This window comes from Stigmatopora argus, chromosome 17 (genome assembly GCF_051989625.1).
Source record: "Stigmatopora argus isolate UIUO_Sarg chromosome 17, RoL_Sarg_1.0, whole genome shotgun sequence".
Taxonomy (NCBI): domain Eukaryota; kingdom Metazoa; phylum Chordata; class Actinopteri; order Syngnathiformes; family Syngnathidae; genus Stigmatopora; species Stigmatopora argus.
Genome location: NC_135403.1, coordinates 2,290,169 through 2,362,257, shown reverse-complemented (window position 1 = coordinate 2,362,257; position 72,089 = coordinate 2,290,169). Strand labels below are relative to the sequence as shown.

General features: G+C 42.6%; 2 protein-coding genes and 1 long non-coding RNA gene across 10 annotated transcripts; 2 read left to right on the top strand and 1 right to left on the bottom strand.

The window, feature by feature from the left end:
* The first annotated feature begins 17,903 nt into the window (after positions 1 to 17,903).
* On the top strand, positions 17,904 to 53,514 carry zfhx2 (zinc finger homeobox 2). 8 transcript variants are annotated; one of them, XM_077623833.1, is made up of 5 exons: positions 17,904 to 18,020; positions 22,867 to 23,025; positions 23,833 to 23,875; positions 40,352 to 44,325; positions 50,379 to 53,514. In XM_077623833.1, exons 1-5 carry the CDS (start codon positions 18,015 to 18,017, stop codon positions 50,814 to 50,816), a joined length of 4,620 nt encoding a protein of 1,539 aa, XP_077479959.1. In that variant the 5' UTR covers positions 17,904 to 18,014; the 3' UTR covers positions 50,817 to 53,514. The 8 variants fall into 8 exon arrangements, with proteins under 8 accessions (XP_077479959.1, XP_077479961.1, XP_077479964.1 ...); XM_077623835.1 differs by lacking the exon at positions 17,904 to 18,020 and adding an exon at positions 18,468 to 18,635; XM_077623837.1 differs by lacking the exon at positions 17,904 to 18,020 and adding an exon at positions 18,652 to 18,926.
* Positions 33,856 to 61,686, bottom strand: LOC144091480 (uncharacterized). The gene is made up of 3 exons (XR_013305718.1): positions 61,361 to 61,686; positions 35,200 to 35,311; positions 33,856 to 34,764 (listed from the first exon to the last, which is right to left on the bottom strand). It is a non-coding gene; the product is annotated as an uncharacterized LOC144091480 (long non-coding RNA).
* Positions 61,687 to 63,131: 1,445 nt separating this feature from the next.
* LOC144092021 (cystatin-B-like) lies at positions 63,132 to 66,743 on the top strand. The gene is made up of 3 exons (XM_077624776.1): positions 63,132 to 63,464; positions 63,577 to 63,678; positions 65,862 to 66,743. Exons 1-3 carry the CDS (start codon positions 63,387 to 63,389, stop codon positions 65,988 to 65,990), a joined length of 309 nt encoding a protein of 102 aa, XP_077480902.1. The 5' UTR covers positions 63,132 to 63,386; the 3' UTR covers positions 65,991 to 66,743.
* Positions 66,744 to 72,089: the final 5,346 nt, after the last annotated feature.

The window sequence follows — 72,089 nt, the reverse complement described above, 5'->3', positions numbered from 1 at the left end:
GAAGGCGAGCAGGGGGGCTCGCACCGGCGAAGGGGAGCGGGAGGGCTCGCACCGGCGAAGGCGAGTGGGGGCGAAGGCGAGCGGGGGGGCTCGGATGGGTGAAGCTGAGCGGGGTGGGGGCTCGCATAGTGCCTGCCACTTTCTGGTCATTGTTTTTGAGTCTTCACAGGGAGGTGTGAAAAAATAGTATGGCCCCTGGTTGTTTGTCGTATAAACAATTGAGCTCTAGTGTTCTGGTAGTTGTAAAACTTTTCCTGACCTATCTTGTTTTTATTGTTCAAAGGAAAGTGTCATATCTTCAGAATCTATCTCAACAGAAGACCAAGTTAAGAGCCAACAGTTGGTATTTGATTTCAAACCAGCCATGTTTCTTGTAAATAAAACCCACCCACTTATATTCAAATTAAAGCCTACTTTGGCTGAAGGCAATGAAGGTGTGAAATATGAAAATGCATTCTTTTAGAACAATGCCAACCTACCATGCTTTCTTTTGTACCTAAACGGAATTTTACTGACACATATGGGTTAAGGCGTGCGCGTCACCTACTTTTGAGTCACCTCCTACTTTTGTAACACCGCCTACTTTTGTGTCACGTGATCTTGTCAATAAAACGCGTCGATGCAGAAGTGAGGGTGGGATTTTAGCACAGCGAGACCACGCGGAGAGCGCAGGCTCTGTCAGTCTCCATCTGTGCTCCCCCCTGACAGGGGGAGGGGGATTTGAGCACGTGGCGACAATGGAGGGACCACACGTCTGTTTCTCTCTGTCCATGCTTTCCCCCCTTTACGCAGAAGGGGTTAAAAACTCACTCCATTTGTCTTTAGTCTGCTTACTTGTGTTCAACTTTATTGAACGTTAGGCGCGGACCTGACAGAAGGCTTTTAAAATAGAGTCAGAAGGACAGGAATCTTGCCTTTTCTCTAGCCAATAAAGAGAACTGGTCATGGAAGTTTTGATAATGGCTTGCCTATATTTTTGTTGACATCTGTCTCACCAGATCTTTCAGAATAAAGAAAAGAACATCCCACAGGAGCTTATAGAGGTACTTTAGAAGGATCGGAAACAAGAAAAGACAGGCAAGCAAGAAAAAGAATTGACTTGGTGGTTAATGTACAAAAGAGATGGATTTTGCAGAGAAATGAGCTTTGCCTAGATGTGTGGAGAGGTTGTGGTGAGATAGAACAGTTGATAATAGCCCGGCTAAAAGTTGTGTCAATTGGATTGAAGCAGAATAGAATCTTCTTAGAGGCAAGGTGTCAGTTTGGAAAAGAAAAAACATTGGAAAGTAGTGCAGCCTAATTTGCATTTGTTGGCCAGAATGCTTGTAGCTTCGAGGCAACACATTCCAAAAACAAACTGAGTCATAATAATAATAAAATCACACACCAGCTTGTCCTTCACCATATGGTGAAAAAGTTTCCTGTTTTGCACCTCAATTTGCCATACAGAGGCGCTTCCAATTGGAGAAAGAGGAGACATTTTTTCGCAGGCTGACAGGCCCTCGGGGGACCCTAAATGCAATCTGGGGCCCCCACTGGCTACTGCCAGTATTTACCCTGAGCTGCCAAAAGGGGAAAGCCTAAACAAAAGTGGGAATTCCAAGGCATTTCCATTAACTGCTGATGACATGAATACAGGGTGTCCATAAAGTCTCTTTACCATTTCAAAAATGTATTAAAAATGCAATTAATTAGATTTTTAATTCAGATTTGTTCTATTGTATTCAGTGTTTATTAAAGTTTTTATCACACTGCAATTGTGTGTTTCAGGGATTCTGTTTGTGAAAGAGGTGATGTTGAATGAACCCCTACAAAATGGCTACCCCTCAAGAGAAGGCACAATCTGTCTCATTGTTTATTGAAACAAAATCGGATAGGCAGCGAAACTATAGACCTAAGTATGGAAGAGATCCACCATCAAGTCGGTCAATTAGTGCTTGGCAGAAGAAGTTTATGAGACAGGGACTGTTAAATAAAGGAAGGAGTGCGCAACCAAGAACATCTTTATGTCAGGAGCGGCCTGTTTATCCCTCCTGACGTGCCGTCGGAGAGCAGCTGCGGTCAATCTGCTGATTGCTTCCTGTTTTTGTATTTAAAGATCAATGAGTCATAGTACCATTGTCGGATCGTTACCTCTGTTCCAGCATGCACCCAGCATGCTGCCGTTTTGTTTCCAAGCCATTGTTGATTTATAGATCCCTGTTGATTTATTAAAGGATGTCGTTTGAAGCTAACTGCCTCGATTCAACTCCTGTTTCCCGCGGCTGGGTCCTAATATATTCCCGATCGCGCCACGACGACGCAGCACGATCGTAACAGAACGATCCGACCATAATGGACCCAGCGGGAGGCCACCCACGCTCGCGCTGACGCTCTCGTCGACGCCAGCCACCCTTCTCAAAGCCCTGTGACCACATGGATTCAGCGAGAAGCCCCCCAAGGTCATTTGGGGAGTGTATAATGGACACGCCGTGGTGTGGGCACCTCAGAGACGTTCTGGCAGCGGAGGAATCTCAACTAGGAGGTAATTCTGAGCCTCCATCCACCTGGGCCGCCAGCACAGCTAAGTCATAATACCCAAGTTCCGACGCTCCCAGTTCATCGCCCAAGTTATTTAAATTCAGACTCCAGCGAGTTTTTTCCTCAATGGAGGGAGAATCCCCAGCCTCCATCGGCCCCGTTTGAACGCCAAATCTTTGTCGGTTGGGACTCGGACTTTTCTGAAGATGAGGACGACCGGGAGCTAATTGATTTGTATGCTGGAGATTCGGACTCAGACAGTGATTTTCTTAGCCGATTCGGACTCCAATACGCTCCACCAGAGCACGTTGACCAATACTCCTCTGATTACTCCGACCTGGATTACCCCGACCAGCCAGGTCGGCTGGCCATCTACAAGGGACCACCGCGTGGCGGCCGGCGGGGAGGCTTGGGTAGGAGTTCCGAACACCGCCCGTCTTGTTTTTTTGGGGAGGCGGCGAGGTCTTTCACCTTGTTGGCTGGCCATCTACGATGGGCCACCATGTGGTGGCCGGTGTGCTTTGCCGCCCTCCCGGAGGAGGCGGCGAGCGCCGCGCTGCAGGGAGAAGCGGAGGGAGGGCCTGGACGCTCGAGCCCCTGACCAAACGCTTCGCCCGACCACGCCGCTCCAAGCTTCTCGCCCGACCACGCCGCTCCAAGCTTCTCGCCCGACCACGCCGCTCAAAGCTTCTCGCCCAACCACGCCGCTCAAAGCTTCTCGCCCGACCACGCCGCTCCAGGCTTCTCGCCCGACCATGCCGCTCCAGGCTTCTCGCCCGACCACACCGCTCCAAGCTTCTCACCCGACCACGCCGCTCCAAGCTTCTCAAATTCCCGTGCCTAAGCCACGCAAGTTACTCCCTTTGCCACCTGGGCCGCCAGTCACGCCCGTGCCTAAGCCACGCAAGTTACTCACTTTGCCACCTGGGCCGCCAGTCGCACCCGTGCCTAAGCCACGCAAGTTACTCCCTTTGCCACCTGGGCCGCCAGTCGCACCCGTGCTGAAGCCACGAACCAGGCTTCTGGTGCCGGGTGGCCCGCCTATCCTGTTTGCCAAGTTCCTGTTTGCCAAGTTCCTGTTCGCCACGTTCCTGTTCGCCACGTTCCTGTTCGCCAAGTTCCTGTTCGCCAAGTTCCTGTTCGCCAAGTTCCTGTTCGCCAAGTTCCTGTTCGCCAAGTTCCTGTTCGCCAAGTTCCTGTTCGCCAAGTTCCTGTTCGCCAAGTTCCTGTTCGCCAAGTTCCTGTTCGCCAAGTAACAGTTCCTGTTCCTGGGTGCACAGTCCCCGCCTGCCTAATTTCACCCTGGCCAGTTTCTCCCTGCCCGGTTCCTGAGTGCCCAGCTCTTGCCCGCCAAGCTCTTGCCCGCCCAGCTCTTGCCCGCCCAGCTCTTGCCCGCCCAGCTTTCATCCGCCCAGCTCTCGCCCGCCCAGCTCTTGCCCGCCTGGAAGCGGCGGCGACGCGCCGGGGCCTCTGGACGAGGGGGCCGGCGACGGCAGCGAGAGCAACTCTCCGGCGCCCCTGGACGAGGGGGCCGTCGACGACGGCGAGAGCGACTCTCTGGCGCCCCTGGACAAGGGGGCCGGCGACGACGGCGAGAGCGACTCTCCGGCGCCCCTGGACGAGGGGGCCGGCGACGATGGCGAGAGCGACTCTCCGGCGCCCCTGGACGAGGGGGCCGGTGACGACGGCGAGAGCGACTCTCCGGCGCCCCTGGACGAGGGGGCCGGCGACGGCAGCGAGAGCGACTCTCCGGCGCCCCTGGACGAGGGGGCCGTCGACGACGGCGAGAGCGACTCTCTGGCGCCCCTGGACAAGGGGGCCAGCGAAATAGCCTATGCAAATAGGTCACGCTGGACTGTCGGAGGAGGAACGCTCACGTCCCCGCCAGTTTTCTCTATGCTCTTACTGCGGCGAGGATGGACATATCTCAAGAACATGCCCGCTGCCCGATAAAAGCAAAGACTCACCAATAGTAAGGGAGGTTATGGTGAGCCTGGCTATTGGGGAATCCTCCCGTCGTTTTTTTGCTGCCAGCATCTCTTTCCTGGGGGGGAAGAACTCATGTGACCACCGCTCTGGTCGACTGCGGAGCAGACAAAAGCTTTTTATCGATCGCTACGTGGTCTCTAAGCTTGGCATCAGGACTCGGGCTATAGATAGACCCCTGAAAATAACAGCACTTGACGGACGAAACTTAGGCAGAGTGGAGCTACGGACAGACCCAGTTCTACTCCGCCTATCCGGGAACCACCAGGAGATGGCGTGCCTTTATATTTTGGACTGCCCGGAGGCTACTATTGTTCTAGGCCAGGGGTCCCCAAACTTTTTCCTGTGAGGGCCACATAACTTTTCCCTTCTCTGATGGGGGGCCGGTGTCAGTTTGTAACAGAAAAAGTGTGACGATCGTAGGGGAGCTTAATTTTTTTTATTGTTTTCCAGAAAGCCACACATAACCAAATAACCCTTTCCAGGTTCTTTACAGAAAAAAAGTCAGGAAACATATAATAACACTATTAATGAAATAAATAATAACTAAATAACCCTCTCTGAGTTCTTCACAGAAAAAACAGGAAATAAATAACACTATTTATGAAATAAATAATAACTAAATAACTCTCTCTGGGTTCTTCATAAAAAAAAAAGCCATGGAACATTAACTTTCTGTTGTGCCATCTTCTCCCTTTGCTCTGAAGTTTATGCACGACACCACAACCGTCATTACAGAATCCCACGTCAACATTTTGCAGCACAGTGCTTGCTGGTGAATTTGGCAGTGGACTCGTAGCGGGGCGGTGAGACCCCTTTTTTCCAACTCCCGGTTCATGCGTCCCATTATTAGACCGCGAGTTTCGGCCACCATGCTAGGAGCCCCGTCAGTCGTGATGCTAGCTAGCTTTGACCAGTCCAGGTCCAACTCCTCCATGGTTTGGCACACTTTGCAAAAATATCCTCTCCCGTTGTAGTCCCTTTGAGACTTTGGAGGGCTGCCAGATCCTCGCAAATCTCAAAGTTTGCGCTAACTCCACGAATAAAAATGAGCAGTTGCACTGTGTCTTGCACGTCCGTGCTTTCATCCAGTGCTAATAAAAAAAGTCAAATTATTTTGTCTTCTGCTGCAGCTGGGCATATACATTACTCCCGATTTCTTCAACGCGTCTGGTCATTGTACTCACCGACAGACTTACGGCATTAAATGCATCTTTCTTCTCGGGACACACCTCCTCCGCGACAGTATCCATACATTTCTTAACAAACTCTCCGTCAGTGAAAGGCTTACCGCTGCTTGCTATCAATTTAGCAACCCAAAAGCTGGCCCGAACGGATGCTTGGTTCTGCTGAGATAGTAGTCCACTTTTTCGCTTTGAGAGTTTGTCTGCTCGTATTTGGCCTTGCAATCTATCGCACTTGTCTTTGTGACGGGATTCATAGTGTCGGCAAAGATTGTATTCTTTGAATACCGCCACCGTCTCTTGACAAATGAGACAAACAGCCTTTTCTTTGCATTGAACAAAAAAATAATCGTTTGTCCACTCCAGGTTAAATACCCTGCATTCTGAATCAATTTTTCTCTCACCTAACTTTTTCGCCATTATTCCGTTCTCAAACAGGTTGCAGTTTTTATATGCTTGAATAGTCCGCGATGGTCCCAGGGCTCCGCCCTCACCTGCGATCGTCCAGATGTCTCGGTAACACTGCTCGTGCATGCAACAGTGGACGTGCCCGCCTGCATCAAAGGGAAACACTCTCCCCGCGCGTGTCACCAAAGAAGCAATGCGAAGCCCCGCTTCACTGGGATGATTTGTGGGCTCAGCAGGGGTGCAATGAACCAAACACAAGATTAAAACGTCCCAGTCTTCAAGGCCAAATAGGAAAAAAAATCAGATAGTGTCTCTGGTATTGTTCAGAGGGCCGGTCCAAATGTGCCGGCGGGCTGCATCCAAAAAATAAAAAATAAAAATAAAATAAAAAACATCCGATAGCATCTCTGGTATTGTTCAGAGGGCCGGTCCAAATGTGCCGGCGGGCCGTAGTTTGGTGACCCCTGTTCTAGGCCTTCCTTGGTTGAGACGGCACAATCCAGTGATCGACTGGGGTGGACCCAAGGTGGTAGCCAGGAGCCCGTCCTTCCACACCAAATGTCTCCAGTCAGTCCACGTACCCACAATGTCACCTCCAAAGCAAGACCCCCCTGACAAAGCAGCAGTGCCTGAGTGCTATCGAGACCTTTCACAGGTTTTTAGCAGGGACCAGGCCTTAGCACTTCCCCCGCATCGCCCGTATGACTGTGTGACTGTGCCATTAACCTATTGTCAGGCGCTTCTCATCCCAAGGGCCGGATCTACATCATCTCCAGGCCGGAGCGGGAGGCACTGGAGAGATACATCTCCAATGTGCTAGCAGCAGGACAAATTTGCCCATCCTCCTCCCCCGTCGGGGCTGGCTTCTTCTTTGTCGACAAGAAGGACGGTTCGCTGCGCCCCTGCATCGACTACCAAGGCCTGAACGAGATCACGGTCAGGAACAGGTACCTCTTACCACTCATCGACTTGGCCTTTACCCCGCTGCACGGTTCCTGCATTTTTTCAAAGCTAGACCTCTGCAATGCTTACCGTCTTGTCCGGATTCGGGAAGGGGACAAATGGAAAACGGCCTTCTCCACCCCTTTGGGCCATTTCGAATACCTAGTGATGCCTTTTGGCCTCTGCAACGCCCCGGCAGTGTTCCAGTCACTGATTAATGACGTGCTCCGAGACATGCTCAATCAGTTTGTATTCGTCTATCTGGACAATATCTTGTTTTTTTCACGTAGCCTTGAGGACCACGAGCAGCACGTGCGCAAGGTGTTGCAACTTCTCCTGGAAAACCGGCTATACGTCAAGGCTGAGAAATGTGAATTCCATGTCCCTCAGACCACCTTTCTGGGGTATGTGGTGGCCGACAGGGAGGTGCAGATGGATGCCACAGAAGTTCCAGCCGTAACTCAGTGGCCCAGGCCGAAGGGGAGAAAGGAGCTACAACGCTTTTTGGGGTTTGCAAATTTAGGCGTTTTATCAGGAACTATAGCCGCGTCACCGCCCCCCTCACAGCACTCACATCCACAAAACTCCCAATCCGGTCAGGCGGAGCGGAAGCAGCGTTCATTGACCTGAAGTCCCGTTTTACCTCTGCTCCCGTCCTCGCCCACCCAGACCCTAAATTGCAGTTCCAGGTGGAGGTCAACGCCTCGGAGGTGGGGGTCGACGCTGGCCTCTCCCTGCGCAAACAGGCGGATGGGAAGTTGCACCCCTGCGCCTTCTTTTCCCGCAGGCTGTCTCCAGCGGAACGCAACTACGGCATTAGGGACCGCGAACTGCTTGCGGTGAAGATGGCTCTGGAAGAATGGCGGCACCACCGGGAAGGGGCTAGCCAGCCTTTCACGGTTCTAACAGACCACAAGAACCTTGAATACCTCAGGTTGGCCCGGAGGCTGAACCCTTGCCAGGCCAGGTGGACGATGTTTTTTAGTAGGTTTAATTTCACTCTAAACTATATCCCAGGTTCCAGGAACGGGAAACCGGATGTGTTATCCCGCGTTATCCATTCCCCGAACTCGGAGGAGGAGCCCCCAACTATCCTACCTCCCTCCTTTATTGTGGGGAGCATGAGGACGGGGCTGGTGGCCGAAGTACTGAGGGCCCAGGATTTGGAGCCGGACCCAAGGCGAGGTACGCATAAGGACCTTTATGTTCTGACCCCAATGCATTCCAAGGTGCTAGAATGGGCCCACACCTCCCGCCTGACCTGCCACCCGGGGGTTGTCCACACACTGGCAGTGTTGCGCAAACGGTTTTGGTGGCCAACGTTAAGGGCAGATACACGATCTTTCGTATCTGCCTGCCAAGTGTGCGCCCGCAACAAATCCTCCACCAAGCCGAGCTCCGGTCTACTCCTTCCACTCCCAATTCCCAGCCGTCCCTGGTCTCACATTGCGGTCGACTTCGTTACGGGCCTTCCTGAATCCCAGGGTAACACCGACATACTAACCATAGTCGACCGGTTTTCCAAGGCTGCCCACTTCATTGCCCTCTGAAAACTACCTTCAGCACAGGAGATGGCCGCCCTCCTTACACATCATGTTTTCCGCCTGCATGGGATCCTGGCCGACATCGTTTCTGACCGAGGTCCACAATTCACTTCGCACGTCTGGTCTGCCTTCTGTTCAGCCCTTAAGATCACAGCTAGCCTCTCAGTCAGTGTGAGCGCACAAATCAGCAGTTGGAGGAAGCGATTCGCTTCCACCCGTGCCCAAAGGCAGGCCAACCGCCGTTGTGCCCCCACACCAGCCTACGTTGTTGGTCAAAAGGTATGGCTGTTCACCCGAGATCTTCCCCTAAGGACCGAGTCCCGGAAGCTGTCCCCCCGCTTCATCTGTCCCTACGAGATCGAACGGGTAATAAACCCATGCGCCGTGTGCCTCAAGCTCCCACCGCCCCTCTGCATCCACCCCACCTTCCACGTTTCCCAAATCAAGCCAGTCACGACGAGCCCGCTGTCCCCCCAAAACGTCCCCCGCCCCCATAGCTGATGATCGATGGGGGCCCAGCATTTCTTGTGGAACGGCTTCAGGACGTTTTCGCCGCCGGGGTCGTGGCCTGCACTATCTGGTGGACTGGGAGGGGTACGGTCCTGAGGAGCGCAGCTGGGTTCCTGCACGCCACATCCTCTGCCTGGACCTCATCCGGGACTTCCACCGGGACCACCCGGGGGCCCTTCATCGCGGGCCACTTGGGGAGGAGGTACTGTCAGGCCCCAGACCAGACTGGTGGCTGGTTGCGCCTGTCATCCAATCACAGGCCCAGCCCCTAATGACTCGAGCGCTTCCAGGTGTGAGTCATTAGCCAATGAGGAGTATTTAAAGCCACCAGGAACATGACCACACCGCTGGATCGTCTCATCAGTTCACTGTTAGGTACCCTCTCGCGTTTTCTCCTTGCCTGCCTTTATTGATCTACGACCTCTTGTTTTGCTCCCAGGATTCCGACCATGCTCAGCCCCCACGACCACGGATCACGGACCACGGACAACGACTTCGCCTTCGCCCTTTGTGCCCTCCACTCTGGACTTCATGCCGGACTGGCAGCGCTGTATTGTAACTTGTCCCCTGACCTAAAGGCGGTGTTACGGCATTTGATGAGTGCCTGTGTCTCACTGGTCATCCAGGGTTTTTGGTTAGGAAAAACCCGGATACATTTCTTAACAGTGACAGTGTCCGTACAGTTTTTGATATAGGAAAGTACAGTGTCTGTGTAGTCCTGGAGGTGTGGTGTTCAAAAAGTTCCCAAATGGTGCGGCAAATGGTGTGACACTTCACATACTGGATAAACTTAGGCAGAACAGTCTTTAAACATGCTTTGTTGAAGTCACCGGTGACAATAAGGGCTCCATCGGGGTGGTCAAGCTGCTGTTTGTTTACAGTCGCTAGCAGGAGGCTAAGTGCCGTGCTAACGTTAGCATCCGGTGGGATGTAAACAGCCATTACAATGACTACCGTTAGCTCCCTTGGTATATAGAAAGGCCTGCACAGAACTGCCAAGAGCTCTAAATTAGGAGAACAATGAGTGTTAATGATCCTACTGTTGCAGCACCAATCGTTGTGTATGTACACACAAAGGATGGCGTTGGTCAAGAAGATACTCGGAAGCGGTGCTCTGTGCGGTTGTTTCCTTAGCTTAGCAGCTAGGCCCGCCCGGCATCCCCGCTTTTGCTTTCTTTCCCTTCGCCGCCTCTGTTGTACGCTGGGTGGGCTTACTATCCACGGAGATCCCGGTGGTTTGAGATGTCCTCAGGGATATTGTAGGTTTGTTGGTAATCTGTTGTGATGGATATATCGCATCTCCTACCGAGAGTAATTAAATCCTGGCGACTGTAGAAAAAGTTTGCCTCGCAGATGTTCGTAAATAACAATAAGACTGAGGAAACAAAGCACCAAACTGGAGAGCAAACAGCCGTTGCACCCGTCCACGCCGCCATCTTGGATTGGATGATGAGGACTTTCTTAACTGAAACCCACCCACTTGTATTCAAATTAACGCCCACTTTGGGTGGAGGAAATGAAGGCTTTAAAAAATGGAGTCAGCACGAGAGTCTCACCTTTTCCCTTGCTAATAAAGACAATTGGCCATGGAAGCTTCAATAATGTCTTGCCTATATTTTGTCACCTGTCTCACCAAATCTTTCAGAACAAAGAAAACAACATCCCACAAAGTATAAGAGACGGCGTCACCAGAAGAGAAACCCTTTTGGTTGTTGTGCAACCAGATAACCTAGGACGAGATGGGTTTGTATAAAAATAAGGTGAATGGTAAGTCAGTCACATCGGCAGCCTTTTTAAAGGAATTGATTTGGGAAGCACATGTTCCAGCTCATTTGGGTCAGAAACATGTTGCAGAAAGACTTAATTAAAGGTTCCAACCTCACATGACAGACACAATTAAGAATGCATTCAGGGGGTGTGCGCCTAATTCGATCTGATACTGGAACACATTTCAAAAATAAGAATTTACAAACGGTTGAGAATGCTCTCGGATTGCAGCATAAAATTGGAGCAGTATATCACCCACAATCACAGGGCAAAGTGGAATGCATGAACCGAACATTGAAGGCAAAATTGCCAAAAGTCATGGCCATTACTAAATTGAACTGGTTGGATTACCTGCTGGCAGTTCGTTCCACCATAAACTATACTACTGGATTCTCCCGTTTTGAGCTGGTGCATGGCTAGGAGTACCCTGGTTCATGGCGTTCCTTGGATCAGGGTACTCTTGGTACCTGTACGCAACTCACCTCGCCAAGTCATCCCGTCGTGCAAACTGCTACATCTGTTCATATATGCTGCACTCAGCTGATCGACCACATGTCACTCTGAAAGTGTTCAAGGAAGACTTTCGACATTTCCCACATATCCTCCATTCACTTATCTCCTCAAGAATTCTGAACTCAACCATACAAGAAGGGACTATGTCACGTCTTTGGCGACATTGTGGCAGGGAAACGTGGAAGTGGGACCCAATTGCAGGGAACCACCCAAAGGACGAGGGGATGAGTGCTCAAACAAATAACTTAAACAGGAGGTAAAGGAAGTAACAAAAGACTTGACGTCAAATATAAAACTCAAACCTGACGGAGAAAACAAGAGGGGACTTGGAAGTATCAAACTTGGAGACGTGTAAACATTGCAATATTGGATTGGAATAGTTATCTGTTTGTTGTGTTTCCTTTCATGTAGTATTATTTTTTTCTCTGGCTGCTCCACAAAGGATCCTGGATGAGCCAGGAATTGAAATCAAGAGAGGGACTGAAGAGAAATATTTTTTATAATCACATGTATTCTTTAACTGTTTTCAAATAAGTAGTTTTTTTAGCTATCTTTTGGTTGGGAGACAGAAGGTATGTGGAATTTAAGATCCTTTAGAGTGTGTGTCTCAAACCGATTCCGCCGAGGGCCGCAGTGGGTCCTGGTCTTTGTTCCAACCGATCCAGTGCCGACATTTTAACCACTCAGGTGTCTTCCAAAATAAGTAACACCTGAGTTTAGTTAACTGATTACACTTGCAAAAGGTATCCTCTTGTTGAGTTGGAATGAAAACCTGCACCCACTGCGGCCCTTTGAGGACCAGTTTGACACCCCTGCTTTAGAGGCTGTGTAGGTAAAAATAAGTCTTTTACATAGGTAATTCAATTATCTCGGTAGGGATGACCAAAGGGAGGAATGGTGGCTTTGTTCCTGACTGTCGAGGCTGCCAGGGAGGTGACATCTTAGATCGAGAACTAGTCTCCTTGTCTGGGGAAGGCTTGTCACAGACAGGCCTTTTGTTAACACTTAGTGGCAAAAACCAAGTTGTGGAATGGCAGAGTGTTAGGTTTATCATTATTATAGATGTGTATCAATATTATTATATTATATGTGCTTGCAACGAAGAGTGATTGACATTAATACAAAGGGCATTTTGATACATCTCTTGCAAAAGTAATGACTGTGGTTCGCATCAAGAGGACTGTGAATGGCATTGGGCATGAAGCACAAGCGCTCTTGGGAACTGTGGACTGTTTCGGCTTCGGAAGATGGTTTCACAACAAGCGTTCTTGGGAACGATGGATTGCTTTGGGAAGCATCGGCTTCTCAAGATGGCTCACAACAAGAACTGTGGATTATTTTGGGAACCATCATCTTCTCAGGATGGTTCACATCAGAACTCTCTTGGGAAGATTCGACAGACCTACAATTGTTTTGAGAACTGTGATAAATTGTTATGAGACTCTAAAAATGTTTAGACTTCTGTGGGGCATGGCGTTAAAATCTTATGAATAAATTAGCGAGAGAGACCTCGAGTTGTTAGAATGATCTAGACCGGAGACGCGGATGGATGTATTCTCTTCTTGCAAGAATTAAACAAAGATGTGACTTCAGACGCCTCTTTTATTGTGAATTTGGAAATACCTAAGGATAAAGCTATCACAGAGACAGGTTAAAAGAAGGAGACTGGGGAGGAACGGGAGAGTCTTTCTTTTGAACCTTATTTTTTTCTTTGCCTGAACTGGAAGGAGCTTTTTGAAAGCCAGGGAAGTTCTGATTTAATTTGTACTTTTTCCTTATTTACTAATTTACTTGATTTTGTTTGTATCATTTTATTGTCTTGGAGTCAAGTTTGTACCTTCTTCTGTCCACTCAATAGAATAATAGAGTTTGCGAATAGAAGAAGCCGGCCAAGCTGTTTAGTGCAAACACACAAAAAATAGCATCTTCTACAGCACCTAAGGCCCTGGAGCACCCATGCAACCCAGTGCCCATCAAACAAGCTTGCACAAAGGAAGGCGTTCATGGAGTGATGAAAACGCTCGCACAGCCCATTCTACATCCTTCTTGAGGCTCCGCTACATGAATTTCTGTGCCACCAGTTGAGCATACGGCTTTCGACTAGGGTGGGAAAGGCCATTTACCGAATCAAATACCCTACGGTGCCAGTGTGCGGGAACCAAAGAGTGAATATCGCATCAAAACGCCCTACCCATGTCACTAATTGGAACCCGCTGAACGCATATGCCAGAGTCTGAAGACTTAAGGGTGTATATGCATTCGTCTTGGTCCTTATCCATAATCCAAGTTGTACCGCACAGGTGCGTGCGAGACAGACGGTTGGCCAAACATTGGATTTACCCGAGGCGTTTGATGTTCTTTTTAAACTCGGTGATATAAGAGTTTCCACTCCTGCTGCGCAGACCACAGTTCTGCCACGCATGATATCAAAAACATGAGGGTTTTGTGAATGGTGTATGTATTAAAATTGCGGCCCACTAGAAGAAAGCGGAAATGATTCACCACATACCAACTTGCGCTCACGGGGAGCTGGGAGTTGCCGCAGGAACATCTTCATGAAAAGTAAGCCGGGTTCCTTTTCCCCTAAAAGATTCAGCATTTAGTCCATGAGCTGTTTTGGCATGCGCTCCCCGAAGCCTTTTTATGTCCAGCAGTTAGCGCGCCAGCTTGTGCCGGGACAGTCCATTGCAGCTTCAGTAGGTGCTCCTTCAGTGCGTTGAACTTATTTTGAGCCGGATGGAGAGGTGATGAAGCAAACCACCTGTGACACTGTCCTGCTGTTTAGGGTGATGATGACATTTCAGAACCTCATATCGTCGTCTGCGTAGCCGCAAAGGCCAAATAGCATTTCGGCCTGTGCAAACCACGCCTTGGACACGGAGTCCCAGTACTCCGGCAGTTTGAGTGCAGTGTTCTCTGCAATCCTTGCTGTGGGCCCGGAGACAACAGTGTGGTGCTGGGAATGAAAGGCGGGGTGTTTTGGTCCACTTGAGAAAACATTTCAGTCACATAAAATACTCTCGCTGCATGCATGAAATTGTGGTGAGGAAGTATCCTTTCTTATTGGGTACTCCCCCTGCTGCGCATGGGCGGAATGCACGAGCATGAACAAGGCTCCCCAGTGAATTATGTGCAGAACACCACAATATCATTATTTTCAAGTATGTAGTTTATTTACAGCACCTCTGACGTACATAGTAAACAAGCTGTTGGAAATTTGAGCGATTTAAATCTATTTCAATGGAAACGCATTATAACACACAGAACTTCTTCAACACACCCACTCAGACTCTCGCTGATGTCCGCTAATGTGGTGACCTTGACGTAAGTCTCGCTGAAGTTCCGGAGGCTGTGCATATTGTTGATTCGAATTACATGAGATTTTTTTTTTCTGAAACTACTGAAGTTTTGGGAGTCGGCCGCAACTACGTGGTTCACACAGGCTGAGGTCCAGTTCTCCCTCTGTGGTATTACTGACAACACGACCTGTTATTGCCACATTGTGTCTGCACTTGTGAGCTCTACAGCAGCCAGGGCTGTGAGCTTCATTACATTTCCTCCAGGATAAATATCCTGGGCTCAAGAAGTATCTGCTCAACGTTTTTGAACTGTCATTGTCCAACTGCATCCAACGCCTCTTAGCCATTCAGGCCTTGGGGGGCAGTAAACTATCTGAACACAAACCTCTTGGGACTGAGAAGACAGATTTTCCTATTCATTGAACTGTTTCTCGGTCACATGCCGCCACATGTACAGACTCTCGCCAACACCACTCTCACTGAACAATGCGCACTGGTGGAGAAGGCAGGCCAGTCCTTTCTGGTTACCCACCGTTACGGCCATTAGCTGTTGGCTCCAATGCGCTTTTTCACAACTACAACAACAGTCTCACCTCTGCCCGATAAGGCGAGTGCCCCCTCAGACAGCTGGGTATCTCTGGATTTTTGCTTCTTCCATGTGCGTTTTGGAACTATAGCTAAAAATGGCTGTTCCCCTTGCACTTACAAAAGCCACTACGTTCAGTTGGGACTGTGAGGGTCAGGCGCAAAGAGGTGACTGGTGTGTGCCCTCTCGGAACGCAGATTTCTTTATAATACCGGAGCTCAGAGGAGCGCCGTCCGGCTACCGCGGACAATGCTGCAGGCGGAGTACATGGCCATCCATTTTTGTCGGCCATTCGGATATTTTGGAGGTCAGCGGTTCACGTCGGGCTTCGTTACTAGACACATTTCTTTTCCCTTACTTTTTGTGTGCCAGGGTAGGAACATAGATCGACCGATAAATAGAAACCTGTGCAGAGTCCGCATCACTGCAGATGCTGCACCCATCTGCCTGTTGATCTCCTGATCAATCTTTCCCTCACTCATGAACAGGACCCCAAGATACTTATACAGAGCTGTTAACCTCCAGAATTTAAGGAGTTTACTCCGGACAAGTAACGCAAACTCTGGGACTCTTGACAACGTACCTAAACTCTGGAAATCCCAAAAATTATCACTTAATTTTTTTCTGAAGCATCCATTTCGGAAAAATGACAAATTTCCAATTTAAATGCCTCAAAATTCACACCATCGCTACGGCTTCTGCCATCTTACTTACACATTTGATTCAACTGCACTGTAACCTGGATGAATTCGGTAACACGAGTGCATTGTAAATCATCTGAGTTACAAATTCTGATGAATCGTTTGCATAGGTAGCCTCTATAACTTTAACAATTTCGTTTTTTCACAAGGGATAAGTATTATTAAGGCTGACTAAACCACCAGTCTTTTGTAATCCTGTTTTGAAACAAATGTTCTGTCTCTGTGATTTAATGTGTTATTGTTCTATGTTCTGTTTTCACTTTGTTTTATTGTCTTAGAATCAAGTTTGTGCCTTCTTCTGTCCACTTGAGAGAATAAAATAATTTGCGAATAGAAGAAGCTGGTTCTAGCTGTTCATTACAGCTGACACAAAAATAGCTCTCTTCTACATTACCCATTAGTTTCACCTGCTGTGTCTTTCCTGCTTGCCTTCCCTCCTGATCCCATGTGTTTCTAATTGTCTTTATTTAAACCCTGTCCTCGTCAACCATTGTCGGAGTATTGTTCCTGTTTGAGTGTTCGTGTTCGCGTGATGTTGCCCATTTGGTTCACGCATGCTGATCAAAGTGTCTTGCTTGTATTGTCACTGGGGTTGCGTAGCTTGTCACACGACAGTTCAATTGGCTGCACCAGCTGGGCTTAGGAGAAAACTCCATTTTTGTAAAGTTTCTTCTAAACTGAAATACACCCACTGATATTCAAATTAAACGCCCACTTTGGCCAGCTGGAAAAGAACATAAATTGGAGTCAGCTATCAAGAAGGTGTCATTCTTGCAAAAAAAAGCCATTCGGGTGAGAGAATCAACCCTGAGGGCCTCAGTCTGTTTCTCTTATTTCTCCGTCTGTATTCCAAAAATCTTCCGGAACAGAAAACGAGCATGCGGTGTTGTAGTCATGAGGTCAAAAAAGAACAAATGTCATAACCACAGAGGAGCTTTTTAACTGTTCTTCCCAATCACACCCCTCCAGAACTCACTGTAATTGCCCATGTGAGCATTGAAGCCCCCCAGTAGAACGAGGGAGTCCCAAGGAGGCGCACTCTCCAGCACCCCTTCCAAGGACTCCAAAAAGGAAGGGTACACTGAGCTGCTGTTTGGTGCGTAAGCACAAACAACATTCAGGTCTCGTCCCTCCACCTGAAGGCGGACGGATCCTCTCGTCTACCGAGGTGAACCCCAATGTACAGGCACCGAGCCGGGGGAGGAGGGGGCATTGAGAATGGCCACACTTACTCGTCGTCTCACACCATGGGTGACTCCAGAGCCACACTTGGTGTTTGGGTTAGGTGTGTTTATATTTAATTGAATTGAATGCCTTTATTGTCATTATACAAGTACACTGATATTTAAAGCTTGACCATAAAGTGCACACGTAATATGTAGTCAATATGAGTAGTCAACATGAATAAGTAGTCAACATAAGTAAGTAGTCAACATGAATAAGTAGTCAACATAAGTAAGTAGTCAACATGAATAAGTAGTCAACATAAGTAAGTAGTCAACATGAATAAGAAGTCAACATGAATAAGTAGTCAACATGAATAAGTAGTCAACATAAGTAAGTAATCAACATAAGTTGTGACATAAATAAGTAGATCTAGTAGAAATTAATGATTGGTAGTTGGTTTAGCAAGTGATACATATTTGTTCATCTTTGTACATGTTTTTAAAGCTGTTGTTTATTTGTTTGTTATTTCTTGTTGATAAAAAAGTGGCAGATTGGGGAAATCTTTCATGTGTTCATTTATTCAAAAAATATTGATGTGATGCTAATTTCTAAATTGACTGACTGGTGTAATTTCTACACTAGTAAAATGTTTTCCCTTCATTGTGCTATTTCAAATATTTTGCCTTGAGAGGGAGAGGGAGAGGGAAAGGGGGAGGGGGAGGGAGAAGGAGAGGGAGGGGAGAGAGAGGGGGGGGTTGTGTGTGTGTGTTTTTTTTTTCGGAGTCAGAGAAACTTTTTACTTGTGAGGAACCCACGAAGAAAGTGTGTGCGTGTTAGTTTGTGTGCGTGTGTGTGAGTGTGTGCGTGTCCGTGCTGGAGCGGCGACCATGCAGGTAAAAACAAGAGGCATTAGCTAATTGCTTTCAACTTAATTAAAGCGCACATCGAATAGAAATGAGAGCGGGAGTCGGAGCGGGGTGCTGCGACGGATACAGGATCGAGTCATAAGTGACCGATTGCGACGTGACGTATACCCGACTCTTACAAAGCGAACATTAAATTCCAAACTTTTTGCCCCGTGTTTTGCCTTGCTCGTCTCTCGTTTTTAAAGCAGAATGTCGAGGGAGGCGATCAGGGATCACGGACTAACCAGTTTCAATTCATTGTCTTATTTTACAACCCCCCAATCGTTTAATTCTCCTCGCCAATTACGCTATTAAAATGTCACCGTCGGACGAGCATGTGTTGCATTGTGAGGGTTTAAAACGTACGATTCCGAAGGGGGCGTCAAACCGGGTTTAGAGAGGAGGAGGAGGGGGAGGAGGAAAGAGGGAGGCGGAAAGAGGGAGGCGGAAAGAGGGAGGCGAGTGTTTTCGAAACACATCTGTAAGATGAGAGCGTTTGTTAATTAAATGGCTCAAGTCAGGCTAGGCCTCAATTTGCACTGTTAAGGAAGGAAGCAACCATGCAAACAAGCAGGAGGGAGGCGGACCACTAGTCAATGCCCGGTGGGTAAGGAGAGAAATCGAGGGCCGTGTTTTTGATAAGCAGGCAACGGTTGAGTGTGGTAATGTTTTAGGGGGTTGGTGAAGTGGCTGTGGCCGAAGGCCACCTGGATCATGCAGAGTTTGAAATGGGAGGGGTGGATTGAGAGAGGCAGAGCGAGAAAGACTCGCCCCGTTCAGACCTTAATTATCTCTGCTTGCTAACAGGGCTAGCCTAGCAAAGTGATACGAATTGGACTGACTCCACAATTTTTGTTTACCAAGAAGCGCAGAGTCGACTGGAGCCCGGTTGCGGTGTGTTTCTACTATAGTTTGACTGTATGTATTGTGTCTATCACGTTATTATGCTTGGGAAAGTAACAGCAGAGCTATAGTCATACGACGGTACAAGACTGGGTGGGTTGTGGAGCCGTTCACCTTAGCTTGCTAGCTAATTGATTCACGACTCCAGCTAATTAGACTGTTTGCTAATTAATCAACTGTTATCATCAAGACAACAATCAAAATGTGCTTTACCTTTTAATGAATACGCACGCCATGTGTAGCTTTTAAATCTGGGGCTATTTGACGTCAGTAGTATTATCTGGTCATGTACCCCTGCTAGCTTGCTAATTGGCGTGACGAGGAAGTGAGAATTGTAGCTCTGTCGACAGTTCGTCCCCATGTATGAGGCAACTTTGCTTGCCTTTCCTTTTGCATACTGTATTTTGATCATTGAAAGCCTATGTACGGTACAATGTGTGCTTTATTATTTAGTCTTGGAAGAGATTGCATGTAAGATTTGGTCACGGCATATACGCTTTTTAGATACATCTTTGTGTGCGTGTGTATACATCTATAAAATAGATATGAATATATGGATATCTGTCAGTAAAATTGAGTTACGTTGCTGGATTTTATATTTTTCAAACGTTATTGCCAAGGGAATGCATTATATATTAGAAAATCTCACAACCCAACATCGAGCTAAAATGTAACAAGTATACTGAGCTAATTGATGTCTGATGGTGAAACCATTGACTTTCTGAGGTCTGATTTTGTGCAGTTTTTTTTTAATTCACCTTAAGACTGATTTTGTCAATGTTTTCATGCTCAAAAAGATTCAAGCGGCAAGGTTCAAACTCAGTTTGGGTTGTTTGGACACACTAATGTTGAAGCTGATCTCTGAGCTTAACCAGAATTGCTATATAAAATTCACAAATTGTCACAAGGTAAACGCTGAATTTCAAATCTTCCTCTTAAAATAGTTCAAAAGTCATGTTTTTTTTTTAGGTCGGGCATGTCCATTAACAATGGAATTTCTTTTTAGAACCCAAAAGAGTGAGCAGCTTTTAAACAACGTGAGACCCTAACCCCTCATCTCATTTTCTGAACCGATTCATCCTCATTAGGGTTGTGAGGGTGCTGGAGCCTATCCCAGCTGTCTCCGGGCCAGAGGTGTGGGACACCCTGAATCGGTGGCCAGCTGATCACACGGCACAAGGAGAAGGGCAACCATGCACACTCACACCCATACCTAGGGGCAATTTAGTGTCCAATCAGCCTACCATGCATGTCTTTGGAATGTGGGAGGAAACCGGAGTACCCGGAGGAAACCCACGCAGGCCCGGAGAGAAGAGTTTTTGTGTAAAGAACTTATTGGTCACAAACTGCCCCTGATAGTTATTTACTGAAAACTTTTGCCCAAATTTATACTGCATACTGTTTATCCAATCTACTCCGAAGAAGTAAAGAAAGATGAAAGAGTGAGGGAGAAACAATGCAACAAAAGAGATGAATATTAGTTTTGTCCCAATTTATGATCCTCACTGGTCTGGGCCTGGCCCTCTAGTGGCAGAGGACCCTGCTGGACCCAGTTGACAGTTGTACTACACCACAGTCCACTTGAAAGCAAACTGTCTGCACCAGAGTTCGCTGTTTTGTATGCACCCTTTCCCAAGGTGCGCACCATGGATGTTTTAGGGATGGTCTGGACCAACCAGGACGTGTAAATATGTTATCAGTTAATTATAGAATTTTCATGTTGTCACACTCTTAGAATAATTCACTGTCTTTAAAAAAATACAAACTGAAATCCTTTATTTATCATTGTGTTTCCTTAAAAATCTGGATTTCTTTTTTTAAAAATTTCAAAATACAAAGTTCCAAAGTACTGCTGTAGTGCACAAAATAGGAGGCAGTTGGGAGAATATTTGCACTTGTATACATGAATGTAGTAGTGAGAGAGGACATGAAAGTGGCTGGTGTAGAAAAGGGTGATGCAAAGGACAGGGTGAAATTGAAAATTTTGATTTTCTGTGGCAAGCCGAAAGTGTAATAGTATTGGTACATTTTTTAAAATGCTGGAAACTTTTATCATTAATCATCCATTAGGGAACAAAATCATGGCGCTTTTTAATCATCTAAAGATTGACTTGGACCTAATCAGATTCAATTCATGCCATATCAACAATGGCAAGATCGTATAATTGTGCATCAGGTCCTTTTAGTGGACTGCATTAATTGGTACTCGCCTGTCCCATAACAGTTTACAGATTGTGATGCCTAAAATTTTAAACACTTTATGCAGGATCGTCACATCCATACTTTGCCATACACTCAATGGGCTAAGTCTTTTGTGAATTCATCCTTTTCTGACATAATTAAATTTTCCTTAACTCAATATGTTTGCTTTTCTCCAATAATACTTCCTAATCTACCATTTATATCTTCACCGGGAGGTTGCAGTGCTTTCCCAAATGGTCCGTGGTAAAAACCATCGACCTGAAATGCAAAATCAATTTTGAATGTGGCGATATTCTCCACTTTTACACCTGTGTGCTAAGAGCACATGGGCACATATTTAATGGAGCTTAGTGTCAAGCCAAAGATCATGTGGTTTATATGGATGAGAGTGAAAAGGATTGTCTTTATTTTGGGGATATTGGTAAGGAAAAATCGTATTTAGGGCACAAAAACTTGTGGATGATTCATCTGATGTATATATGAACTAACTAGAAGTATCGCAGTTCTTAGGTTTTTGGTTTAAGCCTTGGCTCATCTGGAATTAGAGCTGTGTTAGCTCTGTATAAACAATACTTATTTGTAAATTCAGCTTCAGGATGCACCCTTTTAGTATCTCTGCTCATTGTTTGCAGTTCTGATGTGTGGGGTGTCTGCTGTAAGGAATTTGAATGATGGTCTTTCCCTGTTTCCCTGCTGCTTCTACTTTATATGGTACTTTGATTTCTCGTTAGGATCACTGAACAACATAAATTGTCCCCAGGTGTTAGTGTTTATACTTGTTTTTTAAAGCAGGCTTGACCAGTCCAGTGCATATTTCGATTGATTTTCACTTCTGAAACCGTAATAGAAACTTGAGTATGCACCCACTAACCTATTCTGATGCATTAATATTTGATGATAAACATACCTAACCATTAAATGCAATAAAATGAACAAAGGCTTGTGGTCTCAGTTATAACTCTTGTTGTGCTGTGACAAGTTGTTCTCACACGGCTGTACAAACTGTCCAAATTGTTACCTTGAAGTGTCAAGAAATGATATCACTGTCACCTGGGCTTCCTTTTGAATTGTTTCTTGTATATATAACGTATAATTAATCATTGTTTGTTTGCAAGTTAATGCTGTTCATTTTCATAGGCAGTGATCATAGGAAATGATACAAAACTAAATTAAATTCCCCAAAATAGGTGTTTTTTGTTGGATTTTAAATGAACACATGATGTTTTTTGGCATCTCGGAAGCCCCTAAAAGAAAAAAAAGCTTCAATTTCAATGTTTGTCTCTTACTAAATGTTATTTAAGTTTTTAGTATTGAAGATAGAATTTCTAATGATGCACTTTGTTCATATTAGTTATCCGCTAATTTTTAAATATAGTAATTAGCACGTCGGTCCTCAGGTACAGGTACTCTGGTTGCCTCCCACATCCCAAAAACATGCATGTAGGCTAGTTGAACACTAAAATTTTCCCCTAGGAGTGAGTGTGCGTGAGTAGTTGTCTGTATCCGTGTGCCCTGGGATTGGCTCGCCTCCAATCCAGGGTGTCCCGTGCCTGGTGCCTGTAGTCAGCCGGGATAGGCTCCAGCACCCCCCATGGCCCTTGGGAGGATAAGCGGTAAAGAAAATGAATGAAAACATTACTGCAAATTAGCAGTTAAGAACTTGGCTCTGCTTAAAAAAACTTGAAACTTTACTACTTCCCAACTGACTAACTACTTGTCCCTTTGTCAGGAGGAGTCTGGGCAGAAGGCACGCATTTACAGCAATGGCATCGCATCATGGCTGTGCCCTTTGTGCCAAAAAGGGCAAATGGACCAAGCCTCCCTGTCTCAACATCTCACTGAACAACACAGCGTGCTTCCAACGTGTGTTGGCAAACTGTTAAATATTGTAAGTGTAGCTTAGTAATAACTAATGAACCTGGTCGTTGCTCAAATATGTGAAAACATTGTTGAGCTGGTTCTAAAGATGCTCACTGTTGTGCATTATACAGTCAGTGTTTTTAATTTCATTTTTTTCTTGAATATGACAATGGTGTTCACTTTCTTCATTCATTCATCTTTCATACCGCTTATCTTCACAATTGTTCCGGGGGTTTCTGCAGCCTATCCCAGCCAACCACAGGCAGCATGCGGGGCACACACCTGGAATTGGGCACAATGAAACACACAACCACTTGCGCTCACAATCACACTACCACCACCCAGTGGGAATCGAAACCAGCCTGCCTGAGCCAAAGTCAGGTGGAAGAACCACTGCACCATTTCTTCCTCACTTTTTTAATCATACAAAAGCTTGCTTTGGTGTTTTTCCTTGGCTAAACTGTATTTTCAACATCTGCTTTAGCTGTCTGAAAGGTTGCTAAAATGTACACAGGCTGTCAAGTGACACTTATTCTTTGCTCCAGAAACTTTGTTTTATTTTTCTGATGTAATGGTATTATTTGTGATGCTTTTGTGTTCTTTAACATTGGTAGCTAAAGGGAGTTGGCTCTATACGTGTGCCTTGAGGCTAATAAAAAAAATAGAAGCATACTTAACTGCTATGTGTAATCGAGCCTCACAAGCAGGGCATTGCGTTTATTTTTTTCATTCATTTTCGGAACCGCTGAATTTGAAAATATTTCTGAGCCAGCTGTTATTATAGCATTATTTGCTGATCCTCTTCATTTCTTTTAATCAGTCTGTTCTAAAACAGGGGCTGAGGAGCAAAGAAAAAGGAGGTGCACCAATATCGAAAGGTAATTATCAACATTTTCCCAGTTCTATAAAATACATACCTGCTTGTTTAGTACCAAATGACAATTGTTGCACTATTAAAATAAAATAAAAAAATCTCTTTTGAAAAATGGGTAAGATGAGAAAGGAAAATTTCAGTTAAACGTGTGCAGGCCCCACAGCTGATATTGCCCCTGCTAAGTCCAGTCTCTCAGTAAAAGGGATCTGAGCATGGTCGGGGCTATGATATAGATGCAGAATCATGAGCTCCCTCCGAGGTAGAAGCCTCGCCACCACTTTGGAATGCAGAAGATTGCGCTGCCATCTTGGTGCGCTTCAATTGATTACGCCTTTCCCAACTCAATCCAAAATTAGAACTCCCCTTTTTTGGCATAATTGGTGAAAATGACGGTGCAAACATAGGCAAAGTATGCAAAAAAGGAATGTACAATATATACAGAAGCATGAGTATGGCTTTTAAGAAAAAGTAAGGGAAAACTGACGGTCAATTTCAAAAGAAAGGATGACAAATTTTACTTTTGCTTAAAACTACCATGAGAGCAGCAAGTTAACATATTTCTGGTCAGGCATACTCCTTGATAATCCTTGCATATGCTCAAAGCTTGAGTTTACACACTTGGAGAAAGTAAAGAAATTCAAATACTCGTCTATTTGGATCTGACAGCCGTTTCTGGCCACTATAATGTCAACTCTATGATACACGTTTGGACAAACGTAGCGTGAGAATGTTAACATAAAACATCCACCCATCCATAAACCACTCTTTATCTATTCTATGCTCCCCGAAATACTTTTTTTCCTCTTGTCGTGACGGAAAGACTCGGCGAGACACGATGGTGCTGGACGCGCTGACCCAATGTAGGACGCCTTTCCACGTCTTTTACAAACATAATTTTCGGAAGAATTTCCGCCAGCGAGTTTCCACACATTCATCCATAAATCACGCTTTATAAGGATTATAGAATAGATAAAGCGTGATTTATGGATGGGTGAACGTTTTACAACTCCCGTCACGACAGAAAAAAAAAGTGTTCCGGGAGCACCTGCAAACTTGCTGGCGGGAATTCTTCAGAAAATGATGTTTGTAAATGACGTGGAAAGGCGTCCTACCTTACGACCAATCTGCCACGCAGTGCGTTTAGGGCACATCATGTAAAACATTGATTCCTACATCAACTGCTTTCAGCTTTAACAAATAAAAGATTGAGTTTACACACTTGGAGGTGAAGAAATTCAATCACTCATCTATTAGAATTTCAACTTTATGTTGCACGGTTTGGACAAACGATGCGAGACAATCTTAACATACAACACCCCCATACATAAACCACGCTTTATAAGGACTGTAGAAAAAACATATTTGATAATCACATTAAAAATGATTAAATGATTTTCAAAATATGGAAATAAATACATCAAATTAAAAATAAAATATAAAGGAAAAAATAAGAAAATAATAATTTCTTAAATACTTTTTATATACATTTAAATATATGTATGTGAACATAAGGAAAATTTAGTCAAATGAGGGGGCGATCCTTAATGTGTTGAACTCTTCAACTAATGATCAATCAAATTACAAGTCTACAATTGCATGCAATTGAATAGCTAAAAGTACTGTGATCCTTCACCGCTTTGCGACAAACACTACAAATAGCTAAGTTCAAGATCTTGTCTTCTCCTGTCTTGTTGCGAGTGAGTTTTCTATCGCACATATCACACTTGGATAAAGCCAACGCCTAGCCTTTTACAGGTATGTTTAGATTTTGAATCGTCGTTTAAAATGCCTCCTTCCTGTGGAAGAATCATTTCCGGAACCACCGCCACCTCCCCTTTGGGGAATGGAACCACAGCAAGCAGAAGCAGAGGGCGGCGCCGGCACGCTGCTTCCATGTTGCAGGGCGGAGCCACAGCGAGCCGAGGGGAAGAGGATGCCTTTCTGGACATTCTTGTTCAAAAATAAAGTCTAAGATCTTTGGTTCACACGGATCGCCTGACGCTGTGGGGATGCTGTTAGCTGGCTTCATCGTAAAGCCAGTCTTACTCAACAAGTTCGACCGTCCTCATGCTTTTAAATATAAACAAGAACAAAGCCTTGCTGTCGGTCTAGTGGATGAGCAACCGGAAAGCCTGGATCACGAAAGCCTTCACAAAGTGTTTCATCCCGAAGTCGAAGCTGTACCTCGTTGAAAAGGGGCTCCCCTTCAAGGACTTGGACTAAAACTCCCTTTACCAGTTTTTGGGGGGTATTTATATCTAGCAGAAAGGGACTATTTTCACTGTGAGTACAGTATTTAAAGTATTTACATTTTTAAAATATTTATGTATTATATTTCGAATAATACATCAGTCTTCATATGCTTATAACTAATATTTAATAAATACACTTCTTGATAATTGTACTTGTGTACTTGTATTTTTATATAGGTGCGAAAACATGTAGTATGGTATGTAGTAATAATAGGGGTGATCCTACTTCGCTGTTGTTCGATCATCGTAGCCATGTCTGGTTTACATTATCCGTGAAAAACAAGGGATTGGTGTACAGAACTGGAACATGATAGGCATTACAAAATCCAATTAGTAGCCAATGCCAGCTCTTGCATATGATTTGCGGTTAGCGTTTTCAGTTCACGTTATGAATACCATAAGCAAATAGCCTCCACGTTAGCATAGCACACAGTTGTCAAACTGTTTCCAGAAAGGGGCAAGTGGGTGCTGGTTTTCCTCCCTACCGAATAAGCGCATACAGTTAGGCCAGTGAAGAGGTCTTCTGGAAGATGCAGCACCTGACTGCAATCAACTCATTACAGTTGTAAGAGAACAGATCGGTGAAAAGGTGTCGTCTTGGTGGGTTGGAACGAAAACCCGCACCCTCTTGGCCCTTTCTTGAATGAGTTTGACACCTATAGCATAGTGCTAGACATGAGGATCAACAGAACCAATCAATCAGTGAACAGTCCAATCCAAGGCACACTTGAACACAAATACTACAACAAACCTTTAAATATGCAGAAGAGGAAATAAGTAGTTGAGCACACACTGAGCTTTCATATTAAGAAATAAATGAACAAATATTTCAGTTTATAACTGATAAATACTTACACAAAATAATTCTAAATAATTAAAAATGTATTTGCATTTCTTTCGGGGAAATTTGACCAGATTGCAATACATGATGTAATGCTTGACAACATGGATGTTTTCTTTTTCTTTTAGTTTCTTCACAATTTGGTATACATCAGCAGTAATTTTATTTAGCTATCAGCAGGTCATCTCCAAATCCTGGAGAGTTTGAGAGTGGTGGTTAAAAACTCCAAGTTCAAGTCCTAGATCAAATACTGTGAGTGGCCGCAGTGCACACGCATTACGTACTGCGTGAGCTGCGTGATAGCTGAGCGGCTAATTATTGGTCAGCACACTACGGGCTTGTTGATTGGCTCATGAATTTCAAACAGTGTTGGGCATTTTCTTACTAAAACTATCAAAAGCGCCAGTTGCTTGAAAGTACAGTGGTACCTCAACATACGAGTGCTCCGACATAAGAGCAATTTTAGATACAAGTAACATTTTGAGCAAATATTTATCTTGAGATACGAGACAAATTTTGATAAACGAGCAGACAGCGGAGGCGAGAGGCTGCTCATAAGATCATCATGGGCACTGTCTCTCTCCCTGCAACTCCCTCGGGTAATGTCTCTGCGAGCACTGGGCGGAGCGTTGCATTTTTTCAGTGTTTTTTTCCCCCGTTAGTCAGTGCGAATGGCGTATATTCTACTTCTCGTTGGCAAGTGGTCGTTCGTTATCCTATTGTGAGGACATTTGTGTGCATGATTTTCGGAATATTTTAAAGGGAATACAAAAGCAAAAAACCCTCGATAGGTTGCATTTGAAAGTCAGGGTGGAGGCGGGGCAACTAGAGCCAACCGGGAGAAGAAAGGTATAAAATGTAAAACAAAATTAGAATTAAGTTTAGTGTAAAGTTAGATTACATTGATTTTTGAGTCTGTATCGTAATCCACGTTCATTTAAATTTGTTTATGTTATGAGCGCATTGCCGTGCCACAAGGCACCCCCTCTCTGTCCGTCTCCCTTCCAAAATCCATCTAATTTTAATAATATTAAGCAGATTTTAGTGCTATTAAACCACTAGTTATTTGTTACTCTGTTAATAGATGCAAATTAGAACAAATACAAATGTTTTTCCACTCCAATATCCTGTTTTTTGTGTTTTTTCAAAGGGAATGGGAATTCCTTTTAGTTCATTTCTATGGGAAACGTTCGTTTGAGTTATGAGTAAATCGACATACAAGTTCAGTCCCGGAACGCTTTCAGCTCGTATCTCGAAGTACAACTGTATAACTTTCATAAATGTTAGCGTTGTTCCATAAAAGATAGCTATTTTTGCAAAACGAATAATGCAAAATAACAAATAATGATATAATAATGATAATGATTGTAATGATAATAATAACAATAATAATAAATATGTTGAGTGGCAGAATGAAAGTTGGATTTTCTGGATATGAAAAAGAAAATCCAATTACAGTCATACCTCCACTTACGAATTCCTCTAGGTGTGACATTTTCAGGTTACAAAAGCGTTTTATATGCAAATTAAGTGCCTTGAGATACAAAAAAACATCCAAGTTATGATATCCCCCAAAAAGTAAATCCATTCCTTATCTGTTATTTTATATTGAAAATATTGTCGCAGATGCATTGATTCTCACTTTAGAACAGGGGTAGGGAACATCCCTCACCTTGCTGGATCCAACCATCTCTGCCTGTCCCTAACCCTCTCATACACCCCACTCCGGCCGGAGGCTAACAAGGCCACAAATAAAGATAATAAAAACATGGCCTGAGGACGCCCTTTCTCAGCTGCAGGACTGTTTTTCCCGCACCATTTGAGAACTTTTTGAACACCACTACCTCCAGGACTACACGGACACTGTACTTTCCTATATCAAAAACTGTACGAACACTAACCCGGTTAATAAATGTATACGGGTTTTTCCTAACCAAAAACTGGATGAACAGTGAGACACAGGCACTCAGTAAAAGCCGTAACACCGCCTTCAGGTCAGGGGACAAGGTACAATACAGCGCTGCCAGAGCAGACCTGAAGAGAGACATTAAAAAGGCCAAGGCAGCATATACAAGGAAAATTGAGGAGCACTTCACAGAAAATAACCCAATGAAGATGTGGCAGGGAATACGACATATTACCAATTACAATGACAATAATGTGTCTGTTAACACAGATGCCTCACTAGCGGAGGAACTGAACCGTTTCTTTGCCCGCTTTGAGACTGACTGAAATCGGATTCAGTCTCAACACATCCACCACCTTGCAGCAGTACCCTTAAGCTTCAGGAATATGAAGTGAGACAGGTACTGCGGCCTGTGAACACCAGGAAGGCTGCTGCCCCTGACGGAGTACCTGGGAAGGTGCTCAAAGCCTGTGCTGACCAGCTGCTTGGAGTTTTCACAAAGATTTTCAATTGTTCCCTGCAACAATCCATCATCCCCTCCTGCCTGAAATCTGCCACCATTATCCCTGTCCCTAAAAAGCCAACCATTGACAGCCCTAATGATTACAGGCCTGTTGCACTTACGCCTGTGATCATGAAGTGCTTTGAAAACTTGGTCGCCCGCCACATCAGGGATATAATCCCTCTGTTGGGTTTAATCACCAGACATTTGTATCAGCAATCTGAAAAGGAGGAAATCACAGAGAATTTTAGTAAACTTTATTTAAAAATGAGAGGTTCTCAGGACCATTCGCGTCTCAGCCCTTCGAAACACTCTGAAGAAAATCTCCCCTCGCCAAGTCTCTTATTGTGTTTTGGGAGTGTCCAAGTTACAGGAAGTTTCAAGCTGATCAAAGGAGATTTCTCTCCCAGTTACAAAAGGTTCTTTGATGTATGACCATATGCCCCTTCAAGATAACATCTTTATAGTCTCCTTCCCGATATCCTGCAACTCTCACACAATAGTTCAAACAGATGTCGGCCCCCTGGGTAGTTCCTCTTTGTTGAATAAGGTGAAACTTCCCAAGGGCTCAAGACACTAATTCTATTAACTAACATTTCGACAGTCATACCAGAATCAGGATAACTTATATAAAATAATTCCAACACCCTCCCTCAGTTGACCCTCACCAGTTTGCTTATAGAGCAAACAGGTCCACTAAGGACGCCATCGCCGTAGCTCTACACACAGCACTGAGCCACCTGGAGCACCATGGGAACTATGTGAGGATGCTTTTCATTGACTGTAGCTCAGCCTTCAACACTATAATACCGGATATTCTGGCTGACAAACCACCTTGGACTATCCTCTTCCATCTGATGCTGGATTAAGAATTTCTTAACCAACCATCCACAAACTGGGAATTGGTCCCCACCTCTCTTCCTCCATTACACTGAGCACTGGCTCCCCTCAAGGTTGTGTACTGAGCCCTCTTCTTTACTCCCTCTACACATACGACTGTGCACCGACCCACCACTCTAACGCCACCATCAAATGACATCGATGTGGACTGTGGTCGGACTCATCTCAGGGGGGATGAGTCTGCCTAGAGAGATGAGGTCAACAAACTGTCTTTGTGGTGTTTGGTGAACAATCTCACACTAAACACCAAGAAAACTAAAGAAATAATCCTGGACTTTCACAAACACAAGTTAATTACAAATCTAACTTGGCAGGTTCGCACGCTTTCATTGTTTTATTCAAACCCGTAAGTAAGTGATCACTCGTGACCTTGTACACATTTAAAGATGAGCAGATAAATGCTTTTATGTTATAGTTATTTGAAATCACCGTGCGCCACTCTAAATCCTGAGCGACAAACAACCATCAAAAACGATCAACCACATGACTAGAAGCACCCAAAAATGATCAACTACGGTCAAATTGTGGAACTCGTATGGTGGCTTAAAGGACAACATCATTTTAAGTTGCATTTTAAATGGAAAAATTAAGGCATTTTTAAAACAGATGAAATTTTAACCAGAAAAAGTGCCGTTTTCATCACGAGGGAGCTACAAGGTCAAATAATAATAAAATACTGGATGAATGATAAAATAAACTTAATGCGGGCGGAATTTCTCTAATCCTGCAGCAGAGGTGGCGGCAAATATTAGAATTACAGTACAAAGTGTGACTCTCACTTCCAAATATCGGTCAAGTACTCCTCATAAATGGAGTTTGTGTAGACAGGGTCCAGTGCTTCAAATTGCTGGGGGTCCACGTCACGGACGAGCGCTTCTGGTCTACCAACACCATGGCAGTGGTGAAGAAGGCCCAGGAATGACTCCATTTCCTGAGGGTACCCAGGAGGAACAACTTGGACACTAAGCTTCTGGTAACCTTCTATAGAGCCACTGTGGAGAGCATCCTGGCATACTGCATTACAGTGTGGAACGCTGGAAGCATGGCAGCAGACAGAAAAGCCATGCAGAGTGATCAACACCACCCAGAAGATCATCGGCTGCTCCCTGCCCTCACTGGATGACATTGCCAGCCCTCGCTACCTCAGCAGACATTGTTAGGGACCCATACCACCCTGGTCACGACCTGTTCCAGCTGCTGCCCTCTGGCAGAGGCTACAGGTCTCACAAAACACGGACAAATAGACTTAGGGACAGTTTTTTCCCCCACAGCCCATCGGGGCTCTGAACTTGCATTAGCACAACACACAATCCCTTCTGTTCAATAACCTCGGTGTGCAATAACAATGTGCAATATTTTAGAAACACCAAACTGCAAGGCAAGGGCCTTTTTGTTCATGGAATGCATAGCCTGGTGAAGGCTTTTATGACAAAGTTGCCGTATCTTTCAAGCCAACTGGAGAGCAAAAATCTCATTCCAATGCAAACCTCGAAAGAAGTCACACTATCAGCTGATCGCCTCTGCAGGGATTCATCCATGTTACGAGCACTTAATGGTGAGTTTTCAAGGCGATTTGATGATCTCAGATAAATCAGTGAAATGCACCTGATTTCCTCTCCCTTTACCTGCAGTGTGGATAATGCACCCAGTGATGTTCAGCTGGAACTTAATTCCCTGCAGTCTGAACTGGCAGACCAATTTAAGTCAGGTTCACTTCTTGATTTTTACTATTCTCTCAAGGAGGAGAGCTTTCCAAACATGAGGAGACATGCTCAGATGTTGTTTGTTCTCTTTGCCTCTTCCTGCATATGTGAACAAACATTCTCACTGAAGTTTAACAAATCCAGATACAGATCCTTTCTCACCGATGATCACCAGTCCCGTTAAAACCCAAAAGAGACTAGATTTCCCTCACTAAACAAGAGAAACGCAAAATACGGTGTTAGACTACAACCAGCAGTGAACTGGGGCACTTTCTTTGAAGGACTCAAAATCACAGTTCAGTTACAATCATTATATTATACAGTGGTACCTCAAAAAATGGTCTTAATTCGTTCCGGGACTGAGCTCGTATGTCGATTTAATGCTAACTCAAATGAACGTTTCCCATAGAAATGAACTAAAAACAAATTAATTTGTTCCAACCCTATGAAAAAACAAAAAAACAGAATATTGGATTGGAAAAATATTTTCATTTGTTCTAATTCGCCATCTATTAACAAAGTAACAAATAACTAGTGGTTTAATAGTACTAAAATGTGTTTAATAGTCCTAAAATTAGACGGATTTCGCAGAGGGGAGAGTGAGAGAGGGACAGAGAGAGGGGAGTTGTGGGTTTTTTTGCACGGCAACGCACTCGTAACATAACATAAACAAATTTAAATGAATTTGGAATATGCTGCAGACACACTCAATTAAATTTAATCTAACCTTACACTAAACTTAATTATAATTTTGTTTTAAATTTTTATACCTTTCTTCTCCCGGGTTCGCTCTATTTGCCCCGCCTCCACCGTGACTTTCAGATGCAACCTATCGAGGGTTGTTTGCTTTTGTCTTAACTTCAAAATATTCCAAAAATGATGCACACAAATGTCCTCACAATAGGATAACGCACGACCACTTGCCAACTTGCCCGGGAAGTAGTACTCCTCTTATTAGCGAACAAGCTCCTCGTCATTCGCACTGACTAACGGGAAAAAAAAACACTGAAAAAATGCAACGCTTCACCCAGTGCACGAGGGAGTGGCGGGGAGAGAGACAGTGCCCATGATGTTCTTATGAGCAGCCTCTCGCCTCCGCTGTCTGCTCGTATATCGAAATTTGTCTCGTAGCTCAAGATAAATATTTGCTTGAAATTTTACTCGTATCTCAGATGCTCATACAGACGCTCCCCTACTTATGAACATTCAACTTACGAACAACGGTACATACGAACATGTCTGCAAATTGCGTTTAAGTCGAAAAATGTTTGTAAGTCCAATTTTGTATTTTTTTCCCCGAGTCGTGCTTCTTTCCGCCGCTAATACCGACGGCTGGCGCTGTGAGGGCTCAGCTCACCCAGCATCTACCTTCTTCGTTGCAATGCGGAAGTGCGTGAACGTATCTCCAGTGGGCAAAGAACCTCTTTCATTTGTATCATTAAATATCTCGTGCATCCATTATTGAATAAGGTTGGTAAAAAGCGAAATGCTTCTATTGAGGGAGTTGCAAGGAAGAGGCAAGCCATTTCATTTGAAACGAGTGGCAATAATAACGAAGCTTGATGCCCGTGAGAGTGGTGATTGTTTCACGGGCATACAACTTCAATCGTTCGACTGTCAGTACCATTTATAAACAGAAAGATCGAGCAGCAGGACCCAAATATTGAACGTTGCACAAAGTTTGCAAATCAATTGAATGATGCCATACAGTGCTACCGCATCATTTATGATGAAAAAAAGAAGAAAACTGTGCAATCGTCGTTAAATCGCTTCTTTCGGCCAGTTTCTAATACATAAATCTCTCTCTATACAGTACTGTACATATTCTCTCTATTTTATTAAAAAAAAAATTCAGTACAAACCAATGCGTGTTACTTATACAAGCCTTAAACATACAAATGCACTTATATTAACCTTCAATATACTTATATAGGCCTTAAACATAAATTATAATACAAAATATAGCATTGAATCAACTTACAAATAAATTCAACTTATGAACAATCGCTCGGAACCTAACTCGTTCGTAAGTAGGGGAGCGTCTGTATGTCGAGGTACTACTGTAATGTGTCTTGCCTTATATTTGGAGTACAAAGACAATATTGTGAAATGTGACTGATTAAATTGCATTTTTTTTGTAAGGCCACTTCCCTTTGTCATTACTTAACTAAACATACAGTATACTCTTACCAGTCATATCAACTTGTCAAAAACATGTTGTTTTTTCTAAAGAAACCTAATTAATATTATGCACAATGGAGTTCAGTGTTTTGGTCCAGCCCTCCACAATATTTTCTGTTTCTCATGTGGCTCCCTAGAAAAAATAGTTGCCCACCCCTGAAATTAACCTTTTAAAATTGGTCAGTGTTCCAATTTTGTATGAAAGATGAAAAGAAACACACACATAATGAGAGAAAATGATAATAAAATTATTTATGAATGTCTTAAAATGAATAACAAGCACACAATCTATCCGTGTTGAAACACGGGAACAAGGGGAAGCTAACGGTAGACAACAGAGAGAGAGAGGGAGCGCACAACCACTGTCTGTTACGATCGGGAATGGAGGACCCCAAAGCAGGCGAGGGTGCAAGTCTGGTTCTTTCAAATCTTTATTAGGATATCGTCCGCGTAGCGGGCGAGCACAAGTGGGGATAGCGGTGGCGGGTCGTTAGCCATAGCAGGGAGGTTGGTAGCCGTGAAGTCCGTGCGGAGGGTACAGGGTCGAAGGCGAAGTCGTTGTCCGTGGTCCGTGATCCGTCTTCGTGGGGCTGAGCGTGGTCGGAATCCTGGGAGCAAAAACAAGAGGTTGTATATCAATAAGACAGGCAAGGAGAAAACGCGAGAGGGTACCTAACAGTGAACTGTTAAGACGATCCAGCGGCGTGGTTATGTTCCTGGTGGCTTTAAATACTCTTTGCTGGCTAATGACTCACACTAGGCAGCACTCGAGTCATTAGGAGCTGGGCCTGTGATAGGGTGACAGGCGCAACCAGCCACCAGTCTAGTCTGGGGCCTGACACTGTCATGTCTTGTTAAGGTTTTGTCTGGATGTGTGTGTGTGTTTGCTTCTCGCCTCTTGTGTTCCTCCGGGCTTCCCTTCCTCCATGGCGCAAGAAAACACAAGGCAAAAAGCAAACACACACACATCCACCATTAACGTTTAATGATTTCTTTGGAATTTAATTTTTCACCCATTTTTATTAGTCGCTACTGTTTCTTACCTGTATGGATTTAACTGGCCTTTCTGCCGTGCTGGTTGACGGACTTTTCCGTGGGGCTGAGCGTCATTGTCCTCCACGTTGACCACTTCTTTTCATTCGCACTGGTAATTTTCTTGGCACGCATGATGATAAAAACAGAAGCAACTTTTTTATCCACACTTGAAAAAACTCAACAAAAAACACCGTCAGAACTCCGTAAGGACGAACGGTAAAAAGTACATAAGAGAGAATCTTGAAACATGGATAGTGGTTGTTGTAAGCTGGCCAATGAGAGCCCAATAGAGTGTAGCAAGATTCTAATGTGAGAATAAATGCATACGTGACAATATTTTCAAAATAATGGGTAAGGAAATGCATTTACTTGATGGAGGATTTCATAACTTGGATGTTTTTCATATCTCAAGGCACTCATTTGCATATTAAAAGCTTTCGTAACCTGAAAATTTTGTACCTAGAGGCATTCGTAAGTCGAGGTATGACTGTTCTTATGTTGACTACTTATTATGTTGGTACTTCTTTAGTGATTATGTGTGCACTTCATGGTGAAGCTTTAAAGCTTGTTATACCTGTATAATGACAATGCTGTCATCCTTGACCACTTTGTATCTTCACTACATCGTGTTTTGTTATATTAAGTATTAAAAAAAGACACATCACTGTCTTCCGCTTGCCAGTAAGAAAATGGAAGAAGACTGTCATTCAACTCAGCACTGCGAATAGAAAAATGGTGGGAAGCAGGCGGTGGTTGTCATTTTTATCCCAAAATAGAGCTTGCTCAGGAGACTGGATGGTGAGCCTCGCTGAAGATGGATTTTTTTTCAGAAATGCGAGCCCCGGGCAACCTTAAGGCAGACACCGACGCGGAGGAGTGAAGTGGAAGATTGATTTCCCCCAAAACAATGACGGCAAAAAAGATGAAGAACGTGGTCTTAGTACTTTCAGAAATCGCAAGAAATTTTCAATATGGCTCGCAGTTTGCAACAATGAGTCCTGGAGATTGATGACAATGGTCATAGCCATGGAATATGGCAACCGTCTTGACAGATGCATGTCCTGTTACAAAAGCCTATTTGTACCAAAAAAGAAACGGTGGGTACAACTCCCCATCAACATCTATCTTCTTGTACGCCAAAAAGTATTTGGCCCCTTCCTGATATGTTTTTTGCATATTTATCACGCAAGTTTCAGACAATCAAATCAATTTTCTTATGACACGGAGACAACTCAAGGAAAAAGAAAATGCATTTTCTAAATCATTTCATTTACCAAGGCAGAAAAAAGTATAAACTTGTCTTGCCCTCTGTGGAAAAAGTAATTGCCCCCTTAGTTAAATCACAAAATAACTGACTAATCACAATTGTAGGAAAGCTGAGTTCAATTTCACAGGCCACACCCACACCTGATTACCACCATGTGTTGAATCAAGACAACACTTTAATACAATGTGTCAGACAGAGTGAAGTAGGCTATATGATCATAGCATCATGCCTGGATGCATAGAAATTCAAGAAGAAATGCACAAAAAAAGTGATGGACATCTATCAGTCTGCAAAAAGTTACAAAGCCATTTACAAAGCTTTGTGGCTCCAGCGAACCTCTGTCAGAGCCATTATCCACAAATGGAGAGAACTGGGCACATTGGCAAACCTTCCCTGGAGTAGTCGGCCAGCTAAAATTACTCCGAGTGCGACGACGACTCATCCAGGAGGTCATAAAGGGTTAGAAACCTAGAAAACACTGGCCAAAGCTGGCACTCATGGCAGAGTTCAACTGCAAAAACCATTGCTGTCCAAAAAGAATACTAAGTCTAGTCTTATGTTGCCAAAAAAGCATCTTGATCCTCCACACTTTTGGAAGAACATTCTGTGGACTGATTAGTCAAAATCTAAATTCATTGGAACGTGTGCAGCCTGTCACATTTGGAGAAAAAATGGCACAGCATTCCATCAAAAGATTACTATACCAACAGTGAAGCATGGTTGGTGGTGGCAGTGTAATGGTAGGGGCTGCTTTCCTGTAATTGATGGAAGAATGAATTCTGCTGTCTACCAGCAAATTTTGAAGGAAAAGGTCGGCCATCAGTTCGTGCGCTCAAACTCCAGCGCTCTTTGAGCATGCAGCATGACAATGATCCAAAGCACACCAGCAGGTCCACCTCTGAATGGCTACAAAAAACCCAAAGCTTAGGTTTTGGAGTAGCCAAGTCAAAGCATTTAGATCCTATTGAAATGCTGTGGTGTGATCTGAAATGGGGTGTTCATGCTAGAAACCCCTCTAATATTGCAGAATTGAAACAATTCTGCACAGAAGAGTGGGCCAAAACTCCTACAAATATTTGTGAAATACTCATTACAAATTATTGTAAACACTTGATTTCAGTTTTTGCTGCCATAGTTGGCACAACCCGTTGTTTGGTTCAGGGGGCAATTACCGTATTTTCTCGCATATTGACCGCCTGTGTTTAAGCCGTACCCTTAAAATTGCCTTAAAATCGTTGAATTTTACGATTTCTTTCGTATAAGATGCCCCTGATTCACAATTTTCACCTCCATATTCATAGTTTTAATAGGGATTACAAATGTGTTACTTTGAAGGGACAATCTTAAGAAAAATCATCGCACGTGGTAATTCTGGGATACTGTCAGAATCGTAAGGATCGTCTGCTGAATTTCCAAAAGGGTGTTTCCTGCACGTGGACGAATTAAGGAAGTCACATGAGCAGTACAACCAGGAAGTGTGTCCGCAGCTGACTAGGTCCAGGCTACTCGCGTCTTGCCAGTCAGCGCACGTTTAACTACCGGTAAAAGGTAAGATTGCGGCGCCCTGAGTGAGCAATGGCAGGCCCAAGGGAGTTTTTTTCCACGTTTTATGCAACATACAGTTTATATTTTTTCTTGAATTTCATTCATAGACGTCAAAACTGCATTTTCTATTTCCTTGGGTTGTCTCTGTGTCATACTAAAATTGGTTTGATGATCTGAAACCTTTGTGGGTGATAAATATGCAAAAAACACAGAAATCTGGAAGGCAAAAAATACTTTTTCACAGCCCTGTATACAGTAATACCTTGAAATACGAGTGCCCCGACATATGAGCAATTTGAGATACGAGTAAAATTCCGAGCAAATATTTACTTTGAGATAAGAGACAAATTTTGAGATACGGCATTTGAATAGCCAGTTGGCCAGGCCGCGAGAAGCTGCTTTATGATTTCACTGCACTGTCTCTCTCGCCTCATGCAAAGATCTCTACGAGCACTGGGCAAAGGGTTGCATTTTTACCGTGTTTTTTTTTTATTAGTCCGTGCAGAATTAAGGCAAACACAATGGATCCAAAGCAAGGTGGTGCAATGAAGGGTAGTGCAAACAAAAGGCGTATGATGACAATCGATACTAAGCACGAAATAATCGAATAACATCAGTAGTGTCTGCGTGACTGAGCTGGCTCGCCAATACATATGAAGAAGCACGAAGTTCACCGAAAGCCGCGGTGGAATACATTAACCTCTTTGCTTTGGTTAATGCACAAGAAGGTTTAAATTGTGTAAGATTTAAACTTTTAAGTGGTTGTACATAGGAATATGAGTTCATTTAAGTTAAATTTAAAGTCTGTTACGTTACAAGCTCATCCATGAGACTCTCTCCCTTCCACGAACTCTCCGTTGTATAAAATAATGCCTCATTTTATTATTAAACATCATAACCACTAGATATTTGCATTTTTGTGGGAAATGTATTTGATAAAATCCAACACCAAAAACATGTAATCTTGAAAGGCAATTTAAAATTAAAATAAAAGAACAACAGGTAGAATTAGTGTACGGTATACTAACGTTACATGACTGACATGCCTGGTAATGTCAGTAACGACGTAACATTAAGTTATTCAGATAACTCTAGCATATAGAACATGCTAACAAGTTTACCAAACTCTAAATTTCATTCCAAATCACTAAATCCAATGAAATCTTCATCCTCGGTGTCACTTTTAAACAACTCCCCCAACTCGGGAGGTAGACGCAATTAGCTTTTTTGGTTTTCTTCATTTCAGTAAGAGCAACCTCCGCTTTACTCAGTCCCTTACAAGTTTCTCGCTAACTCCATACTTTCTTTCTGCTGCTCGATTACCGTTTTCGGGTGCATACTTCATAATTTGAAAATAACGTGAATTGATAAAATAATTGTGTTAATAATTTCACAAAAGTCGCATCAGAGTATAAATCGTACCCCCAGCCAAACTATGAAAAAAAACTACGATTTATAATCCGAAAAATACTGTACATAGTACACCAAAACTTTTAGGCCGATGCGCTGTTAACCACTTGTTCACTGGACTGCCTGTTAATATATTACATCTTCGATAAATCAATCTTCCTTTCAAAGTATTGGAGTCCTACAATATCCCACACAGGTCACCCTACTTTTGTCTCCCGGTCGGTGTTCTTTGTGGCAGGTGAAGTTGATTTCGGCCCTTTAATGTAGATCAGGGGTGATCAATTATTTTTTTCTAGGGAGCCACATGAGAAACAGAAAATATTGTGGAGGGCTGGACCAAAGCACATCAAAACGTCCCGTCCATTCATTTCCAATCAATCTTACGCGGGCCGGTCTCAACCAACCAAAGGGTCATATGCGGTCCGGTCCCGTGCAATCCCCAGGTCTGCTGTAGATAGATGATCCACAGGTTCATTGATTGAATTTAAAATTGAATGGCTCTATTGCCCTCTGCTGGCTCATCCTCAAAATGCTCGCTAGGTATGAGTGTGTGCGTGTATGATTGTTGCAATTGGCTGGCAACCAATTTAGAGTGTACCCGGTCTACTACCCATCGGTGGCGGGGATACAATGCGTGGATAAGTGGCTTTGAAAATTAATTATCTAAACTAAAGTATCTTGACATTCTTGTGTTAAGACATAATTAATTTAGGAAATTTAGATTAAGTTTTTGGGATGGGGAGCTTTAGGTTTTAATAGATGTATAATTTCCTTCTTGAGAATGTTTGCGCAAATAAGATTCAATATTTGTTTCCATTTTAGTCTGATTACCAAACTACCTACTTTCAGTAGATTCCAGTTTCAACCCCATTTTCCTAATCTGAACAACAATATACTGAATATGAAATGCATGTAATGATATGTATGTGTTTTAACAGTTGCAGTTTGTTCACAAGTGGTGCCATCTGAAGAAATCGTCTCCGAATTCCAACTGCCTTCTTTAGACGCTGCTCATCAGCTTTCTGACAGGGAAATGGAAGAAGACAGAACGTTGGACAGAGAGGGTGGCGAAGATGAACTGGAGCGAGGAGATGAGGCATTTGAAAAAATTGCCGTTGAATATGAAGACATAGCAAACGGCAAAGAAATGTTGGCTAGTAAAAATTGCCTTCCTGCTCAAAACATCGCTCAATTCAAATGTAATGCCTGCCAGGAAACATTTCTCAGCAGAACTGCCCTAAGTGTTCATTACTACTCTGCTTCCCACATCCAGAGAATGACAACAATACAAGGTAGGGAAATTGACTGTTCTGCTCCTTCTGCCCATGTCCTTTCTCGGCCGTATATAACAAACAAGCCCTACCAGTGTTCTATATGCAGAGTGTCCTACAATCATTCCATCACCCTCGAGAGCCACATGAAATCTGTTTTACATCAAACACGCTGCAGAAATGCTGTTAATAATGCAGGTGCCCTTGGTAGTTGTGAAGGGAGCAATCCCAATGCGCCGAACACCACAGTGAACACTTCTGCCAGTGGAACCAGTGAATTGGTAACATCCAACAGCTCTCCTGCTGGAACCATGACAGTGACTACACCAAGTGATGAAGAGCAAATACAAACTTCGCAAGTGTCTCCCTCCCTCATCACCCACCCTACACCCTCAGCTCAGGCGGTCTCAGCCTTTCTCACCCTCCTCACATCCAGCCCTAACTCTCATTCAACCCCCCAACTTCCCTCCCTATTTGCACCTAGCCGCCCTACTGGCTCTAATGCAGCTCAGATTGTGCCTCAGCCTCAAATGGTAATGCCCTTCATCTTGAATGGGCTCCAAACCCTGCCAACCCAGCATTCTAAAGAGAACCAGTCGGGGCAACTTCTTACCCAGTGTGTGCCATTTATAGGTCTCAACACAGCACAGCAAACCCTCCTGACCCAAAGACTTAGTTTGTTACAGAATCAATGGCCGACTATTGCGCTTCCAACAAATGTACCAAGAGCTTTGGAGAGTATGAAGCAAGAGAATATTTTAAAGCAGACTGATCACACCATTGATAGGGAATGCATAAAAATGGAAGGGCCTGAAGAGTGTTGTTCTAAGACGGAAAGCGACGTGCAAGATGAGAGTAATGAGGAAATTTGCAAGGTGTCTACGCATAGTAGTACTTCGGCCCATCAGATAGATGTAAAAAAGGATGAGTCAATAAGTCAAAATGTCTCCCCAGTTGCCATAGAAAAAAGCCTCCATATCAACATCTCTCACTCTTCATTAATGCCTACCAACCCTATGAATTTGAACCTCACGGTTCGCCCCGATTCTACTCAACAAAAATTACAAACAGCAACAAGTCCTTTTAGATGTGGTACCCCCAAATCTAACCTAGTTTCAAATGCCTTCACCAAACAGCTTTGGCTAAATTGTGATACCTCGGAGTCTGTTTATCCTGAACTTCCCGTGTTGTCAGTGTTTCAGTCCGAGGTTCTTTGGGCTTTTTTTGAATCACGAAGTGCGGCTGATGCTGCTAGTCCTCCTCATGAGGACTGCGAGGCACTGGGTAGAGAGGTAGGGCTTTCAGAAGAAGAGGTACGCAAGTGGCTTTGCCGAGCCAGACATGCCAAACAGAGACAGAAGGTCACAGAGCTTGCACCCCCTAATGACTCCTCTGGAATTGCAAGCACTACTCATAGCAAACAAAATGATTTTGATGATGAAGAACGCTCCTTGATTATCACAAAAGAGGATGCTGTTGTGTCCAATTGTCAGGTTATCGATTTGTCTCGCACCAGAGGGCAAAGTAGACAGAGAGGTGAAGGGAGAGATGGTCAGGGAGATTCATGTCTGACTTCTGACTCTGAAAATGAGGCGTACACCTCTGTTATTGTGACAGATGAAGAAAGTCTAAATGGTGGTTTTCAGGAGACCTTGGAAAGCCCTGCTAAAGATCAAGTACAATTTTCTGTTCATTGTGAAAAAGGTTCAGTTGGAGGAAAGGTATTGCGCTCTACAACAGTGTTTCAGTCTGATGTGGAGGATGAAGATGAAGATGCTGGGGATGCTAATTTAAAGTCTGGAAAGAAAAAAAGGAAAGCGGAATTTGAACATGAGGTAGAGGTGAAGAGGGAGAGACTGGATCCTGATGTGGATCTTGAATTGGAAGCCCAAGGAGATCCCCCAAGTTCGCTGCCCTATATCTCTCCTGACCTGAATTCAAGTGTCCCTCTTCACTCCCTTCCTCTGTCTGTCACCCCTTTCTCTGCACAATTTATTAGCCCTTATGTCGTCTCACTAACACCATCTTTAGTTGGAGTTGGGAGCAAAGTACCAGTCTTTTCCACCGCACCTTCAATAAGTTGTTTCTCCAGTTCTCTAGTTTCTCAATCACTCTCTCCCATGAGCCAATCCTCTCAATACTTGTCCAATAGTGACTGTGAGACTGCACTTGACCTTAGCATGGGAAAAAACAATTCATCCACATCTGTGGCCGACAAAATATCAGCAAAGAAAGGTCAGTTGTTGGATGGGCTTGGCCTGAGGCCCACGACTCAGAGTCTAGTTGTTGTCCAGGTCAAACCTGAATGTCTTACTACCATTCCTTCTTTGTATAGTCATGGGAATCAAGTCAACTGCAATAACCAGACAAAGACTAGTATTTACACTAGGCCAGATGAGAAAATAAACACCACACTGTGTGATAACGATAAAGAGAAGGATAAGGAACAAGAGCAACAGCAGAGAAAGGTGAAAGGGAAAAGGTATCGTGATATGCGACGTTCCAGAACCATCATACAAGCTGAACAACTTGACATACTCTATGGATGCTATTTCAAAGATCCCAACCCTGGGAAACATGAGTTTGAACAAATTTCAGAGTGGGTTCACCTTCCCAAAAAAGTTGTTCAGATATGGTTCCAGAATATGCGAGCAAGGGAACGGAAAGGTGAAGTTCGATTTATCAGTGACGGCACCCTGGCAGCAGTTGGAAAACCACTCATCAAATTTACCTGGCCGCTTTCTAAACCCATTTTTTCAAACAAGCCTGTATCAAACAATACTGGCTGCATCACAACAGCTCCAATTGTGCGCACCCTCATCAAGACAGACAGCAAAGCTGTCATAGTTAAAAAAAACACTCCTGTTCCAATCAAGCCCAAGGAAGTGGTTTCTGCTGCCTCTGTGGTAGGCAGCAGTGCCTCTTTGATGCCAAAGACCAAGCTTGAAACCACCAGCAACATAACAATGGTCAAAGTCGCATCCAGCATAGTTCCCAACCTCTCAACATCTCCCAAGGATATTATCTCCATTGAGCCCAGAGCAAATCAGCAGAAGAAAGTAGAAGACGAAAGTGAGGAGGAGAAAACAGATGATGAGATGGACAATGAGAATGAAACGGCGCCTCACGTTACCAACCGCATGGTGCCCAAGTTGCCCACAACGCCAATTAATAATAGACCTCCTTCCACAACGGTGTTGCCCCAAAAACCAAACGGCCTTAGCTACTGGACCCCTAAAATCCCAATTAAGATCAACACACTATCACGGGAACAACTTGCTCTTCCTACTCACACGCATCCTCGAACCATACCCCCTCCTCCAACCCCCAGGATTGCACCAGTCAGCCCAAATACCCCTAACTCATTGAAGGTGACCCGCTCATGCACCCCAATTCAGAGTAAATCAAGTCCCACAGAAAACAATTTTTTGGGCCACTCTTCAAGCCGCAGGCCACGTACACACTTGTCCTGCCTTCAGCTCTCAATTTTGCAGTCCTGTTATGAGACATGTGCCCACCCAAATGCCATGGAGTGTGAAGCTATTGGTGCAGAGCTTAATCTGCCTCTCAAGGTCGTGCAAATCTGGTTTCAAAACACAAGAGCTAAAGAGAAGCGCTGGAAGATACAGCAAGAGAAACTGGTAAGTTAATTTACCTATTTTAGAAACTAAAAATGTGTTCTGCTTAGGGAAATGGCTTAAGGGCCCCGTATCAGGTGGGGGGTACTTTGCTGAGTCACAACACATAGTCCCTTTTTTTGCAAAATAAATACGAAAAAAAAAGTTTTAATCCCATTTTACTGTTAGCCAGAATATGATAGAAATATTACCAAGTGACATCATGGGCAGTCTTCACTGTCCTATTCCGTTTAGTTTCATTTACCAATTTTGTCATACGCAGTTTCTGGGTGTGATGACAAGTAGGCTTTTGTTGTTGATGATGACGACAGGGCCTATGTCCGATTATTATTATTACTGTTGTGGCCAGTTGTTTTTATTCAAGAAATTCCATCATTTCATCACAAAATGGTTAATTCCTGTTTTGTATGAAGTTGGAACAGCACTTTCGATTTAAGCATCTACTTTTTTTCCTGTCCTGAGCAGTGAACTTGTATAAAACTGAACAAAGAAAGAAGTTGAGCATTCCTTAAGTATTCTATTCTGTTGTTTTAATACCAATATTTTCGTCACAACACCTTTGACCACCAAGTGATAAAATAATGCGTGGTCAATGACTTGGGATGTTTTTGAGTTAAACTTACCAGTGTTAGGTGGCAAGCATGCAGGCTAGCTGATGACTTAGTCAATTGCCAAAACACCAAGGCTTTAGCCACTGTTGTCCCGGCCCGTGGCCGGATGATTCGCCTAAAGACGTTTCGCCGATGGACGTTTGACAGACGGACAGGTCGCCGAATGGACGTTCCACCGAACAGTCATTCGGCCGAACGAAGGATGCATGAGATATTTAATGATACAAATGACAAAGATTCTTTGCACACTGGAGATACGTTCACGCACTTCCGCATTGCAACGAAGAAGGTAGATGCTGGGTGAGCTGAGCTCTCGCAGCGCCAGGCGTCGGTATTACCGGCGGAAAGAAGTACTACTCTGAAAAAGGCGCGAAATACAAAATTGGACTTACGAACATTTTTCGACTTAAACGCAATTTGCAGACATGTTCGTATGTTCCGTTGTTCGTAAGTTGAATGTTCGTGAGTAGGGGAGCGTCTGTACTAGTATTTGTATATACAATACTAGTATTGTATTTTATACTAGTATTTTATTTAAAAGAAGACAAAGGAAATTCACATATTCTTCGTGTATACAGACTAGATGTCCGATGCGCGTTGTGAGGCAACGGAGCTCGACATCGTCGCTTGTCGGCCATTTTAAGAACAGAGCCATTCGCCAAACGGCTCAAAATGCTCTCAAATTCGGTCAAATCCAGCCGAAAACAGCGTTTAATGATTAAATACAAATACTAGTACAGTGGTACCTCGAGATACGAGCTTAATCCGTTCCGTAACTGAGCTCGTATGACGAGGTTCTCGTAACTCGAACGAACGTTTCCCATTGAAATGAATGGGAAACAAATTAATTCGTTCCAACTATCTGAAGAAAACACCAAAAACAGGATATTGGATTGGAAAACATGTTTTATTTCTTATAATTCACTATCTATTAACAAAGTAATAAATAACGAGTGGTTTGATAGTAATAATGTGTTTAATAGGAGTAAAATTAGACACATTTCGCGGAGGGGAGAGAACAACACACACGGAGGCGGAGGGGGGGGGGGGGACTGTTCGGGGTGACTTTCTCCACGGCAACATTGCACTCTTAAACGAACAAACAAATTTAAATTAACTTGGATAACTAAAAAAAACAGACACTCAAACTTTAATGTAACTTCAAACAAAACTAAATTCTAAATTAGTTGTAATCTTTTTTACCTTACTTAGTTCTACGGGTTGACACCACCTGGCCGCTCCGCCGAAGTCTTCAAAACGAACGCATCAAGAGTTGTTTGTTTTTGTCTACCCTTCAAAATATTTCGATAATGTCGCATACAAATGTCATCATAATACGATGATGTGCGACCACTTGCCAGTTTGTCAGGGTGAATCGTTTCTATAAAATCCGAAACCTCTTGCTACTTCGCGAGCATGTCTTTGATATATTTTGTAGCCGCCTCTTCCACCGCCTCCTCGCTACTAAGTTCCGGCAACAAATGTTCACGCTCCTGTAGGTCGATTAAATCCTGTGTCATGAGTTCTTCGTGGTGCTCGGCGATTAGGTCATTCACATTTGCCTCATCAAGTGCTCTTTCCAAAATTCACGAAGGGTTAGCTCTGTGTCATCTGTCACATCGAAGCATTTCTTGAATAAATTGTACACCAGTAGTGGCTTAATTTTACAGTCACCGCTGGCATTAGCACACAACGCTAGCGTTAAGCGGTCTTTCATAGGTTTGTGTCCCGGTAATGCCTTCTCTTCTGCCACGATGAATGTTCGCCTGGGCATTTTTTTCCAAAAAAGACCAGTTTCATCGCAGTTGAAAACTTGCTGGGGGTGTAATTTTCCTGGGCGATAATCAAGGCAAATGTCTTGATAAATTCCACCGCAGCTTTCGAATTGCAACTCGCCGCTTCTCCGTGTCGGATTACAAAGTGTATTCCAGATCGTTTTTTAAATTTTTCGAACCAGCCATGACTCGCTTTAAATGTTTGTGAAGTTGTTGAAGGCTCTCCTTTCGTTGATATCAAATCTATGTAAATTCGGCTGGCTTTTTCACAAATGGTAGACTCGGCCAGGCTATCTCCTGCTAATTGTTTATCTTTTATCCACAATAAAAGAAGGTTCTCCATCTCGTCGTGAATGTCACTGCGCCGGTGGGAAATGATAGATAGTCCTTTGGTCGGCCTCTTCTCCTTAATTGCGTCCCTCTGCTTAAGGATGGAGGATATGGTTGACGTATTCCTCTCGTATTGCCGAGCGAGCTCGGTAACACGTACCCCACGCTCATGTTTTTCAATTATTTTGCGTTTCATGTCCATTGTCAACGGTCGCCTTTTCTTAGCAAAACTTTGCCGATCCATTGTAATACGTATTGTTTACCTGGTATCTAAATGTAGACCAAGTGGGGGGAAAACGGGTGTGGAAATGCAAAGTCCGCCCACCAGTGCTCGTAGACATATTTTTTACACGAAAGAGATGCAAAAACAAAAAAATGCCATGGCGACCTGGCTTGGTCGCATCATGAAATTTTGACCGCATCACGGGCGAATTATTCGATCGAAATTTCCCCCGTAAGACGAGCATTCCGTATGACGAACGGTCGTATGACGAGGTACCACTGTATTTGTATTTGCGACATCAAATGTCGGATAGGCACTGGGGAAACACACCGTTGATGTGTGTGGTGCTCATACTTTGAAAAATGTATGGAGCTCGGGATTTCAGCGGGGCATCAGCCAACCCAATCCACTCATGTGTCACTATCCTTGGTTACGCTCGGGAAAAAACACCGCCGATGTGTGTGGTGCTCACGCTTAGAAAAAAATTATGGTGCTCAGGATTCCAGCGGGGCATGTGTCACCCCTGTCCGTCCACAGAGCACTGTGCTCGGTGAAAAACCCCTCCAACGTGTGTGGGGCTCAAATTTGAAAAATTTCTGGAGCTGCAGAAATTTAGCGGGGCGTCTTCCAACCCAGTCCGCTCACGGCGCACTATTCTCGGATAGGCTCTGGGGGAACCCCCGCCGATTTTTAAAGTGCTCAAACTCGGGAAATATATGGAGCTCGATAATGAAACTCAGCATGTGTCATTAAAATCCGCCCACGAAGCACTGTTCCCGGGGAGAAACCCCTCCGATGACCGTAGGGATATGATTTACCTACTCGGCGGGCCGGATAAAAAATCCTAACGGGCCGTATATGGCCCGCAGGCCGAGGTTGCAAAACTTGCTCCAGTATTTGTATTTAATCATTAAACGCTGTTTTCGGCTTTTTAATTTTTTTTTACTTCAGTGCTGAGTTCTAGTAGCAAGCGGAAGACACGGGAGTGGCTTCCGCTTGCGAGTTTCAGCGTGGATTTTTCACATTTTTATGAACTTACAAAAAAAATTTAATTGAAAAAAATTAATTCCCCCATAAAAAATCTGCGATGTAATGAAACTGCGAAAGTTGAAACCGTGATATTCGAGGGATTACTCTGTGTATATATTGTGGTACCTTGAGATACGAGCTTAATGCGTTCCAGGACTGAGCTCATATGTCGACTTTCTCATCTCAAATCAACATTTCCCATAGAAATGAACTAACTACAAATTAATTCCTTCCCACCCTCTGATAAAACACCAAAAAAACAGGATTTTACATAGAAAAACATTTTTATTGGTTGTAATTCACCATCTACTAACAGTAACAAATAACTAGTTTATGATGTTATTAATAAAATGAGGCATTATTTTATACAATGGGGCGTTCGTGGATGGGGGGAAAAGAGAGTGTCACATGACGGATGCGCTCGTAACGTAACAAACTTTAAATTTAACTTAAATGAACTTATATTCCTATGCACACACTTAAAAGTTTTAATCTTATGATACACTAAATTTAAACCTTGTGCAATAATCAAGGCAAAGAGGTTAATGTATTCCACCGCGGCTTTCGGCGAACTTCCTGCTTCTCCATATGTTTTGGGGAGCCAACTCAGTCACGTGGACACTAATCATGTTTTTCGATTATTTCGTGCTTAATACCGATTGTCATTATACGCCTTTTCTTCGCACTACCCTTCATTGCACCGGCTTGCTTTGAACCCATTTTCTTTCCCTTAATTCTACACTGACTAACGCAATAAAACATGGAAAAATGCAACGCTCCAGTGCTCGTAGAGATCCTTACACGAGGGAGATGCGGCGATCAAGACAATGCGCTGAAATCATAAGCAGCCTCTCGTGTCTCGGCCACCTGGCTTTCTCGTATGCTCATATCTCAAAATTTATCTCGTATCTCAAGGCAAATATTCTGTTTCGATTCCATAGGTAGCCTATATTGCTTTAACATTTTCGGTTCGTTATTAGGGAAGCAAGTATTAATAACGGTGACTAAACCACTGGTCTTTTTGTTTTGAAACAAAACCTATAATTTCCAGGGTTGTTTTAAAGGAAGTAGGAGTACTACACAGCACTGGTAAGTCTTATCAATATGCCTGCTCGGGGTAAGCGCAAAATGGATGGCAATTTGGATGAAACTTCTAAGAGACCCAGACACTCGCAGAAGTTTATTGGTTCGTATTCGACGAAATATCCTATGTTGAAGCCATCTCCAAAAGAACTGACATTTGCACCTTGCACAACATGCATGTGCGACTTCAGCATGACACATCGTGGAATTACTGACTGTAAAACGCTTGTCGAAGGACCCAAACATAAATATTCACTTATTTTTTTCACTTATATTTTGCAATATTCATATTTATCAATATTTTGCAGAAACACAAATATAACTGTTTGATTTGAATTGTCCTATGTTATGTTTATTTTTTTTACATTTTATATCGATTTTGCGTGAATCGCATTCGCTCCGGAAAAACTCCGGAAATGGGACAAGGATATTCCTGAAGTGGGGTCGACAAAGGTTGGCAGTTTTGGAGATTGATTGATTTCAATCTTCTTGACCGTCACTTCCATGACAAAAGCATTTTTGTACTCAAAAGAAACGACCGTCACAACTCCGAATCAACAACTTCCTTGTGACTTAAAACCTCTTGCAAATACTCCTGAAAAGCTCTCCTGCCTCCTGAAGATTCTATCGATGATTCAATGCCTCGAATCTGACGAGAAAGACTTGGACTGATTGTAACCAGTTTATTTTTTCATTTAAATTAAGCAGAGAGAAACTATTTTCACTGTGTACAGTGCCTAAAGTATTTACAATTTTATATACATTACATTTATATATTGACACATTAGTAGTTTCAGATTATTATAGCTGTAATATTTAATATATAAATTTCTGCGGCTTCTATGCGAGAAAATACGGTACACCTGAATGGAATACATTGAATAAATTAGGGAATAAATTGGTGAGCGGCAGTAATATCACATATCGACACTAAAATTTGTTATTGCCTCCTGATATTCACTCTTAATCTCTTTTTTGGCTTTTCTATCTTCCCCACACTCGCAGGCTCCTCAAAATGGTGGGAAGCTGTTCATGAGTTCAGGAAGTTACTTGCAGTACAATGCTCTCAAAGCCAACCGACCCATCTTGCCCAAACCTGTTCAGTTCACCATCACAGAGTCTCCTGCTTCCCCGTTGGCCGGCCAGTCATTACCCAGCGAGACCCTGACGGGCTGTTGTGAGGTTTGCAAGGTTTCGTTTGAATCACGGGCAGCTGCGAGGGCCCACGTCTTCTCGTCGCTTCACCTCGCAAAGCTACGCACCACTAACTTTGGCCAACCGACTGGACTCCTCAACAAGAACGGAACTGGTAACGGAGGTTCGGGCGTCCCCAATATGAGCTTGCAGGTTTGCCATTCATCCAAGGTAAACGGCCCTAACGTCAGTTCCGGAGGCCTAGTCATCATCGAGTTGCCTCCGTCCGTACCCACCAGCAACAGTTAAAAAAACAAAAAACAAATTCAGTTCAGGATTGGTCTGCATATGTTTATTTAGACCCATTTGGGATCCCCTCCGGTTTTAATATACATGTTTAAGGACTATTTTTCGCCACCTAAAATGTTTGGCTTTGACGTTGCCCTTCAAACCCACCCCCGCACACAATATCCCATTTAGATTTTTTTTTCCTGGAGTTCAACAGACATGCTCAACAAGTTCACCTCAAATCAACACCAAACTGTTCCCAACCTGCTGTTGATTTCATCAATTTGCCGAGTGAGTGATGAAATACTGTAATAATCTCACCTTCCCCCAAACCGGTTTGTTTTAATGTCGTTCCCTAAATCTCTTAAGAGACTGAACTTCCCAAGCTTGAACTGAAGAGACTGAAACAAAGATATTTCACTGCCAATTTACTTTTTAGGATAATGTGAAATACAGTACATACTACTACCACTTTGCTCTGTGGAATATTTTTGGCAGCCTTGACCTTCACAGCATCAATTCTGTCATTTCTAATTAGTAATTTGTGACAGGATCTGAAGGTTGCTTGTATATCGTTTGGGATACAATAGAGGTACTTTTGAGAGAATAGAGCTTTTTAAAATTTGCCCAACCCTTGTCCCCATTTCCATGTTTATAGTTTTCACGACAATCCAGAGAAAAACAAGTTAATGTGGAGTCTTGGCATACCGCACTTTGAAAAATATTACATGGTTTGAAATGTTTTTAAAGCATTCTAATGCGTGTGTCTTTTTATGGGAAGATGCATTCATGCATGTGGGATGGCTTATAATAAATTGTTTTTTTCAATTATTATTATTTTTCTTGCTAGTCTTTAGAAAAACACGCTTCAAGTGTAAGCATATATGAGCGGGAAGCAAACTTCCTGGCAGAGGTAAAAGTGAAATCAAGCGCTGTCTGGCTTATACACAGGTGAGATGTGGGGGAGCTATTTGATTTGTCATTGTTTTGATATATAGTGTGAGTAAATGCCTGTTAAATCGTTGCCAGCTTTTCCCCAGTCAGGAACAGTAAAATGGCCAGCTTACTTTTTGTGTGGAAAAAAATAATTAAAAACTATCTTTTGGGGTTTGTCTGTATCATCCAGTGTACAAAATCCCTACTGGCAAAAATTGGGTGCCTTTTGGGTTTTGGGTGCAATTTCAAGAGCAACCTAAATTACGTTTTGAGCCAAAAGGCTCCGCATGCCCACCTGCTCAGCTTTCGGTAATTTTTGCACAACTTACTGTTTTCTTAGAAGGAGCTGGAAGGCAAATTTGTCAACAGGTGTTGAAATATAGGAATCAAACAGTATGGTTGAATTTCAATTGGTAGGTTTCTCAATTATACTATTAACATTTTAAAACCAAGATGAACAGCACCTTGCCTGAGGCTTGAACAGGATATTCTTCAATAAATAAATGAATATCTTCAAAATAGCACAGATACCGACTGGAGTCAGAAGTCCTTTAAGATTTCATGAATCAAATAAAAAAACATTTTGAAAAAGCTAAATTCATTTTTAAAGGCTGTCCTAAATTTTAGTCTTCTTGAAATTTCACCGGAAACCCTTTACCTAACTTTTTGTGAATAGTTTGTCTAAAATAAGGCGAATAAGAATTTAAATTTAAACCATTTAAAAGAAAAATACAATTATAGAATGTCTCTGCTCATGTTGAAGGTCCAACTAGCAAGAGTGCTAATTTAACCTCCCTGCCCCCATTTCTTGTTGACTTACTAATTCTGGTAAGGACATAATGTAAAAATGGATGCAATATGTGCGAACCAAACATGGGGGGAAATCGTCCTTCACTAGTATATTGAGGGCCACTCATGACTTCTCCCTTCTAGCAATGTATTGTTTTGACTGAGAGCTAATAAGATGGTGCTGTGTTGAAGGACATGCGACTCACCAAGAGCTTTTTCCTTCCTTTATAATTTGTATATTGTTACTATTGATAGTTTTAACTAAAATGCAAAATTTAACAGATCTTTTTGTAAAGGATATATATTAAAAATGATATTCCAAAGTAATCTTTTTTTTTTGCTTTCTGTCATTTTTAAAAAGACAACAACCAAAAAAGCAATCATGAGATGTTCATAAATGCAAACTGTAAAGGACATCCCACAGCTTGACTCTTGCACTAGTCCTCTATATTTGCACAAGTTACAGACGTTTCAAAAACGAACACAGCAATGGATGCAACATGACAAGTGACTGTGCTGTGTGACGCAAGTTGTTTTGTGAGTTCTTAAAAAAACAAACTATTGGGAGTCATCTTGTTTATGAATCAAGGATGTGAGTGCTTAGATGTCAAGACTGGGATGAAACAGACAAAATACGGTGTTGCACTGTCCAAATGAAATTGGTTTTTACAGAGATCTGCTTTTTAATATCTTACATTTCATTGTCACTTTGATTATCACTATTGTTATAATTGTGCTACTACTTATTCAATTTACCATTACTAGTCATTCTGTTTTGATTACTGATTCATTATTGTTTTTATGCCACCTCTGCTCAGATTGAGTATGGTATTCCTCTGAATATTGAACAATAATAGCAGCGTTATGTATTGTTAGACCTTTGATGAGGTTTTTTTTCCTTTCTCTTCTCACTGTACCTTGCCCCTTTTTGTTTGGTTTCCACTATGCTTTTGTTTAATATACAGACAAATAAAATCGATTGAACAAAGCAAAATATGGTCATACTGGTTCAATTTGGATTCTAACTTTATGATAATCATTATCATTCTTAAATATTTTTAGAGATGTACTTATCGCATATTTTTTCATGCATCTCCAAGTGATGTGATTTTACTCTACTGGACTCTACTGATAGAGTCCTAATCTGCTACCTGGGAAATGTATTAAGGGGGAGGGTAAATAAAAGCAGACCCAAATGTCGTGTTTTCCCAATTTAAACAAATCCATCCTGACATTACAGAAAATAAAAGGGCTAATAGTACATTTAATTCTGTGAAGCTGAAAAAAATCACAGATCCTTTTTTTAAGCACAAAATAATTAATTTAGAATATTTAAGGGTTTTTTAAATCAATAAATTTTAAAAAATCAAATGTGATGGAATTGTGATTTTTCATTTGCTTTCCCTGGACATTTTGTCTTTGTTCTGTAGTTCTTTTCCACTTGTGTAAACATTGGTATATAAAATAAAACGGTACCTCCTAACAAAAAATCTTTTTATTTATTATTTGTTTTATAACTTGGATTTTTTTGTAAGTGAGAATTAGAATTATTGAATTAGAAATTGTTCCAGGATATTTAGTACTTCTCTAAACAAAACACATTTTTAAAATTTGTATGAAATATTTAGGCAAATGTGTGCAAAAAGGGTGAAAACAAGATGATAAAATGATTTAAGAAGCCATTAAAATGAATGAGAATTGCATAGAAATTTTCCAATGATGTGGAACTGTGACTGGCAGCTCAGTACACACTATAAAAATTGACAAATAAGTCGCTAGCTTTGTCAAGTTTTTACTTATTCTTTTTAGAACTCGGAGAACACACACGGCAACTATCCGCTTAGCGAACAACAAAACTGAACCAAAGGTATTTCATCCAACTCTTCTGCACCCCTCGCTAGCTCTCTCGGTGCATTCAAACACAGCATGCAAATACAACCTCAACATTTGAGCTCGATTGTTTACAATACGTACGTACACACAAACCCTTAACTTAAAAAGATGTTATGCACACAGAAAAACTCTGGAAACAAAGCTATGGTGAACGAATCAGAAACTCATCGACGATCATGGCTGCCCTGAAAGGTAGGCTTTTTTTTCAGACAGTTGTGCTTATACTCCGCTAGTGGCCACTACCCCAACGGGGCCGGTGCTGATGTCGACCTGGAACACAACATTTTCAGGCTGGGCTGGCGTGGTGCTCCACTGTCAGAACCGGTGGCCGCTAACCAGCAAGGCCCATTGGCACAATGGTGTCCTCCAACCAGAGCTGCCAACCTCCGTCGACCCCATTTCAGCAGTACCCTTGTCCCATTTCCGGAGTTTATCCGGAGTGAATGCGATTCACGCAAAATCGATATGCGCTGAAGTCGCAGAAGACGAATCATTCGTCAGAACGTGTGACTCGGATGATTCACAATTCACTCGTGTTACCGAATTCTTTTAGTTTACAGTGCAGTTGAATCAAGATGGCGGAAGCCGTAGCGATGGTGTAAATTTCGAAATTTGGTATTTTTCCGAAACGGCTGCTTCCAAAAAAATCTAAGTGACATTTTTTTGGGATTTAGGCAGTTTAAGGAGGTTGTCTGCAGTCCCGGAGTTTGCCTTGCATTTCCGGGTAAGCTACTGCATCATAGGAACTGTCAGATTTGTCGTTACACATCCATAAAAGCGTGCATAAAAAAGGGGAAAGACTCCCTTTTGGACTTTCACTTGCAAGGAGGATGGATATTGATGACCATTTGTCGCAATTACCCCGTGACCGGCCGTTTGGTCGCCGGACTTTTGGTCGCCGGACGTTTGGTCGCGACAAAACAAGGTAAAACAACATGGTCTACGCATCAATAAAAGCCAACAATGGCCCTGAGCAGTTTCACTGAGCGGACGTGTGAGTGTATAAAAGTTTGTATGTACATTTACATGTAACAAGACACAAAAAAAAAAAAAAAAGAAAAAAAAAAAAAATAATAATTAGTTTTTGATTATAACACGCACCCCCAACTATTGGAATTAATTATTTTGCAAAAACCTGCGTGTTATATTCGAGTAATTACGGTAATAAAATGGAGAGAATACGTACAGTACTGTACTACGTATGTTAGAGAGAGAGACAGTATGTACATGTACGTAATAAGATAAATAAAATGAAGTTTAACTTACTTTTGGAAGATGTACTCGATGCTTAAGGAGATGATGGAGGAGGAGGAGGAGGATTTTATATCATGAGAGGGTCTTCGTCGTCGCTGGAATGTGCTTCAAAAGTTACTTCCTCCTCCGTAACTTCAATGTAGGAAGAAGTTGAGGGTCGAGGAGAAGAAGATGAGGGTTGATGAGTATCTTCCTTGGAGGATTTACTAGAAACTGGCCGCAAGAAGCGATCTAACGACGATTGCACAGTTGTCGTCTTTTTTTTCATCATAAATGATGAGGTAGCACTGTAATGCATCATTCAATTGATTTGCAACGTTCAATATTTGGGTCTTGCTGCTCGAAGAGTGCGATGGCTTTATCTATGAGCGAAAACCCCTCGGCCAAGAGTTACGTCTCGAATTTCTTCATGGGGACAGGCGTTTCTTCCTCCTCCTCCTCGACACGTTGCTGAGTCTCTCACAGCGCCAAGCGTCGGTATTAGCGGGGGAAAGAAGCACTACTCGGAAAAAGGCGCGCAATACAAAATCTAACTTACAGCATCTCTTTCCGAACATTTTTCGACATACGCGCAGACATGTTCGTATGTACCGTTGTTCGTAACTCGAATGTTCGTAAGAAGGGGAGCGACTGTACCTTCCGGGTGACTAAACGTCCGGCGACCAAAAGTCCGGTGACCAAACGGCCGAGTACCCAATTACCCAACGGCATTGTGCCTTATGTTTTCTATTCTCCATTTTTATTACATTTGGTGGCCCTGATTACACGGATGTCTAAACTCTAGAGGGAGGGGTCAACAACACTTACACTTGCAAGCATATGTAAAGACTAATGTATTAATATCTAAATATAATCTATATACATTGACATCTTGCCATACGAGGAATTTGAGATACGGTTAAAATTCCGAGCAAATATTTACCCTGAGATACGAGACCAATTTTGAGATGCAAGCAGATGCGAGAGGCTGCTTATGATTTCAGCGCACTGTCTTTCTCGCCGCATCTCCCTCGTGCAAAGATCTCTACGAGCACTGGCCGGAGTGTTTTAGTTAGTCAGTGCAGAATTAAGGGAAACAATGGATCTACAGCACGACAAGACAATGGAGCAGGCGCGTGGCGTCCATCTTGATTCGACTTGCCTTTTCCTCCTACAGCCGTAGGAGTAAAAAAAACATCTGTTTTGGATGCTTTACTTTGTTTGACGATTATTTAGATGTCTAGAGCGGTTCTAACACACAGTAAATTGAATGTTATTGAACAAATCTCCCAAAGATTGTTTTTTTTTCCAAAAATAAAGTTAAAATGTACTGTTCAAAATCATTACGCACAAGAGTTTCAAAACATTTTATATATTGTAAACTTTAAATGGTCATTCTTGAATTTCCACCATTAGGAGGTTATATTTACTGAAATGAAAAGCGATTTTGATTTAAAAAAAATAACACCTTAAATGATGAAGTTACATTTTACCCTTGGACCCCTAATTTAGTAGCATCTTCCCAATTCTTGTATCCATTGAGCTGCTGTCTGGATGTGAACTGCCTTCCAACTCATATATTGTGCTGGAGGATACTCCAATACGGTTAAGGTAAAGGGAGCATGAGTTTCTATCCTTTTATGGCGTGACTGGATGATTCGCCTGAAGACGTTTCGCCGACGGACGTTTGACAGACGGACAGGTCGCCGAATGGACGTTCCCCCGAACGTTCATTCGGCCGAACGGCTGTTCGGCCGAATGAACGTTCAGCCGAACGGAGGTTTAGCCAAAACGGGATTCGCGCGCTCACCCCGCCCCCGGATCGTGTGTGTACAAGTTTTTCAACATCGGCCCGTGGGCCATATACGGCTCGTTAGGATTTTTAATCCGGCCCACTGCCGGCGTTGTCCAAATTATAGTAAAAATCAATGATTCATTTCCCTTTGCCGCTCATCACTCTCAATTTATTAGTCTACCGTCAATGGCAGCCCGGGAATAAGCACTCTTGGGCAGGCATGTCAGCCCGGGATTAACCACTCTTGGGCGGGCAGATGTAGCAGAACCGAGCCGTGAAATGACAGCAATCGGATCAAATCCATCCTGAAACAGCATTTGATGATTAAATACAAATACTGGAGCTCTTTGGACATTAGAACCGAGCCCAGGGAAGTGAATTCCTCGGTAAAATGTCGCGATGATGTCGCGATAAGGCAAAAAAACGTCTATATACGTCCATTCGCCAAACGGCTTAAAAAGCGTTTAATGATTAAATACAAATACTAGTATTGTATATACAAATACTAGTATTTGTATTTAATCATTAAACGCTGTTTTCGGCTGGATTTGACCGAATTTGAGAGCATTTTGAGCCGTTTGGCGAATGGCCCTGTTCTTAAAATGGCCGACAAGCGACGATGTCTAGGTCTGTTGCCTCACAACGCGCATCGGAAATCTAGTCTGTATACACGATACCTATGGGAATACCAAGCAAAAAAAAGACGGAAGACGACGAAGAATGTGAATTTCCTTTGTCTTCTTTTAAATAAAATAATAGTATAAAATACAATACTAGTACAGACGCTCCCCTACTTACGAACGAGTTAGGTTCCGAGCGATTGTTCATAAGTTGAATTTGTTCGTAAGTTGCTCAGTGCTATATTTTGTATTATAATTTATGTTTAAGGCCTATATAAGTATATTAAAGGTTTATTTACGTGCATTTGTATGTTTAAGGCTTGTATAAGTAACACACTGGTTTGTACTGAAAAAAACATTTTATAAAATGGAGAGAATACATACAGTACTGTATACATACATTAGATAGAGAGAGATTTACTAGAAACTGGCCGAAAGAAGCTATCTAATGACGATTGCAGTTTTCTTTTTTTCATCATAAATGATGCGGTAGCACTGTATGGCATCATTCAATTGATTTGCAAACTTTGTGCAACGTTCAATATTTGGGTCCTGCTGCTCGATCTTTATTTTTATAAATGGTACTGACGGTCGAACGATTCAAGTTGTATTCACGTGCAACGCTCACCACTTTCTGACGCGCATCAAGCTTCGTTATTATTGCCACTCATTTCAAATGAAATGGCTTGCCTCTTCCTTGCACCTCCCTCAATAGAAGCTTTTCGCTTTTCACCAACAATATTCAATAATGGATCCACGAGATATTTAATGATACAAATGAAAAAGGTTATTTGCGCACTGGAGATACGTTCATGCACTTCCGCATTGCAACGAACTGGGCAGATGAAGGTAGATGCTGGGTGAGCTGAGCACTCACAGCGCCAGGCGTCGGTATTAGCGGCGGAAAGAAGCACTACTCGGAAAAAGGTGCGCAATACAAAATCGAACTTACGAACATTTTTTGACATACCGTAATTACTCGAATATAACGCGCACTCGAAAATAACACGCAGGTAATTTTGGGCCAAAAAAATCTGGAAAAACGCAGTACTCGAATATAGTGCGCACCTAAAATTTCCCGCTGACGAAAATCAGAAATCTTACCTTTTTTTCTTCGTTTCACGATTGTTTTGTTCAAACAAATTTATTCATTAGAATCCTTCAAATGAAGAGTTCCTCTCTCTCTTTGTCCTCTCATACATCTCTTCGTTGAGAATCCTATCAACGTCCACGCTTCCTTCATCCACTTCCTCTTCCTCCCACAACACATCATCCGATTGGCTTTACGAGATGACGTAAAATCCGTGCATCAAAGTGAGTTTGACAATGCTTTTTTCGATCGAAAATTTGTAATTTATTTTAGTTATTGATTATAACACTGAACTGAGAGAGGGTGAACTGAGACGGGTACGAGGCTAGAGGGGGGCAGTGGTGGTCTCGGCTTTACGAGATGACGTAAAATCCGTGCGTCGGCTTCACGAGATGACGTAAAATCCGTGCGTCGGCTCTACGAGATGACGTAAAATCCGTGCGTCAAAGTGAGTTTGACAATGCTTTTTTCGATCGAAAATTTGTAATTTATTTTATTCAATTCAATTTCAATTCAATTTATTGGGCAAGAAAAAGCACCAGGCTAAGGGCCATGTAACAAGACACAAAAAAAAAAATAATAATAATAATAATAATTAGTTATTGATTATAACACGCACCCCCAACTATTGGAATTAATTATATAGCAAAAATCTGCGTGTTATATTCGAGTAATTACGGTAAACGCAATTTGCAGACATGTTTGTATGTACCGTTGTTCGTAACTCGAATGTTCGTAAGTAGGGGAGCGTCTATATTGTATATACAAATACTAGTATTTGTATTTAATCATTAAACGCTGTTTTCGGCTGGATTTGACCGAATTTGAGAGCATTTTGAGGCGTTTGGCATTTTTTTTTGCCTTATCGCGACATCATTGCGACATTTTATCAAGGAATTCACTTCCCTGGGCTTAGTTCTAATGTCCAAAGAATGCTGTTTTAGGATGGATTTGACCCGATTGCTGTCATTTCACGGCTCGGTTCTGCTACATCTGCCCGCCCAAGAGTGCTTAATCCCGGGCTGACATGCCCGCCCAAGAGTGCTTATTCCCGGGCTGCCATTGACGGTAGACTAATAAATTGAGAGTGATGAGTGGCAAAGGGAAATGAATCATTGATTTTTACTATAATTTGGACAACGCCGGCGGTGGGCCGGATTAAAAATCCTAACAGGCCGTATATGGCGGGCCAAGGTTGAAAAACTTGTACACACACGATCCAGGGGCGGGGCGAGCGCGCGAATCCCGTTTCGGCTAAACCTCCGTTCGGCCGAATGAACGTTCGGCGGAACGTCCGTTCGGCGACCTGTCCGTCTGTCAAACGTCCGTCGGCGAAACGTCTTTAGGCGAATCATCCGAGTACCCTTCTGGCATGCCTCTGTTATATAACTCCTTCGTGGTTGTTACCGCCACATCGGTAACAGGGTTGGTGATTTTCTGCTCTCTGTGGTCTGGAATTTTCACTTTCCCATTTCCATTCGCTGGTGGCTGGTTGGTATTTCCATGCCCTTTTGCTTGTTTTCTTCTTGTCAATCCTATTTACTGTGGCAGGTCCTTTCATTTTGCTGGCGAACTCCAACGTATTCTTTGATGCCATTTCCATGGATAACGACAGTTCGCATATTTTTTTAAATGTCAGATCTTGCTCCGTGAGTAATCTTCTCTAAATAGCCTCCACTCTCAATCCACAAACGAATCTGTCTCTCATTGCTTCGCTTCATCTAAATAACATGTCTCAAACCGATTCCGCCGAGGGCCGCAGTGGGTCCTGGTCTTTGTTCCAACCGACCCAGTGCCGACATTTTAACCAATCAGGTGTCTTCTAAAATAAGTAGCACCTGACTTTAATTAACTGATTACACTTGTAAAAGGTATCCTCTTGTTGAGTTGGAATGAAAACCTGCACCCACTGCGGCCCTTTGAGGACCGGTTTGAAACCCATGATCTAAATGGAGACCAAATTCACAGTGGGTTGATAACTGCTTTAACGCCACAACATAATCTGACACAGACTCGTTTTCTTTCTGATTCCTTTTTTTGAAATTTGAATCGCTCCGCGATCACCAGCGGTTTTGGTTTGTAATGTGATGATAATCTTCCGCTTAGCACATCATATGAGAGGCTACTTGGCTTATCTGGTATGCAAAGGTTTTTAACAGTCCGTAGGCTTCTGCGCTTATTACAGACAGGAAAACGTTGGCTTGTTTACCTTCCTCCACTTCGTTTACGATCATCCATTGCTCAAACCTCTCCAAGTAGGACTCGAAGTCTTCTTGACCTTCCTTGTATTTGCCGAGATTTCCAATGAATCTGGCCATGATGCTAGCTTAGCAACTCTTGCTAATGCTAGTTTGCAAAGTCCCGTTACCTCCTTGTAACGCCTTAATTTCCGTGTACTGAAACTGGGAATCCCTACCGGCTTGAAAGGGATCCCATCTTCGTCGCCACTGTGATAACTTTGCACTTTATATAACTGTTATTATATCCATAACAGCAATAGACGGCGGAGCCAACTTTCACACGTGTGTAGCTCTTTATTGCAACACTCAGACCAACTCCCAAAACATGTCAACATCCGGGTCACGCTGTATTACACAATGGTCACTAGGTTGTGGTGGTTAAACACACTTGTATAACCTGATGCAACTAACAGTTATAGTATCAATATACTACAGTAGTCCTTGCTGTACTTGCTTTGTTGGGTTACTGTGTTTTGCCATGCCTCAGAAGTGTTATTCTCAGAATTGCACAAAAGGCATTTGATGGGGAAGTATTACTAAGTCCCTTTGATTCCTGAGGGGAATGAGGGATTGTCTCTGGTCCTTGTAGGTATCTTATCTTTTAGTTGTTTTTGTCTTCTTCAGGTGATTTGTCCTTTGCATTTTGCAGTTAACCAACTTTTTACGCTTAGAATGGTTGATCTCTACTTAAAGTTGAGATTAAAGGAGGGACTGCAGGGAAGTAACATTTAATGTATAGGAGAAATAGTCAAATAACAAACATGAAAGTTATTAACTACCAAAAGAGCTGAGTCTGTTTTGTCAAGCAGGGAAACAAACACCTTGGCCAAATCACTGATGCATACAGGAGAAGCCATAAAAAGAGGAGGCAGGACACCCCCTTTCCTTCTCAGAGGAAACCAGGGGCCCCCACAGCCCAGAGACGAAGGATGTGAGATGATGGACGGCTGGCAGGATGGAGGAGGATGGATCTTCCATTGTCCTCAAACTTGTATAATAATGCTTATAAGACAGAGGGACTGCAGCATTCTATCACTTCCCTGCTAAGGCTCGGATTGGATTGATTATGCCGGCGCGCTGTATTTGACTTCTCTGTCAATAAATTGTTTATATTAAAGGGCGTTGTGTTTGGAGTCCTTAATAAAAACGATCATGCATGGACTTTTAAGGATTGCAGGGTCAATAGGTCAATTAAAAAACAGAGTTCCTTTACTATGCACACCAGCATCTTCTGTCCCTTGCGAACGCATAATCCCCAAACCAAAATAAATTGCCACAAACAAACGAAATAGACTCAATTACAAAACACTGGAGAAACTCATTTCATTGATTAAAATATTTAAACAATGAGTCCATTGTCATTGTTATTCACAGCACTTACACTTTTATGACATTATGACAGATTTTAATCTTTAATCTTTAATTTATCAACTGTGTCTCAATATAAAAGAGCATTTTAATTACATGACACATATGGAACAAGAAAATGTGAATGCAAATACGTACATGACGGTATTGGGTACAACAGGTCATCAAATCAGTGTCTGTTGAGTCAACAATGTTTCTTGCAGGGATTTTTTAATGTCCACAAGGTGTCAGTATTCATCAACGCAGTGTCAATGCAGTTGTCGGCCCCACTTTGATGTGCCAAGTCGAGGCTTTTATTGGTGGGTTCAGGACTCCGCTCTCTCACCAGCTGGTTCCACATTTTAGCGTACAGGTCAGCTGAGAGCCATATGCGCGCATCAAAAGAGACATGTCAGGCTGGCAATCCATAGATTCCCGAGCGCCGGTTTATTCTAAACGTAGGAACAAAGTATAATGGTGGAAAGAATTGTGTAAAACTTTCCCATCTGAATTTAATCAACGACCCACCCACGCTTACATGCGGGAATGGTACGGCCCAATAGTCATGGTCACGTGATAAAACCGGTAGTCTAGTTGAAACGCACGAGATACTTTTCATCTTCCTTCTTCTAAGTATAATTCTATTCGATGAGCGCCAAGATGATGTGCGGAGGGCTTGCAGATGCTGAAAATGCCAGTGAAGAAATTCAGAAAATTTGTGACATTGTGAGTATTGAAATATGTCATTCGTTGATGTATTGTTTCTTACTTTTTTCTAACTTGGCTTGAAAGTAGTAAACAATGCTACAATCGATTAAACTAATCCAATCACTTTCAGGTGAAATGTCAAGTTGAGAAAAAATCTGGCAAGACATACAACGTTTTTATCGCCAAGAGTTGCAAAAAACAAGTCGTGGCTGGTACCAACTACTTCATAAAGGTGCAGTATAAGCACATCTGGAATTATTTTGCTTTTTGTGTCATCGGAGTTCCCTTCTCGTTTTATTTGAGGAAGGGGAAGTGCCTTTTCCCGTATTGTCTAGAGCCGAAAAACTATGCTGCTTGCTTCACTGAATAATAAATAACTATAATAACCAAAATATTAACGTATTTTGAAAGACTAAAGAGAGTAACTCAGCGACTATCATTTACACATTCAGGACGCTCCGATCTTTAAGGTTAATGAGTGTGGAGAAGGCCCGTCACAGATATTAGTCTTCAAGTCGCACTTAGGGGGTGCAGGGTACTTGATGAATTTGAAAGATTCGATTTCACCACTGTGTTCTTTTCTGGGTTTTTGGACATTCAAATTAGTACAAATCTTCTCTGTGAGCCTCTTTATAACAAATATTCTCTTGCAGTGGATTTTGTATGTTTATTTCATTTAGGGCAAATATTAAATCTATCATGTTTTAACCTTTTGTTTTTATTTAAAAAAGAAAATGAGTATATATTGCTTTTTTAAAAATCAGTTTATTTGCAGTGAAAAATAAAAGGGAAAAGAGGAAACATTTTAGATATAATACAGTCGTACCTGTACTTACAAAATTGGTTCCAGAACTTTTTGGTAGCTTGAAAATTAAGTATAGCAGGACTTTATTTGTAAACTCTAATTCATTCCACGGTCCTCACACAACTACTAATTCAACCCTTTAAAATTGGTCAGTATCCCAAATTTGTATGAAAGATGTGAGAATGACACAAAAATGAGAGAAAATTATAAGAAAATTCGTAATGTCTTAAAATGAATAACAAGCATACAAAATCTATTCGTGTTGAAGCATATGCGCACGCGCATCTTCCGACCCGATGGCGTCAGAAAGCCGTCCACTTTGTAGTACATTTTAGACTTTAGCGTGTGCCCTATGTGTGCGTGAAAATATCTGCTGCATTGCATTTGTACGGTTTTAGTTGCTTAATAAGGGGAATTACAATCGTTATTAAGGGGAGCATTTAACCGAGGTGGACAGGGCATGACATGCGCACGCGCATTCCAATTTGACCCGTCCGCGTCATAAAGCCGTGCATTTTGTAGTAAATTTTAGACTTTTACGTGTGCCCTATGTGAGTAAATATGTTCCCTATATGTGTAAAATAAATGCTGCGTTTCATTTCTACGTTTTTTAAATCGCTTAATAAGGGAAATTGCAATCATTAAAAAGGGGTGCATTTAGCCTAGGTAAAGAGAGCATGATATGCACACGCGCATTCCCGTTTGACCCGTTGCATCAGAGAGCCGTGCATTTTGTAGTACATTTTAGACTTTTATAGTGAGGATAAAGCGTTTCAGAAAATGAATGAATGAACGTGTGCCCTATGTGTGTTTGTGTAAATATGTACTGCATTGTATTTGTACGGTTTTTCTCGCTTAATAAAGTGAATTGCAATCATTAATAAGGGGAACATTTAGCCGAGGTTGACAGGTATGTAGGAGAGAAGCTTGAAACATGGATAGTGGTTTTTATGAGACAGCCAATGAGAGCACAGTAGAGTGTAGCAAGGTTCTAAAGTGAGAATCAATGTATTCGCGACAGTTTTCAAAATAAAATAACGGATAAGGAAATGCACTTACTTTTTGGGGGATTTCGTAGCTTGGATCTTTTTCGTATCTCGAGGCACTCATTTGCATATAAAAAGCTTTCGTAACCTGATAATTTCCTACCTAGAGGCATTCGTAAGTAGAGGTATGACTATATTTAGATATTAAAAACAATGGATTAAAAGAACTGGATCAAAAGTCTTAACTATTTTGTTTGTTATAGATCAAAACAATGTTTGAGATTTTTTTCTTAGTTAGGGAAAGCATCTTTTCAGAATTAGTTTTTATTTCAAAAGGAAAGAAAATGTTTTTTTAATTATGTTCAGTAATAAAGTGGAAAAAATATCTTTGAACTATAAACAACACAAACAGAAAAAAATAAAATTTTGCATTTAAAAAATTGCAATTATTTATTTACAAAGGGGAAATATTCCCAATACATCTATAATCTTCATTTGAATTTGATCATAAGGAAGAAAGTCTCCACTCATCATATACTTTCTCGGTCCGCACAAAATGATGCAGCGGGCCAGATTTGGCCTCTGGGCCGCCACTTTGACACCTGTGATATATTTGTATTGCAGGTACACTTGGGGGGAGATGATCACATCCACCTTCGCATCTTTCAAGGTCTGCCGCATGCTGGTGGAAAACTGGAGCTGATCAGCATCAAGGAGTCCATGAAACTCACCGATGAAATTGACCACTTCTGAATGTCCATCCATATCAGTGTTTCCCAACCACTTTTATGCCGCGGCAAACTTTTCATTGCTAAACTCTCAAGGCACACCACCAGCTGAAAATCTTCATTTTCCCCTTAACCCTAGAATGGTAACCCTCTATTTCATGGGGTTACCTTTCATGCTTCTGAAATAGAGGGTTCCCATGGTTACCGGGAAAAAAGGGTTACCTTCATTTTACCGTCTGGCTTAGGACCCATTTTTTTCCATGGTAACCCTCTATTTCAGAAGTGTGAAAGGTAACCCCTGAAATAGAGGGTTACCATTCTAGGGTTAATATACAATATAAAGTCATTTCTCATCAAAGTTTCATCAACAGGAATCAAAGAACCTGAAATAGAGGGTTACCATTCTAGGGTTAATATACAATATAAAGTCATTTCTCATCAAAGTTTCATCAACATCATTATGATTTGAATCTTGTAATGTTGCAATTTGAATCTTTTAATTTTACAATATGGACTTATTGTTTGTCACATTTCAATTTTATCTCGTAATATTACAATTATTCTCTCGGAATAATGTATCAATTCAGGTAATTTCCCGTGGCACACCTGACCATTACTCATGCATGGCACATCAGTGTGCTGTGGCACAGTGGTTGAGAAACAGTGATCTGGACAGCAGAAAGTACATTGCAATAATATAAAATATCAAACAATGCACTGTTTATCCTAATCATTTTAGCTTAAGTTGCTGTGATTGATAATTAAAAAAAGAAAATAATTTGTTGTGTGATTTAATTTTTCTTTTTCCAAAAGTTATCATCTTAACTCATTCACTCCCACCTCAAGTTACAGCGTATGTGTTGTCTCTGTTTTTCAACGTATTATACATAAAAAAATAAAGGTTGGTTTAGTTTAATAATAACTAATACTTTATTAATAGTTTAATTAAATGTTATTTGTTATTCATTTTTGACGCATAGCTGTTTTCATTCATTTTTATTTCATTCATTATTTTCTGAACCGTTTTATCCACACGGGTCGTGGGGGGTGCTGGAGCCTATCCAAGCTGACTTCGGGCCAGAGGCGGGGATACCCTGAATTGGTGGCTAGCCAATCGCAGGGCGCGAGGAGACAAAAGACCATTCACGTTCACACCTATTTAGAGTGCCCATGCATGTCTTTGGAATGAGGGAGGAAACCGGACTACCTGGAGGAAACTGGACTACCCGGAGAAAACCTATGCAGGGGAGAACATACAAACTCCACACAGGTGGACCGATCTGGATTTGACCCGAGGACTGTAAGGCCAATGCGCTAACCACTCAGCCTCCGGGCTGTGTCGACAAATATACATATATAAAATACCAAACATTGCTCTGTTGATCCTAATCATTTTAGCTCAAGTTGCTATAATTTATACATACACACACACACACACACACACACACATATATATATATATATATATATATATATATATATATATATATATATATATATATATATATATATATATATATATATATATATATATATCAGTGGCGGGCGGTGCATTTTATGGTAGTGCCTTCAACGTATCAATCCAACCCTCAAAAACTATTTTAGTGCTATAAAACCTCTACTGCAGCTACAGCTGCAACACAAAAAATAATCAATAAATTAATGCACAAAAATGGGGTAAAATCCACTTCCTAGCAGCATTTCATGATTAAATACAAATACTGGAGCTTTTCAGACATTAAAACCAGGCCAGGGGGTGATTTTCCCGGGAAAAGACAGCCATGAACGTCAATGGCGTACGGGCAAACATTGCCCGAAAATGGGGTAAAATCCAGCCGAAAACAGCATTTATTGATTAAATACAAATACTGGAGCTTTTTAGACATCAGAACCGGGCCCGGAGTATCATTTCCCCGGTAAAAAGACAGCAATGAACGTCGATACGTCCATACGTGAAATGACAAAAAATGCACTAAAATACTAAAATTAAGTAAAATCCACTTCCTACCATCATTTATTGATTGAATACAAATACTGGAGCTTTTGAGACATTACAACCAGGCCAGGGGGGTGATTTTTCCCGGGAAAAGACAGCGATGGACGTCAATGGTGAAACAGTAAAAATTAAACTGGGGTAAAATCCACTTCCTAGCAGTATTTTGTGATTAAATACAAACACTGGAGCTTTTCAGATATCAGAACAGGGCCCACAATTGAAATATTATTTAGGAATATAGCCATATTTTACTCACCAAAAATCCTTTTTACACAAAATTATTTCTTCCTTCTTTCCTATCGCCATCGAAGCTAATGATGAAAGTCGAGCCTGTCCTGTCATATTTCTGGCATAGTGTGTTTTGAAAATGGCTTTAAATCAAAACAACAATATACTATTTGCATGTGGAGCTAAGTTAGCACACTGAAAGTGCCGCACACACCATATTCCCGGCTGTAACAGGCTTGCTAGCTTCGGAGTTGACCGCCCTTTCTTAATGATGTCCATTTTTTTCTGGAAAAGTCCGTCTGGAAAATAGCTTTGTGAGAGAAATCTGCAACAGAATTCATTTGTTTTTGCCACTGTCGGCCATGTGGGTGGAGTTTGCGATCTCTGGCTGCTTTGGCCCGCCTACCAGCCAATCATAGTTTGTGAAATCAATGACATGTTCCAGCCAGCAAAATGCTAATGCGTATGAAAAATCATTGTGGGGTTGCCAACTCGAAATCTGATTGGTTAAAAGCAACAGTCTAGTTTCTAGTTTAATGCAGCAGAGCCCGCAAGAACTGATTGTGAAGGTTTTGAGGCAAATCTGATCTGGCAACAAATAATGGCTGAAATGTGATTGGTTAAATGCTTCAATATGAAAACACATCTGGAAGCAGTGCAACCAGGGGGGAAAGCAATGAAAGGAAGCTAACAGATCATTTGGAATAATAAGTATTGATCGACAAAATATAATATGATTCAGATATTTCTTAGGCCAGCAGAGAAGGCCTTGAAGGCCCCGACGGCCCGCCACTGATTATATATATATATATATATATATATATATATATATATATATATATATATATATCAAAGAGGTCTAACTTCTAACAAGGTCTAACAAGGTCTCCACTCGTTACCTGTATTAATAGCATCTGTTTTAACTCATCGGTATAAAAGACCTGTCCACAACCTCAGTCTCTCACACTCCAAACTCCACTATGGGTGATAGGTTCACCAATAGGCATTCTCAAATGCATGCACAAATAAAAGAGACAGGAGACTCATCTATGGTGTTCTTGCAAGAGAGAATCAAACTGACGTGCCTTCGTCCAAGTTAATTCTGCCGTTAGACTTATCTCTCTTGCTCTTTATTAATTTCAGGCATCAGACTTACAACAGACATCTCAGCTCTCAAGGGAGGCGTGTGAAAATAGGAGTGAGAAGTCAATAGAAGTATAGTTCTCAAAACAAATGAAGGTCCACCGGATCTTCTCCATATTCCAGTTGTCCAAGAGGAGTGACCTTCCTGTTGTTTTTACTAAATCAGGAGCGAGCATTTACATGGTTGCAAGCAGATGTACTCTACTTTTCTAATGTTAATAAGCTAAGTGAAGCTAAGCGTTCTTCATTGCAAGCAAATATATAATATAACCCTAACATTCTAAGTAAAGCAAAGCGTTCTTCATTGCAAGCAAATATATAATATAACCCTAACATTCTAAGTAAAGCAAAGCATTCTTCATTGCATGCAAATATATAATAATGTAAGACTAATAACCCTAACATTCCCCCTGTTATTATATATTTGTACGCAATCCCATAATCATTTTTTAAATGTTTTATGACAACTACAAATACACTTGGGGGAAGTCCGTTGTCTCGATCTTTACCCAAATTCACCTTACTTGCATATCTGGTCTGAAAAAGGAAGAACAAAATAATTCTTGTCCAACTCATTTTCATAATTTGCATAATCCTGGACATCAATGTTATCACCAGTGGGCCGGCTAATCAGCAGATACAATTCTTGCAATTTGGAATTTGTTAGAGCAATTGCACCAACCATAAGTCGGCTTAGCAAAGAGCGTAAGCAGGGGATAAGACAATACCCACACATTGTTAAAGTATTAGCCAAAACAGTTCCACTCCAGAGTGCCTCTTCGTTTCCGGTTCAGGGTCTGCAGGCCTTCAACGGCTCTGGTTAGGGACCCATTGGGTGACGTGTCGTTGAGTATAACATTTCCAAACATTGCACACGCCCCCTGCTCCACCAAAAGCACATCAACCATCAGAAGCATATCAACTGCTTTGCGGTCCTGGAAAGCCATGAGACTGGTGGCTGCCAGCTGTTCCTTCATTGCTGCAAATACCATTTCTTTTTTTGGACATTGTAATGGATGTTGTTCACCCTATTCATATTTTTATTTGGCGTAACCCAAAGAAAAATAGACTCCTGCTGCAATTTGGCAAACCAACCCATAAGTCGGATCGCCATCCCTCGATCAGGCTCAACGTCGCCGAGAGAAGCCAGCCGCCGCACCGAAATTCTGAGCCGCCAATTGTATCTCCTCCACTCTAAAACAGATACTGGTAAAAACAGTGAAACCAAAGCACATAGTCCGGTTTCTTTTTTTGACAGGAGTTATATAATTTATTTGCACCACTTCACCACCATAAGCCAAAACGTAGAATCATTGGCACAGTTTGTCTTGGACAATGAGCACACCATGTCTCATCGCCCGCACCCAGATTCAGACCATGCCCTGTAAAAAACAGGTAAAGTTAGCACAGTGGAAAAATTGGCTTGTTATTCACTGCTTTTGTAACAGGATAGACACCGTTTCAATATTTTTCCTTTTCTTTACAAGCAGGACACTTTTTCTTTTGTAAAAACACTTTCCCCAAAGAATGGTGATTGAGGGAGTTGTTATATCCGATCGTATTTTCCCTCGTCTGGTTGTTTTATCCCTTTGTAAGAAGGTTGAGTCTCAATTGAAACACTTTTACCTTTTTTGCATATGGAGACAATAAAACCAATATAAAAGAGTTCCCTATTGTAATATATTGATAATGATAGTTGCCTCGGGTTATGGAAGTGTGTTTAACCACGCCACCTGGTGCCGTGGGGTAGCACAGCGTAACCCGGACGTTGTAGTGTTGTGTGTCCGGTCTGTGTGTGTGTGTGTTGTTGGAGAGTGGCAATAAAGAGCTACACGTGTGTTACCCTGGCTCCGCCGTCTATTGCTGTTATGGATATATTAACAGTTATATAAACTGCAAAGTTATTACAGTGGCGACGAGGATGGGATCCCTTTCCAGGCGGTAGGGATTAAAAGTTTCGGACGAGGAGATTAAGGCGTTACAAGGAGGTAACGTGACTTTGCAGACTAGCATTAGCAAGAGTGCTAAGCTAACGGCGGCGCTGCATCATGGCCAGATTCCTGGGAAATCTCGGCGAATATGAGGCAGTTAAAGAAGATTTTGAATCTTACTTGGAACGTTTTGAGCAATGGATGATCATCAACGAAGTGGAGGAAGGAAAAAAAACGCCGTGTTCCTGTCTATAATAGGTGCAGAGGCCTACGGACTGTTGAAGGGCCTTTGCATACCAGAGAAGCCTAGTAGCCTCTCATATGAGGTGCTAAGTGGAAGATTAGCATCTCATTACAACCCGAAACCGCTGGTGATCGCGGAGCGATTCAAGTTTCAAAAGAGGAATCAGAGAGAGAACGAGTCTGTGTCGGATTATATTGTGGCGTTGAAGCAGCTATCCAGCCACTGCGAATTTGGTCTCCATTTCGAATTTGGTCTCCATTTGGACGAAGCAATGAGAGACAGATTTGTTTGTGGATTGAGAGTGGAAGCTATTCAGAGAAGATTACTCACGGAGCAAGATCTAACATTTAAAAAAACATGCGAACTGTCGTTATCCATGGAAATGGCATCAAAGAATACGTTGGAGTTCGCTAGCAAAATGGAAGAACCTGCCACATTAAATAAGATTGACCAGGAAAAGACAAACAAAAGTGCGTGGAAATACCAACCAGCCACCAGCGATTGGAAAAGTAAAACCACAAGTGGGAAATTCAGACCACAGAGAAAAGAGAATCACCAACCCTGTTACAGATGTGGACTGAG

Excerpts from the sequence above, each read along its gene's own strand:
- zfhx2 (XM_077623833.1), top strand. Across the intron at positions 23,876-40,351 it reads AGGTGCACCAATATCGAAAG|TTGCAGTTTGTTCACAAGTG; the intron begins GTAATTATCAAC and ends GTGTTTTAACAG. Across the intron at positions 44,326-50,378 it reads AGATACAGCAAGAGAAACTG|GCTCCTCAAAATGGTGGGAA; the intron begins GTAAGTTAATTT and ends CCACACTCGCAG.
- LOC144092021 (XM_077624776.1), top strand. The coding sequence starts at position 63,387 with ATGAGCGCCAAGATGATGTGCGGAGGGCTTGCAGATGCTGAAAATGCC. Across the intron at positions 63,465-63,576 it reads TTCAGAAAATTTGTGACATT|GTGAAATGTCAAGTTGAGAA; the intron begins GTGAGTATTGAA and ends AATCACTTTCAG. Across the intron at positions 63,679-65,861 it reads GTACCAACTACTTCATAAAG|GTACACTTGGGGGGAGATGA; the intron begins GTGCAGTATAAG and ends TTTGTATTGCAG.